This window comes from Hyalella azteca, unplaced genomic scaffold, assembly GCF_000764305.2.
Source record: "Hyalella azteca isolate HAZT.00-mixed unplaced genomic scaffold, Hazt_2.0.2 contig3150, whole genome shotgun sequence".
Taxonomy (NCBI): domain Eukaryota; kingdom Metazoa; phylum Arthropoda; class Malacostraca; order Amphipoda; family Hyalellidae; genus Hyalella; species Hyalella azteca.
In genome coordinates this window covers 1-52474 of record NW_025933402.1, presented here as the reverse complement: position 1 = coordinate 52474, position 52474 = coordinate 1, and the positions used below count along the sequence as shown (strand labels likewise).

Genomic DNA, 52474 nt, shown 5'->3' with positions numbered 1-52474 from the left:
GGTGCATGCCGTGCATTGGCCGTAATGACGCGGGGTGCATGCCGTGCATTGGCCGTAATGACGCGGGGTGCATGCCGTGCATTGACCGTAATTACTTAAAAATTGATATACTACTTTGACTTCATATAAATATGCCAAAGTTTATTCAGGATACATTTAAAATATGGATATTGTCTGGTCCTGAATATTATATTCTTTGTGAGAGAATTTGAGAGCAGAAAAGGATTGGATCAAAAGTTGGAGAATGGAAAGGATTGGAAGGAAGGATTGGATCAAAAGTTGGACGATAGGAAAGGATTGGAGGAAAGGATTGGATCCAAAAACTGAAATTTGATTTTGCTATTGGGAAATTGAATTTGAAAAATAATCATGAATAAAAAGTTCTCACCAATTTCTTAACGTGAATCAAATAAGACTTCCATAAAAGTTTAAAATGCCAGTGCCAACGAGTTTTTCTTTAATTAGCATACAACTACTTTATTATTATTAACGGGATCCCGGACAAGAAGAATTACGGAATTCAGGATGACCGGATTCTACAATTACCGGATTTTCGATCCCTGGAAATTCCGTGAATCTGCTATCAATATAAAATATTAACAGCAACATACTAGCAATTATCAATAATAACTTAAAATTATTATTTATTTAAACAGATAAATATTAATATCTGAAAAGGTAATAAATATTCTCTTGATTTTTTCATCCTTTACGCAGCAGAGGCATGGGGCGAATATATTCAACCCGCGGTTATATTCAACCCACGGTAATATTCAACCCGCGGTTATATTCAACCCGCGGTTATATTCAACCCGCGGTTATATTCAACCCGCGGTTATATTCAACCTGCGGTTATATTCAACCCGCGGTTATATTCAACCCGCGGTTATATTCAACCCGTATAGCTTGCATAACCATACCCTGCCCGTGCCATGCGGGTTGAGTTACAGGCGGTTTATCGGCGGCCGGAACAGGTTCGCCGTATCATCCAGCAGGGGTTCTAAGGGGTTAAGTGCCACACCTTAACATTCCGGGGGAATTCGAACCCCCACTACCTCCCCCGACCCCCGACCCCCGACCCCCGCGAGATATCCTTCTTGTGTTGAGGATTCTATACACCTGTTGTATCCTTCATCACTTTAATTGATTAATTCACTTTATTTAATGATTTATATTGATAAAAATTTAAAATACTCATGGCGGAAAAGTCACTAAAATTCTTCGAATAAATAACTTCATAAATCTTAATACGCAAGCGTATAATGCGCAGGACAATGCAGCGTATAATGCGCTGGACAATGCAGCGTATAATGCGCAGGACAATGCAGCGTATAATGCGCAGGACAATGCAGCGTATAATGCGCNAAGCAAACATAGAAAACAGCAAACAGTAAAGCAGTAAACGGAACGGTAGTAAACAGTCAAGAAGCAAACATAGAAAACAGCAAACAGTAAAGCAGTAAACGGAACGGTAGTAAACAGTCAAGAAGCAAACATAGAAAACAGCAAACAGTAAATCAGTAAACGGAACGGTAGTAAACAGTCAAGAAGCAAACATAGAAAACAGCAAACAGTAAATCAGCAAACGGAACGGGAGTAAACAGTCAAGAAACAAACATAGAAAGCAGCAAACAGTAAATCAGTAAACAGGTGAACGCGGTCTACACATTCACACCCACATTCACATTCACTAATCCGGTGAATGGTGCAATGAACTCATACATATGATGTATAAATGTTATCATTTATTCCGTGGGTATAAAATGGATTGTAGAGGTAGCTTTATTCAACGATTTATATGAAAAAAGCAACCCCGGTTGCTTTTTTCAACGATGAAAATTATGAATTTTACATCTGTTGCGATGGGTCTACATCTGTTATCAGCTGTAGCATTGATAGCATCTGTTGCTGCACCTGTTGTTGTAGCGTCATTAATTGTATCAGCTGATAGAACTACAGGCAGGTGCTACGAATTCGTGCATTACGTTCGTTAGTAATTTAATATGAAGAGAAAATTCCAGTTTGCGTAAACGATCAAAAATTTACAGACTTCAAATATGCAAAAAAATTCGTAAATTTCGTGAGCGCGAAATATTCGTTAAGAATTTAAAATCTCACGAACTGTTCGTTCACGACGTCAAAATGAGTTTTTTTTCGAATTACGTTCGTACCTGAACTTATTTTGGTTACTCATGTGAATTGCATAAGTGCAACGAATAAGTTTTGATTACTTACGCAAATTCTTCGTGCGCACGAAACAAGTAGAATGTAGCATATAAACGAATCAGTGAAGGCGAACGAATCACGAACCGTTCGTGCGTTGCAGCCGCTGTAGCGGTAATAACGGCGTTAATAACAGCGTTAACGGCAGCTGCAACACCTCCAGCAATAACAGCTTGAAACTCTACAGTAGCAAAAAAATAAAAATCTAATAGCATTAAAAATATCAGCAGCAGACAATATTAATAACAGAAATTATTAATTATTATTTTATAATAATTATTTTATTATTAATTAATAATACAAATTAATTATTATGAATTAACACCAATAAAATTTCACGCTAAATTTCCATAAGAATATTTAAGAAAAAATGAACTTGAAGAAGAATATATGAACGCGAACGGAATCTATAATGACAGCCTCATTAACAGCTGAAAAAAAAAACAAAGAAAATATCATGCAATTCACGGTTTATTTTCCACACAATCTCTGCGTGAACGAAACTTTTTCATCGTAAATTCTAAAATTCAAACAAATTCATTTCATTTCTTATTTCGTTTAGAAATAATAAGCATTTTTTAACAAATAAATTCATTTTATCATTACTTTTTTAAATAATGAGCATTTTTGTAAAGGTACTTGGCAGATCGATGATCATCAACAAATTTCTATGTAATTTTAATTTCAATTTCACTCGAGAGCGCATCTGTAAATTTTTTGTAAAAAAATATTCCATGAAGTCCATGTTCCATATAACATCGTTCATTACACGCAGTAATTCTGGGTCAAAGGTACGTAGATTTAGAATATATTTCACTTGGAGCAATAGAAAAAACTTATCATAGATAAGTATAAGTAAAACTTATTGTAGATACAAGTAAATCTATCGCTCCAAACCTCACAAACGCTTGAGTAAATGTTTAATATATAAAAAATTATAAAAAACTTCAAGGATTCTTTCCCAACTCACGACATTGTTTCAACACGTGTCATAGATTAGCTTTACGATGCCAGGTTATGACGTCACTTGATAATTCAGGTTATTAATATAATCAATATTTCATCTATAAACAACACGTACAGCACCAACAAAACACGCGCCATTCACCGCACCCACAGTGCCACTCCTTTCGGGGAGCGCAGCGCAGCACCACACACCCTCTCACCACCGCGCCTCGCCGCGCACTGACCCGCTGTTGTCGCTTCGCCGACCTAAAGCAACGGCAACCGCCATGTAATACTTGAAGTAATCCTACGTAGGGCAGTTACCTGTCGAGGTAATCCTACGTAGAGCAGTTACCTGTCGAGGTAATCCTACGCAGGGCAGTTACCTGTCGAGGTAATCCTACGCAAGGCAGTTACCTGTCGAGGTAATCCTACGTAGGGCAGTTACCTGTCGAGGTAATCCCACGTAGGGCAGTTACCTGTCGAGGTAATCCTACGTAGAGCTGTTACCTGTCGAGGTAATCCTACGTAGGGCTGTTACCTGTCGAGGTAATCCTACGTAGGGCAGTTACCTGTAGAGGTAATCTTACGTAGGGCAGTTACCTGTCGAGGTAATCCTACTTAGGGCAGTTACCTGTCGAGGTAATCCCGCGTAGGGCATTTACCTGTCGAGGTAATCCCGCGTAGGGCAGTTACCTACCTCGATCCTACATAACTATTACCCGTCACTAAGCATGGGTTAAGCTCAATTAGTGAAGGGTAACTAAGAAAACAAAGTTGCTTTGCTCCTTGTGATTAAATCTAATTAACTCAATTTAGTGGGTATTAAGGCTTGTAAAACTTTTATTCCAATCTAATGACTCAAATGACCTTTGGTAGCCTCCGTTATCGTTAATCCCAACAGCCCTAAAACAATTCACCCAGTATATGTCAACAAATGTTATTTTTCGATGAAATTCAATAATTTGCGCGAACAAATTTTTACTTTTTACAATTTTTTTAAAAGCCTACCAATTTTTTTTCTAGCCTACCAATTTTTTTTTGTTGAAGCCCACCAATAATTAATAAAATTTGAACAATATACAATATTAAAGGGGTAAGAATATTGTATTTCTCACCGTTTCTGTGCCGGTGCGGGGACAACGGATCGCAAACAGCTGAAGCAAACAGATGCCGTTACGCCAACAGCCTAACAGCACGAAGCGTAACAACCACACAAACAGTGATTAGGCAATCCACACAAAGAGTGAAAAAAATAAAATAGTGAATTATGTTTTCTTACAGTTTTTAAAATAGCGAAGCGATGGATTCCATAAAAAGTCAACTGTCACGGTCCCAAAAAGGGACTTTCTTTAATTAACAACTTATGCTGTTGCGTTCATGACACAATTTTTTCTGTTTGATGGTGTCTTTGTATATTCTGTGTGACAATCTTTTCGTATGTTTCGTGTGACGAAGTCGCTGTATATCCTGTATATTAAAATTTCTGTATTTTCAGTGAGACCTACTCTCTACATTCTGTGTAAGTAAATCACTCTATTTTTATGTGACATGTGATTCCCTGTATATCTGTATATTCATCGAGACGAACTCTCTGTATAGTATACAACCTGACCTCCTGCCTAGACTAGGTCACCTGTATTCTACACATTGTATTATTTATCCAACAAATGCTCTGTATAAACAAACCTTACATTTTCCGTATAACGGAGTGTTCGTGATACCGATTAAGTCAACAACTTTATTTAACTAAAATACTTTATTATTTACGCACGTTTAAGTAAAACACTTGATTATTTACGTACGTTTAAGTAAAACACTTGATTATTTACGCACGTTTAAGTAAAACACTTGATTATTTACGCACGTTTAAGTAAAACACTTTATTATTTACGTACGTTTAAGTAAAACACTTGACTATTTACGTACGTTTAAGTAAAACACTTGATTATTTACGTACGTTTAAGTAAAACACTTGATTATTTACGTACGTTTTAAAGCCACTTCGATGGGCGGCGGCCGAGCGCACGCTTTTCACGCGCCGCACGAACGCAAATTTTTTGCTTCGTGCGTAAAAATTTTCCGTCCAACGAGCGTCGCACGTCGCACGAATTTTATTTCCATTAAATTTTATTCGTCGTCTTGCAAAATTTTATGTAGGTTATTTCAATTAATTATGTTGTCTTAAAGTTAATTGTTGTTACTTGAAACATTTACTCCAACTACGTTATTCCTACTCCTGCTACGTACAGTACGTTAAACTACTACTCCTGCTACGTACAGTACGTTAAACTACTACTCCTGCTACGTACAGTACGTTAAACTACTACTCCTGCTACGTTACTACTACTCCTGCTACGTTACTACTACTCCTGCTACGTTACTACTACTCCTGCTACGTTTCTACTACTCCTGCTACGTTACTACTACTCCTGCTACGTTACTACTACTGCTGCTACGTTACTACTACTCCTGCTACGTTACTACTTGTGATGAAATATGGATATGGATAGAACATAATGAAATGGATTTTGAGATATAGGAGAACATATTGAAGTGGATGTTATAATGTTGTTGAAAATCACAACATGGATGTTGTGACAACATCAGGCGCACCCGATGTTTTAATGAAAAATTTCATGTAAACCATGAATAAAACCTGCCAACCTACGCCGTGCGTTCAAATTTTGAAACCTCGCAAGATTTCAAATTGAAATCAAGACGCGGAAGCCAAATTTTTGCACGTGAATGAAATAAATGATTACAAATGGGGAAATGAATACATATTACAACATGTGGAATGGGCCACACCCAGGCTATACGTGGTCTGTGGGCCAGAGCCACCTCTGGGACCACAGATGTGGTACCTCACTAGGAGGCAGCGCATTACACCTGTACCTAGTCCTATATCTATTCTCATATCTAGTCCTATATCTAGTCCTATATCCAGTCCTTTATCTAGTCCTATATCTAGTCCTATATCTAGTCCTATATCTAGTCTTATATCTAGTCCTATATCTAGTCCTATATCTAGCAATTTATTTAGTCCTATATCTAGTCCTGTATCTAGTCCTTTATCTAGTCCTATATCTAGTCCTTTATCTAGTCCTATATCTAGTCCTGTATCTAGTCCCTTATCTAGTCCTATATCTAGTCCTGTATCTAGTCCTTTATCTAGTCCTACATCTAGTCCTATATCTAGTCCTATATCTAGTCCTATATCTAGTCCTATATCTAGTCCTACATCTAGTACTATATCTAGTCCTATATCCAGTACTATATCTAGTCCTATATCTAGTCCTATATCTAGTCCTATATCTAGTCCTATATCTAGTCCTACATCTAGTACTATATCTAGTCCTATATGCAGTACTATATCTAGTCCTATATCTAGTTCTATATCTAGTCCTATATCCAGTCCTATATCCAGTCCTATATCCAGTACTATATCTAGTCCTATATCTAGCCCTATATCAAGTCTTATATACACGATGGGTTAGCGATAATTATGAATGATGTAGGCCTTAATAATAAGCGATGTGGGCCTTGATGATAAGCGATGTAGGTATTAATTATATGCGATTTATGCCTTGATTTTTCTCGATGTAGGCCGTGGCGATCAGCGATGTAGGCCATGATCATAAGTGATGAATGCCTTGATCAAAAGCGATGTAGGCCTTAATTATATGCGATTTATGTCTTAATTATTCTCGATGTAGACCATGACCATCAGCGACGTAGTCCTTGATCGTAATCGATGTAGGACTTGATAATAAGCGATGTTGGCCTAGACTATTAGCAACGTAGGCTTAATTGTAAACGATATAGGCCATAGTTATAAGCGATATATGCTATAATTATAAGCGATGTAGGTTTTGATTAACAGCGATGTAGGCCTTGATTATTAACGATGTAGGCCTTGGTTTAGGAAAACCTTGGTCTTGAAGTCGCTTCTATTTACTGAACTTTCATAAAGCTTTGCGGTCTACAATAAACCTCATTCATGTATGCACACATACTCTTTCATGTATGCACACACACTCTTTCATGTATGCACACATACTCTTTCATGTATGCACACATACTCTTTCATGTATGCATACATACTCTTTCATGTATGCACACATACTCTTTCATATATACACACATACTCTTTCATGTATACACACATACTCTTTTATGTATGCACACAGCCTCATTCATGTATGTACACAACCTCATACAGGAACTACACGAGTCCCAACTATTCAATACGCAGCGCACACACAGAATATACACCCAGTATGTGTGCCACACAAAGATATATGAAGTGTGAGCCATATAAAAAATAGAATATATGTAACAAATCATAAGAATGGTGTGATGTTTTACTCACTGCAGCATGAAACGTTTAACATTTCAATATTGAGATTTGAATCATATTATATAACATAAATGGCAGTTTAATTACATTCCTACTTTTAAAATATTAATAAATTTAAGTAGGAAAAGTAATTCTCCTAACCCGCGTACACTCTAAAGCACAAAGTATATTGTATGAATCATCTTAAACACTTTAAACATACACATATCATCGTATTAAATAATACTGAAATAAATACAATAATACTTGTAATATAGCCTAATTACAACAATATTCTCTTTAAGTTCGCTTCTTGTTGTTTGTTTGTCTGCTACAAATCTTGTATTGTATATTTAAAACAATTCTACCTGTCCAATCGATCCGAAATTTTGCACACATGCGTGAAGGCGGAGACAATGCTTGAATCAATTGACAGAATTAATGATTTAACAAATTTAAGAATAAATTTTTAAATATTAAAAATTGAAATGATTTTTGAATAAATATAATTAAAGTAAAAAATTCCTTGTACATGTGTAACATCGCAGACACTGGACTCCTTAGAAATGTTGTATTTAAAAAGGAAATTTTTGAACGCATATTATTTAAATTCTATAAAGAGCTAGGCTAACTAATAATGCATTCGAACAGTACATACACTCCCCACTCAGCGTGTAGAGTGGGATGGTCCCACTCCCCACACTCAGCGTGTAGAGTGGGACGGTCCCACTCCCCACACTCAGCGTGTAGAGTGGGATGGTCCCACTCCCCACACTCAGCATGTAGAGTGGGATGGTCCCACTCCCCTCACTCAGCGTGTGGAGTGGGACGGTCCCACTCCCCACACTCAGCGTGTAGAGTGGGATGGTCCCACTCCCNATTCATCACTTTACACTCCTTATTCCCCACTCAGCATTCATCACTGCCCACTCATTATTCCCCACTCAAAATTCATCACTGCACACTCACTATTCCTCACTCAAAATTCATCACTGCACACTCACTATTCCCCACTCAACATTCATCACTTCACACTCACTATTCCCCACTCAACATTCATCACTGCACACTCACTATTCCCCACTCAAAATTCATCACTTCACACTCACTATTCCCCACTCAGCATTCATCACTGCACACTCACTATTCCCCACTCAGCATTCATCACTGCACACTCACTATTCCCCACTAGACATTCATCACTTCACACTCACCATTCCCCACTCCCCACTCGAATTCCTAACCCACTTCCTCTCATTCCGCACCCACTCCTCTACCAGTTTAAACTTTAACATTCAGCAATTTTAATGAAGCCAAAATTTGACTATGTTTTACCCCTTTGTTTAGTAACTTATCTAAAAATTGATATTTTAAACATAACTTTGATCTCTAATTTCCATTTAGAATAAAACTTTGTAGATAATATTTTGAAACTTTAAACTTTGTGATGGTCGTTTTACTAATCATCGGTAACCGGAATTAAAAAGTTAGTTCAATTCAAAGTTTCCGATTTTACTTTAACCTGTTCAATATTATGTGTATGTCGTGCCGAAATCATTAATTGCCGATTCTATGGATTTGGCAGCCAGTTGCCGAATCTGTAGAATCAGCATTTCGTTGTTGATTCAAAATCGGTCGTTAGTGTTTGAGTTAGAACATTAATCGACAGTTAAAGTTAGAAAGGTTAGGTCAAGTTCAGTCAAGTTCCTTTATATTTGAATGTTTAATAAAAACTTGGCTAATTGACCTAACCCCAGATTCCTATAATATAGATATGCTGATTCTACAGATTCGGCAAACTTTCTGCCGATTCTATAGAATAAGCAATTCCGCGATTTCGGCGCGACATATATATTCATAGAATAGACCATTAACATGAAAATCAAAACTTGTACACAGTTCATGGCTGCAACATGTAACATCCTTGCATTTAAATTTAATGTTGTCTTGCATTCATTTCAAATTTTCACCAACAAAATGTTTTACCGACATGGTTATCTCATGGGAAATAATTATAAACTTATTCATGATACAAACAGGATGGATTTACACAGAGTTCAACCACGTTCAAACTACTTCAACCCAATACAACCCAGTGCTGTGGTCAACCATTGTCGGGCACTCAACCCAAATTGGTGTTGGAATATATAAGTTCAGGTTGAACTGGCGAGGTTGTGAGGAGAGGGTTGTGAAGAGAGGGTTGTGAGGAGAGGGTTGTGAACAGAGGGTTGTGAGGAGAGGGTTGTGAGGAGAGGGTTGTGAGGAGAGGGTTGTGAGAAGAGGGTTGTGAGAAGAGGGTTGTGAGGAGAGGGTTGTGAGGAGAGGGTTGTGAGGAGAGGGTTGTTAGGAGAGGGTTGTGAGGAGAGGGTTGTGAGGAGAGGGTTGTGAAGAGAGGGTTGTGAGGAGAGGGTCATGAGTACATGGATTATGAGGGATTACTACATCATAATGCAACACGGTCTCACCATTTACTCACGTGACTGCATCACTCATGCATCACACTTTCCCCCGCCATCATATGTCACCATCATCCTCTCCCGCGCAACGCTGCGTCCGTTACATCATCATGCATCATTACTTTGTTCATTCATCATTCATGTCCCCACCTCCATTCACTCATGTCTGAAGCAGAGTTTAGGTAAACGAAACTTAAAAGCTGCTAAATATTTTCCACTAATTTAAAATATCTTTTGGTAATTTAAAATTTTTCTCTTAATTTAAAATATCTTCTGGTAAGTTAAAATATCTTCTGGTAATTTAAAATATTTCCTCGTAATATAAAATATTTTCTGGTAATTTAAAATATCTTCTGCTAATTTAAAATATTTGCTGGTTTTCTGGTAATTTAAAATATCTTCTGGTAATTTAAAATATCTTCTGGTGATTTGAAATATTTTCTCTTAATTTAAAATATCTTCTGGTAATTTAAAATATCTTTGGGTAATTTAAAATATTTTCTGGTAATTTAAGATATCTTCTGGTAATTTAAAATATCTTCTGATAATTTAAAATATCTTTTGGTAATTTAAAATATCTTTTGGTAATTTAAAATATCTTCTGGTAATTTAAAATATCTTCTGGTAATTTTAAATATGCATAAATAATTACATTTAAAAAGCGTGCCTCATATTTTTATAAAACAATTTATGTCGGAACTAAAAATATTTCCTTTGCCGCCTTTTTCATTATTTCCTAATTTAAATATGAATGTTTCATGAACTTAGTTATTCATTTACATTCGAATTCAGTAACGAAATGTATGACTACATTTCAATTGTTCACGCAGATGTTAATTCATATTTTGAACTTTTCAAAGATTATTGTTACGATTTCGGCGTTCCGGTGAGATTCCGTCTTTTATGTCAAGTCACTTCACACACATCACTGTCATTCATCACACAAATCGTACACTCTCATTCATACTTGACTAGTGGTGAATGTAACAGTGACTGTTCATTTAGGCTTATATTAACACATGAATAATGAACCGTGAACCATCGCACCACTTACGACCACCGCACCACTTACGACCACCGCACCACTTACGACCACTGCACCACTTACGACCACCGCACCACTTACGACCACTGCACTACTTACGACCACCCCCACCCCCCAACCGTGGGAAATGTAGAGCGTTTTTCCCACGCCCGATACTCCGTAAAATAAAAATGGCATAGTCATCCTTGTTCTAATTATAGCGCAGTACATAACGTGCAATAACAGCCCCAAAAAAATAGCACCCATAACCTCGACTTATGGCATTGACCCAAATATGCCAAGGTAATATTTACATAGGTTATAATATTCGGTGATTTAGAGCACGTGCAGCAAAATTTCGTGCCGAGCGTGAAAAAATCCTTTTCCTGATCCTGTATTGATGATACATTGGATGATTTGTATTACTGTATTAGTGATATTCACTATCATATATAGGCAATATAATCAAGGTATGCTCGCTTGAACAGGAATATTTTACACTAACCCCGTAAAATGTTAATTGTTCTCATCCAATTGATGATTATACTAATAATTACAATTGGAGATTTTTATTATAATAGTTACTCTCTACAATGTTTTGGTTTATTCATTGAAACTTGTAGTATCACTGCACAGCAGCAGCCACAGCACAGCAGACCAGCCGTCCACAGGCCGATTCATGTTCGCCATCCCTTTGACAGTTAATATAAGTACTGATTATTATTAGTAACGATGAACTCGTATATTGCGTTATTAGTGAAGGCCTTTTCGTCGCATAATTTCTAAGTAATAATTTAAGGTATGTGGATTTAGTCATTTTTGTATTATTTAATTAACCAGTAACTGACAATAATGAATTTGTGTTTCCAACAAAGTCGTTAAATATGTTAATTTGTCTAAATAATTTATTCATAACGATTACACCCACATGCCTGCAATTACAACAGCCAATACGCATGTGTAACAATTAATAATTTAACAAGTTTGATGAAGATACTACTTAATTTGTGAAATTTACTAATTAATTACCTAATTGAGAAACTACTATACACCCACTTACCTGAAATTACAAGATTCAATGCGCAGTTACATAATTAACCAATTCTCGAGTTTCATGCAAATCAAACGTAATCAAGAGCAGTTATCTGTTAAAATTATATTAAATACTACAAAATGAAGCAGTTTTTATCACAAAATGAAGTAGTTTGCCCTGGCAGCGACCGTATTGGCCAAGATGGCCCGGAAGCGCTCATATCTCCTTGGTTCCGCAGTCTGCATTGTCTTCAATATTGCGGAAACGAACTCGAGGGCTAACCTGCTCCGCCAATTGTTCCGACAGCCAATCACATCTAATCTCGTGATTTGCAGGCATGAGTGGTTAAATTATTCTAATTGGCAGCCAGAAACGGTTTAATTTCGAAATTTTCAACCTTGAGTGCTTGATATATTTTATTTAAAAGCCCGACGGAGTTTCAAACTTAATAAAACATTATTAAATCTTTATCATCTTAATCCGATTGGCAGCCACCAATCCTATGTTTCGTTGGCCGGCAGCTAGGCCGAACAATATTTCAATGATTTAAAAAAACTGCATTGCAACTCATCAACGTGACAACATTTCTTCGCGCTTCGAGTCACTGACATGTGGAACAGCCTCCCTGATAGTATCGTTGACGCTCCGAGTATGAACATCTTCAAGAACAGACTAGATGACGCTATGAATAAATAATTTTTCTAAAAGAAGCCCCTCTAAATTCACAAACACGTAGATATTCAGCAGCTACTTAGCTTTGTCAATTTTATACAAATCTTGTCAAAAGACCAGACCCCATACTTTCAAAACTCGCTAAGTGAACGTAAGTACTTACGCTCTATTTTCTTTTCTATGATTGGTTGATTTTGCTTGAAAGGCGGTCAATGATTGGCTGATTAACTTACGATCTCTTAACTTTTTTTGAAAGTATAGGACCAGGTTGGCCCTTCGCCGATTCTTATAATGCTTTGACTTGTGTCCTGGAGGTCTGGGGTCATGGCAGTCCTATACTTTCAAAAAAAAAAAAAAAAATTAACAGATCGTAAGTTCATCAGCCAATCGTTGACGGCCTTTCAAGCAAAATCCATCAATCATAGGCAAGAAAATAGAGCGTAAGTACTTACGTTCACTTAGCGAGTTTTGAAAGTATGGCCCCAGGGCCCATACTTTCAAAAAAAGTTAAGAGATCGTTAGTTCATCAGCCAATCATTGACGGCCTTTCCAGCAAAATCCACCAATCATAGACAAGAAAATAGAGCGTAAGTACTTACGTTCACTTAGCGAATTTTTAAAGTATGGCCCCTGGTGTTCAGGGCCTATACTTTCAAATAAACTTAAGAGATCGTAAGTTCGTCAGCCAATCATTGACGGCCTTTCCAGCAAAATCTACCAATCATAGGCAAGAAAATATAGCGTAAGTACTTACGTTCACTAAGCGAATTTTTAAAGTATGGCCCCAGGCTGGTGGTCTATTCTTCAATGCTGATTTTGCTATATTATGCTATGATTGGCTACAAGGCCTAAATACGGTAGTTACTCCATCTAATTGGCAGCAGATCTGTGAGAATTGTTACTCTCTTCTATAAAGAGCAGCCAAAAGAGCAAAGGGATACTTGAAGCCTATAGATATAATGCAAATTAAAGAGCATCTGAATATTTACAGCCCACATATAAATCGCATAAATAAGAGCATGAGATTTTTGAAGTCATTATTTTATGAGCAAATAAAAGAGCATCGGGACGCTTGAAGCCCTTATATAAGAGCAGCTAAAGGGCCATCAGTATATTTGAAGCTCTTATATAAGAGCGGCTAAATGGCTATCAGTATATTTGAAGCTCTTATATAAGAGCAGCTAAATGTCCATCAGTATATTTCAAGCTCTTATAAAAGAGCGGCTAAATGACCATCAGTATATTTGAAGCTCTTATATAAGAGCAGCTAAATGACCATCAGTATATTTGAAGCCCTTATATAAGAGCAGTTAAATGACCATCAGTATATTTTAAGCTCTTATAAAAGAGCGGCTAAATGATCATCGGTATATTTCAAGCATTTATATACGACTCGGGGTTTGGTGAGCTAATTTTCCCCTTCAATTTATCAATCAAATTAGTTAATATATTCGCTATTCCATAAGACAATTTCAGATGAACTGAATAGCCTTCACTCGAAAAAATGAAATGCTCGTATTGTCCAAATTGCGACGCTCTTCTACACCAACAGAACAAACAGGGAGGGAGCAGACGTAGCACTGATACGCCAATTTACCGGCCATAACCGTGTCAGGATGACCAATACAGGTGCAAAAGTGCATCGAAATTTGGACAAAATCTAACGCAATTCTACCGCAGGTTCACCGCCGCAACGAAAGTTTTCTTGGTGTCATCATGGCCTATACTTTCAAAAAAAGTTAAGAGATCGTAAGTTCACCAGCCAATCATTGACGGCCTTTCAAGCCAAATCCACCAATCATAGACAAGAAAATAGAGCGTAAGTACTTACGTTCACCGCCGCAACGAAAGTTTTCTTGGTGTCGTGACAAGGATTTTCTCAGGACCGATATTAATACAATGGGAGACGGGGCCTTGAGAACAATGTTCCCGCTGATGGAAATTGGACGAGTTTGCTTGGAAATGTTGCCATCGAATTACTGCAGTCCGATTACCGAGGTTTTTCTGGGTAAAAATGGCAAGAACGTGGATTTGATTTTTCCATGTATGGGAATCGGGCTGAATGTGGAAGGCCATTGACTGATCATGGCAATAGTGTAGAGCTAAATAATAGAAGAATGAATGAATTACTGCTAATTATTTGACTTACTATTATTCAATTTATTAATTGAGATACACTCGTCCCAATTTCTCCATGATTTTCATTACTTTCACGTTTAAATAACTTGATAACCAAAGCTATCTTATTAAGGATAATCTACAAATTGTTTCTACAATTCCTCTTCGTGAAGTTCATTGATCGAATGCAGTAAATTAAAGCTTCTACTACGAAGCTTTATGGTAATGAAGCATTGCTTAGATTCAACCAACACGATTTTTTCTTCGCGCACCAACTTTGTTGTCCAGCCACAAGGATGCTTGGAAATTTTTTAAGTGCATTCACTTGCTTTTATCTGAACAATTTGACTTAAATTGCATGCTAAATTGTAATTAAATTCTAGGCGCTTGTTAATGCAAAGAAATTAAGCGAAATAAATCGAGAAAATCTTCGGTAAGAATTTTTTTTTAAACTGTTATCGTTCACGGTCAAAGTGTTACTGAGAAGTGTTGACGACAGTTACTACTTACTGTGACGTGTTGATGACAGTTACTGTGACGTGTTGGTGACAGTTACTGTGACGTGTTGATGACAGTTACTGTGACGTGTTGATGACAGTTACTGTGAAGTGTTGATGACAGTTACTGTGACGTGTTGATGACAGTTACTGTGACGTGTTGACGACAGTTACTGTGACGTGTTGGTGACAGTTACTGTGACGTGTTGATGACAGTTACTGTGACGTGTTGACGACAATTATAATAATAATAATAATAATAATAATAATAATAATAATAATAATAATAATATCAGCGTTAATTAGGCCGTAGGCCTGTCGCCGATTCTCATCATCGCAGAACATTCACAGCATTTTGCGGTCTCGAACTCGCAACTCACTGCTACAATTCTGCTGTGCTTAACCGCCCGGCCTCCTCGCCGATTCTGACCAGAAACTGGCGCACAGAGCTGGGATCGAACCCGCGCCTCTCTAGTGCGTCAATCTTGGTACTCTGAACTGTAACCACTGGGCCACCCTGTCCCAGACAGTTACTCCCAATATCTCCCAAACTAATGAGCGCAGCTCGATGATACTTTGCAATCGCCTTCATTGAGACCTAACGGTGAGATATAGTTCCAGATCTTTTCTTCGATTTCTGATTCGTTTTAACTTATAAGGTCATACGGGCCTAAATTCGCAGTGGCCATAGAATGGTTTCTAAACTACTAAACAGATTCTAACGTAACCTTGAATAGACATATATAATCATCAAACGTTGATGTTTAGGTAGAGAAATATTTTCCAATTAAGGCTTCATCGCTAGTTATAAGGCTATACGGAGAAGCAACCGTAATTTCCGTTGCCCATACCCATTTGCAGTGAACATGCATGTAATATCTCCCAGACTAATAAACGAAGCTCCTTGAAACTTCGTACATGCATTTATTAAGTCATTACACACGATTTTTAGGTCGTAATAATTTTTTTCGATTTTGCCTTAGTTTCTAAGCAGAGCTGAGCAGCGCTACTTTGAAATGTAACGGCCGCTACCGCTACCGCTACATGCTCTAAATGTAGCGGGCGCTACCGCTACAATTGCTTAAATGTAGCGCCGCTACCGCTACATGCTCTAAATGTAGCGGGCGCTACCGCTACAATTGCTTAAATGCAGCGCCACTACCGCTACCGCTACTGAAAATGTGACGGCCGCTACATGCATGTAGTGCACTACTGCCCACCTCTGTTAACTACTAACGTGTTGACACTAGTAACAGGCTGAGGTTAACAACATTACACCGAAATCTTTCGTACAGTTTTATTCTGTAATTTATATTATGTGTGTATCATGCTGGTTTTTAAATGATATTTAATACTATTAAATAAAATTTAGAGGCTTTATCTATAAATGTAGCGGTAGCGCTGTATCGGCAAAACCTCGTATCGCTACTTAGATATGTAGCGGACGCCACCGCTACCGCTACAATTGCTTAAATGTAGCGCCGCTACCGCTACCGCTACTGACAATGTAGCGGCCGCTACATGTAGCGCGCTACTGCCCACCTCTGTTTCTAAGTTAAGCGGCCATACGGTCAAAAATTCGCAGTCTTCTATCCTATTATACAGATTTGAACGAAACTTACCGCATTACTTAGAAAAGAAGGTAAAACCGAAATCAGGACCTAAACATCAACATTAGGTCATAGTGAATGCATGAGTGAAGTTTCATTGAGCTCCGTTAATTAGTTAGGGAGATATTTAATGTTCACTGGTATTTGGCAATCAGCCGCAGAAATGCTGGTTGTTTCCCCGTATAGTGACTATAGTCGTTAACTCTCTAACGAGGCCTTTGTTGAAAAATTTTGCCATATATATATATCACCGTTCAGTGACTAGGATTGTATTAAAGGTTGCGTTCGAATCTAATCAGTAGTTTAGAAACTATTCGTTGTTAACTGCGAATTTTGGCCTGTATGACCGAATAAGTTGAAAGCGAAGGTAAAATTGAAAAAATATAATACCGACCTAAACGTCACCGTTAGGCTCTAATGCAGGCATATGCAAAGTTTTATCGAGCTGCGTTCATCAGTTTGGGAGATATTCTATGTTCACTGAATCTTGGAGACCGGTCGCGAAACCGGCTGCGAGTCCGGCCGGTGAAATGTCCGAGAGGTGACTTTAGGACCGTGTACATTCACAATCATTGTGAAGCCCAAATATGAAGATACAATTAAAAATAATTTAACCTCTAATTCAACAATGAATGAGAATATAATTCAAACAGTGTAAAATTTGTAGCTGTAGTTACTTATTTTCTTGAATGAACTGACTGCGTCAAAGGCATTGTCTAAATGACAAAAGCTAATGAAAATTTGTGTGTAATTTTCTATAAAAGAGTTAGCTATGGCGTAAAGTTACGAATTTTTTATATTAATGGAATAGGTTAGATTTGGTAAATAGATTCAATAGACGATGAGTCAGAGCCAAGAAACATGATTCTAACTCTTATTTTTTTCAGCAGTAATGTTTTCTGACGCTAGATGGCGATTTTAATTTCAATGTTTACAAACACGAAAGATATATGTTGGCGTGGACGGACGTCTGTATAAAGGTAAATATATTTGTTTACAACGTCATGTAATATATAATATGAGAGTATTCAGTTATATAACCATGTCTTCTTGTATTTATCAAAAATTTCCCTCTTTTGAACTGTTTAAACTCTGTCGTCGAATTCAGCTTCAATTTTCAAAGATGTACCGTGCCTAACCGTGGCAATTAGCAAATCAGTCATTAGCTAAAAAAAAAGATTGTAATACCTTTTCGATGCTAAATCAATATGATCCTTAATTTAGAAAATTTGAATTACAACTTACTTCAAATCACTCAAACAGTTTTTCTCTTCAATCTCTTGTCTCTGGTCAGTCTGGTGGTATTGGCATCGTCCAACGTCCATGATCCATGAAGCCTATCAAACTTAGAAACCCAAACTCTTAGTCTTAGACTCTTAGTATTAGTTGCTAACTCAGGTGTCTGACTGTGTCTGTGAGACTGTGAGTGACGGTCTGGTTCTGGTATATAAAATATAAATTTTCCAAGCATGACTAGAATTTTAAAGCCATGACCATGAATTAATTATTTTTACAGCCATAAGTTCTTTTTAGTTACATGAATTATTTATTTTATAAATCATTGTTGTGCTACTTCTGTCAATTTTTAGGCTATTCCTATGGCTATTGACTCCATTCTTAAAAATTAAGCAGAAGCCATCTGTAAATCAGCCAAAATTGCCTGTGCTTATGGTAAAATTTGCCTGTTTATATTAGCTTTGGCCTTTGCCCAGGATTGTAATTTACTTAGGGTAAACACTACACACCATGTTCCGACACCTTAAGGACATAGCATGAAATAGGCTGAATGGCTTAAAATAGATCACCGTATGCGCAACTTGAGTTCTGATTGGTTTACGTCACTCTCAAAACACCACACTATGCGCCAGCAATGATGAAACGTCACAAACTGTTGCCATATTTATTTTAAAGCCTTTAGAATTCAAATCTACAAAATCGCTGAGTTCTGACACTGTGTGTGACTAAATGTGGCATATTGTGAGACTAATTCCGACAGCGCTTCAAAATCGTAATTCGTAATTCTGACCCTCTGTGTTGGAATTCCGACACCCTGTGTTGGAATACGACACCCTGTGTGTGACAGTGTGTTGTAATTCCGGCACCCTGTGTCGTAATTCTGACACCCTGTGTCAGAATTAGTTTTTATGTGTCTAAAACCGCCTCTTAAATCAATCATCTATTAATTTATTTACCACTTAAAATCAGCAAATACAAGTACGGTATACCTAAAGGATTCCTAATATATTCACAGACTTATTTAAAAGGCTCAAACCATAATATTCTTTCTACACAAACAGTTTATCACTATTTAGTAAAGCAAGGTCAACTATCAACTTTCGTACGTGTTTCGATGTTCTCACTAGCTGACTTGGACTTTTGCTCTGCGGATCTTAACATTTTCCCGCTAGACCTAGTGTTTTGCAGAAATCTTGCATGCAATAGTATGACGTCACTATTTCAACCATCTATGCATGCGTGGAACAAAAACCAAGCTTAATATAAAGGAAAAGGTTGAGGGGCGTCGGAATTACCCACAATGTTGGAATATGGTGCGTTTACCCTACTTAAGTTACTTTCAATGAAATTTTGTGGCTCCAAAGTCAAAGTGACAAATTTCAATCCATTTGTAATGTTGTGGCTTGAATCAGGCATGGAATATATCTACTTGGGGAGTCGTGACTATATTTTTTGAGCCGTGGTTTTATGGGTTTGCCAGCCATGATTTCATTTCTTAGAGCCATGATTCCATTTCTTTGAGCCTTGAATTCCATATCTCGGCCATGAAAAGCCTTTAACAAGCAGCAAACTTATTTACAAACTCCTTGCAGTTGCATGTTTTATACCAAATCTCTAATTTTACCCTAAAACAGTTGAACAGCCTAACTATCATTTGGCTTCACTTAAGTGGCAACTGAACACATGATAATGCAGTCTGACTGCTCTGACGTGACCGTAGCTATGTGATCTTCAAGGAAACGTTTTGCATTGACTTGTTGTTATTACGTTTTGCAGGATATTTTGGCAGGTATGTCAAAGTAATGTGGATTGCACTATCATTGCGGAAGATGAAAATTATATGAAACGACATGTTTGCACAGTTGAAAAATGCAATTTTTCTGTCTAACAAAAATGCATGGCATTAGAGCTGCAAGATTTCATACCTACTAAAATTCTATGATATTAGAGCTGGGATATTTCAGAAAACAAGTAGGATTTTTCCAGCCCTGGCTTGACTACCTTACCTAATTACTAATAAGTAAATAGGAATTATTTCATCTAGCAGGAATCTTGCAGCTCCAAAAATGCCAGGAAAGCTCTGGTCGTGGCTCTAAGGATAGATATGTTCCATGGCCATGATGGCAAACAATCATGCCAATTTTATTTGGAGTTAACATACCTAGTTAAAGTTGGGAAATTGAGTATAGTTTAATGCTAAATTTTTTTGACCATGTTCAAATCACCTTAGCCTATATTATATTCATATTGTATGTACCAAATTATAAATTGTACATATAATTCTCATAGTATAAATTGAGATCATCTCTTAATTCCTTAGCATCACTATGTACCTATAGGTATATTTTCCATACTTCCATTCTACAAAAAAATTACCCTATTTCCCAGCATTAGAGTTAAAACTTGAAGAATACAAGGAAATTTCTGTATATTAAATATTTTGTTCTCACATGTAAAAATGAAAAAACCGTTATGACGCAAAACCTTAGTACCATCTATGGGACTTTTTCACTAACTTGAAAATTTGAAGTGTACTAAACTAAAATCACTTTTTTTAATGCATTGGTCATGAATATATCATATTAGAAAATGGATATATATAGGTACATTTCACAAATATTTGAAAGTACTGGCCCCTATGTTTTTTGTTCAAAAAATATTGTTTATTGTTGGATTTTTTTTATTGAGGTCATATTTTTTAGAGTAATGAATCTTTTCAGTGAAAAAAGTTGATAATTTAACAGAATGGTGAGATGTTGGGTGACTACAAACTGATTGACATGCTTATTTCACTTGTAGAATGAGCAGCAGTGCAGCTGCCGACATGTCCAGCTCCAGCAGTGAGAGCGTCCCTGCTCCCACTTCCTCAGAGGTGATGACAACAAACAGGTGTAGTGCTGGAGACACAGCTGTCAATCCTCCAAAAGTTGCTGCTCCAGACTCTGCAATGAAGTCTAGTGCTGCACCTCCTGCAGCTCTTCCTCCTACATCTGGTGCAAGTGTTGCTGCTGCAGCACCACTTGGAAATTTTTTAGAGCTGCAATGGACTGAGCACAAGGATATATTCAGTCAGAACATTGCTAAACTCAGGCATAAAGTAAGTTGGTTTTATTTTATTGAGTAAAACAAGACTATTTTGTTAATTTATTTTTAACTTGTATTATGGATTTTTTCATAACATGTTGAGGTTTCAGAATCCTCTGTAAATTGTGTTTAACCTGAACTGAATAGTAATTCTTCTGGTGCATTTTCTGTTAATTCAGGCAAATTGTGCAATACCGGTAGTCAAATTATTAATGTTCATTTTGTTTCAGCACATGTACACCGATGCCACCCTTGCATGCGATGGCCAGTTCTACCCGGTGCACAAGTTTGTCCTGGCCACGTGCAGCGAGTTTTTCCTAGCTATGTTTGAGTGGACTCCCTGCGTTAACCCTGTGCTGGTTCTGAACAACATTCTCACCAGGGACCTAGAGCCAATTCTTGACTTCATGTACACAGGCGAGATGAGTGTCAAGGAGTGCTACTTGGGTCATGTGATCAAGGCAGCTCAGAGCCTTCGAGTGAAAGGATTGGCTTTTCCTGATGAGTCAAGACCAGTTATGCACAAGCCTCCCCAGCCTGTGGCTAACATGAACATGGCATGTGCTGGCACTCCAGCAGGCATTGCACCTCAGTTCCCTCGACCTTCTCTTCCATCGACATCTTCAGCAGATACTAAGCAAAATTTTGGTGTGAACAAAAGGGAATATGAGCCATCTACAAAGCGCATCAAGTCTGAACTTGACGACTCGAAACAATCTGTGTTGATGTCAGACTCTTGTTCAAAATTACTGAAGCCACCCACTAAACCCATCTCTCTACCATCCATCTCATCTCTCACAGCTGCCCACCATGACACATCTCTCACCAAATCCCAGCAGCTATCTTCTATAAGTCTGTATGATCCCAAAAGTAACAGACTGGTCCCATCCCCCAATGGTGCTCCAGCAGCCCCACTTCCATCAATGGTAGCGCGATCTCATCCCCAACTCTCAAGATCGAGTTCCTCCCCTCAACAATACACTCACCTTGCTGGGACTTCTTCATCCCACCCACCGCAGTCATCAAACCAATCCTCTCGTCACCTGCAGCAGTTGCTGTCTTCACCAAAAAGCAATGGAGGGCAACAGCCGCAGCAGGTATACCGTAACCCTGCAGGAGATGCACCACCGCAGCACATGTTACAACAGCGCAAGAAAGAAGAGCTGCTGCAGCATCAACAGCAACTCGAAATGGAGCGCCGCCAGCTTCAGCACCAGCTCCAGCAGCAGAGAACGCTTTCCAGTCACCAACAGCAGCATCAGCAAGTGGGACACATACAACAACCACCACCACACAGTCAACCACATCGTCCAGCGCAACAACATGCAGTGAATGAGCATCAACAACCATCACATTATGTACATGCATACCAAACACAGACTCAACTGCCAGCCCGTGGTGGACCACATCAGTTGACACATTCATACGCTCGTCAACCATCATCACAGCTTCCCCCTAATCAACAGCCCCTACCACATCATTTGCCTCAGTCTTCACCACATCATATGCCTCATTCATCACCTCATCATGTGCCTCAGTCTTCTCCACATCATATGCCGCAGTCTTCTCCACATCATATGCCTCATTCTTCACCACATCATATGCCTCAGTCTTCACCACATCATATGCCTCAGTCATCACCACATCATATGCCTCATTCATCACCTCATCACATGCCGCAGTCATCACCTCATCATATGCCTCATTCATCACCTCATCATATACCTCAATCCTCACCTCATCACATGCCGCAGTCTTCTCCACATCATGTGCCACAGTCTTCACATCCACAGATGCACTTATCTACACATCCCCAGACTTACCCGTCTTCACCACATCCCCAGACGCTCCAGTCTTCATCACATCCTCAGATGTACCAATCCTCACCACATCCCCAAACTCACCAATCTTCACCACACCATCAAGTGACGCCATCTGCCTCGCAGCAACGTGGGCAGCAAGGCAGCAACTACCGCAGCAAGAGCAGCGTTGACAAGGACCGAGTGTCCGAGCTGTTATTGGAGCATCAGGCTGAGTTGTCTGGCGATGGTAGCAAGAACAGCAACAGCAGCACACCAACTGGCAACAACAACAACCTTTCTACTGGCAACCATAATTTCTTGATCAATGAAACATCAAGTGGTGAGGGCTTTAATATACATTTGGTGTTGTTAGATTACCGTATATATCTGCAAATGATTCTTCATAGGTCTTTCTTGCCTAAAAATTCACTCCTTATGGATATTAGAAATCTTACTAATAAATGTGTGAATAATAGCTCAATAAGTATGCCAGCTTTGAACAATCTGTCCTGTTTTATAATTTTAAACTGAATCTACGTAGATTGCATGTAAGGATTTTGTATCCATCTTTTCTTATGATTCAATATCTATCATTTGTACTAATACTTCCTAGCATTCAGGCATAACTGTACAATGTCAGTACATTTTGTTTTTAAATCACAGTGTACACTTCCCATAGTGACGCCTAATTCAATCATTTGTTCTTTTCCAGTCCCGATGATGCCTTCTGATGCCATTGGCATCTCAGCTGTGGCACCAAATAGCTGCCGTGGCGCTGTGGCATCGAGTGGCTGCCGTGGTGCTGTAGCAGTTCTGGATGCTGCGCCACTCACGCCTATGGAGCAACAGATCATCAGCGAGCTCGGGGCTACTGATGAAGCCATCGGTGTTGAGGCTGACGCTGACAAGACTGATGGAGACGCAGCTGATGACATGCTCGATGTTCTTGTCAGTTTCTATTTAAATTTCCCTATTTTTCCTCGTTTTTAAAGTCACTTTCTTTACTTTATAATTACTTTTGATTTATTGGGGCTGTACACATTAAATATTTTCTTCCTGCTGGTCTCCAGTGAAGAATTTTAGTTCAGTCTCTCTGGAAGGAATTGTATTGTTGCCATCCAGTTATTATTGAAGCCTCGCTGTACCTTATTGATATGATTAAGTAATTAAGCCAATTTTTTATGTAGAACACCAAAAGTAGAGATTTTGCTCAATGATGAAATTGCAACTAATACCTATAATAATGTGACTAACATTTTTAGATTATTTTAGTTCTTTCTAGTAGAGCTCTATCATGAATACTGGTATTGATGGAAAATTCATCTGCAAGTTGAGTTATAGTGAAGCTTATATCTGTAGCTTATACTCTGTAGCTTATATTCTGTAGCTTATACTCTGTATCTTATACTCTGTAGCTTATATTCTAGCTTATACTCGGTAGCTTACGGTATACTCTGTAGCTTATACTCTAGCTTATACTCGGTAGCTTACGGTATACTCTGTAGCTTATACTCTGTTGAAATATTCAAGCATGGTTCTGATGCAGTTGAATGCTTACAGGTGAACGAAGACTCCCTGTATGGCTTCAACGTCGACCCTGCAGCTGTGGCTGCTGCCGCCGCTCCTGAGGAGGTCAAGAACCTCGCCCCCAGTGCTGATGGAGAGCCTGCTGCTGGGGGCCGCAGTGTTAAACTCAGGGTCAGACTCGTGAAAGAAAATATTCTTTTATTATTTATAATGTGAAGTATTTATATGGGTATGTATTATGTGATTACTTTGGATTATTATATGTATTGTGCGATTACTTTTGATTATTATTATTATATGTATTAAGCCATATTTTATTATTATTATATAATTACTCCTGTTATCATCCTAATACTGAGGAAGCTCTTAGACCTTGTACTAATACTGATTGTTTAGTTTTAATTATTATTCTAGAGTATAAGCTACGAATTTATAAATTTCCACACAAGTTAATGCAAAACCTCCCACAGGATCGCCGCTCAACTCGTCCAAGAACTCAAACTCGTGCCGTCGCCCCAACCAAGAAACGCAAGCGCAAGCCGTCCAGCGCGGGCAACCTGACCCTCAACGTATTTTCCCTTGAAAATCCTTCTGTCGCTGACCACCTTCCTACGGGATCTGGTAACCCTGAAAACCCTTCTGATGGCTCTGAAAACCCTCGTGCAGGATCTAGTAACGCAGAAAACCCTACTGATGGCTGTGAAAACCCTGACGCTGTTCACATGACCTCCTCCGAACTGTGTGCTGATGGTGGAATAGAGTTGACTGCTGATGTAGAGATAAATTCCGACGCTGCATACGACGTTAGTCTCGTCGCTGGCTCTAGCACGAGTGACGCGAGTGCTGGCAGCCAGAGAACGGTCCCAAAAGTTAAGTGTCCTCACTGTTCTAAAGTTTATCACAAGTCTGAGGCTCTTGCTAAACACTTGCTGACACATCAGGACAAAGAGTACTCATGCGCGCGTTGTGATTTTGTTTCCAAAGACATTGGTGAGATAAGGGAACATAAACGCTCGCACATGCAAAAGCACTGCACACTCTGTAACTTCTCCACTAACAGAGCTGATGCTATGAAGAAACATCTGCTCTGCCACGTGGGGGGTAACCATGTGGGGGATGGGGTATCATCATGCAACATGTGTGACTTTGCCCCCAAGAATCAGACGGCCCTGAAGCATCACATCAAGCATCATCATGACACCGTCCTCGTTCGCGATGCTTCGTGATCATGTCTCTGCGTGAATCCTTTACTAATTTTATGATTCACGAGCTTCATTTTGAATTTTGTGATTCGTGCGCTCCGAGGTGCCTTTAGACCAGCGCGACACTTGCGTCCCAACACTAGTGCATTACAATTGGAAGTTTTGTGTTGTGGACTCTGCGTTAAGTGTGCTCACTATTACACGAATTACAATATATTGATTGTGTGCGTGCACTGTTTTGTGTAGATTGTATAAGTGTTGGTGCCTGTCACTCTTCGTGACATCAGAACAATACACGAACGCATCCTGTTTTATAAAGCGCGCCTTAGCTTCTTCTTGCTTTCGTTCATTCTGTAGGATAAGCGTGGATTTCTTTATATTTCATTTAGAATTCGGAAACATTTTCTTATGTTTTCGAAGATCAGAATATGAATTAATGGTTTTACTTGTGCGTCGCGCATTTCAAATTGATTATTCCTATAAGTTTTAAAACTTGGATTGTAAAAGAAATGAAGGTCAAGGTATAATGGAAGGGTCCATATGATCAATATAATTGAATCATTTACATTACACCAAGAATTTGATGTAACAGCGAGAAAGTGGAAACTGTAAAAAAGTAATGGCTTCATTACGAGAAAACCGCTAGTACAAAGACCATAAACGTGCAACTCTTCTTGAGCTTTTGGTTATTTGCTTATGCTATTAATTACCTATTAATTGGATCCATACGTACATATCTTGTGTTTTAATGTGACGTTTTTTGTTGATATCGCTTTAGTGTAAACCTTAAATCCACAGAAAACATGATAGAAGTTAAATTGGATTTGTAATGGACAAACATTTAACTCTTGACTGGTCGCTGAATGCTATCCAACTTAGGTTTGAACTTCAACGCGAGTTACTGGGACAAACTTTATTAATTTGTGTCATATTTTTTACTTGTGACTTTAGAATCTCGCCTTATTGACTGGACCAAACTTTTAATATTGACCATAGTTAAGATAATTGATTAATCTTAATCTTATTACTACTAATTGATGATAAGATTAGGATTAATTGAGACGAATACGGCCCCTGGCTGTTAGACTAATGATGAACTTTGTCTGTATTTTTAATTGGCTATAACCGTGGCAGTTACTGGTCGCTTAGTAAGGACTGTGGCTACACCTCTCTTGGAATCATAAAATATGATAAATTGAGTTTCAAGTTTTGAGATAACCTGCTTTAAGGCCCTTTGGATTTTATTTGGGTAAATTTTAGGTTAACAGTAAATTTTTCTGCCCGTGATGCGTTTTAAATCTTAAGTTTAACTTCATTTAGTTGTTGTGGTGGACTGGAAAACTTTTGTTGCTTTAAAAGTTGGTTAAGTTAGATATAGATTAGGATGAACATGTGCGGCATTGAATATTTTTTAAGAAATTCATATCATTGTTCATTCACCGGAAATTTTTACCTATGTTTGCTGCTGTATTTCTGTGCAACTCATATTCTGGAATCTTTCTCATTGTCCTGCAGGATATCTACTAGGATACTAAGTAATTAATGTTGGCAAAATATTCTCTCATTCCAAATTTAGTACTCGTTAATTACTGTATTGAATGGACGAGCTTGTTTGTCTCCTGCACCAGAGTTTGCTGGCTGCAGTGAAACAGATTTACTGATCAACTTATAATTAAGTTTATTGTAAAATTGATAAATTAAGTTCAATTTTACTACAATTTAAGGCGTGACTGCATCTTTTTTTAGATTTTGTTTTACAAAAGCAATTAGAATGAATTTGTTTTCAAAAGCAACTAGAATGAAATGTTTGATTCTGTTTAGTAATTACTTGGCATACTTGAATTCCAGCAAACCATACATTTATACTATTGCAATTTGAGATACTTTTTTTTCTGTAAAATTCGAAATCGCTTGAATTTGTTCCTGTAGATTGTCTGCTTTGTTTTTTATACTATTTAACGTTACCAGCAAAGTTACTTGAATTTGTTAATTTTTATTTGATGGTGGAACTTGAAGGACCGGGAAGTTTCAGATGAAAAATATGAAATTTGTTCAGAAATTCATTGATTTTTCGTCGCAGGAATCGACATGAAACTTTTATTCATTATTTATATCAATATTTTTTCAATGTTTCTCAATCATTTTGAAAGTTGAAATACATTTTTCAAGCTTTTTCATTTATAGGAACTGGCTATACACAAGGCATTTATGATAATGTCTTAACATTACTAGGTATGTGTGATTTTATTGTAGTAAGTTAAAAAGTATTGGTGTTAACACAGCTCGTATGGTTGAGAGTTGACAACTTGTTTAGTGTGAAGCATACAAATGTATTACCTCGACTTTTCTTAATAAATTTCTTCAAAAAATGCGGGCTTTTCTGTGGGAATAAGTTTGTTGAGATCAAATTTGAACAAACTTATTTTATTTTATTTAATAAATCGTAAAAGATACTTTGTCATTGTACCGCTTGTAATATTTTTAATTATATAACAATTTTGATTCATGTGAAACAACTTGTATCAATTAGAAATGTTAACTGATGAATTCAGCAAGGTTACCAGCTAGATTTTATCAATTGCTGTTAAACCAATTTTTATAATACTGTATCTGCTGCTACTTTAATCTTCTGTTCAGTCCACATTTAGTGCAGAATAGTGTTAAGTTATTATCCTATATGATAATTTCTCATCCGAATTTATGTCATCATGCGAGAAGTAAAGTGAACTTCCATTAACTACGCGAGATCAAGACTAAAAATTTAAAAGCAAAGAATAGTCCACAAAAATTCATATCTTTGAATACATTTTTTTTCATATTTCTATAAAGATATGAATTTTTGTGGACTATTCTTTGCTTTTAAATTTTTAGTCAACTTGCGATTTAAGCAAATAAGTGACATTGAGATCAAGAACTTCATCGCATTTATTGTAGTATTTATTTATTTGATTTTGGATCTGTTGCTGCATTGTGCCTTACGCAAGTCCGGCTCAAGCTTTAAGAGCTTTTCAACGTTACGTGCCCCTCCAGCACATTGTAATGCTATTCCTACCTGAAACGTGACCATGAATTGTCTATGATACATAAGGCTATTCTTACCCAAGATGAATTCTGTACCAATACAGCCTATGTACCAGTACAGAAATATTGTCGTTTCAGCGCCGGCCTTAGAATGGCCACCTAAAACTCGGTCGTAATTTTTATTGCTGTTTAAATGGCCGCCTAACATAGTCGTTTCAGCGCCGGCCTTAGAATGGCCACCTAAAACACGGTCGTAATTTTTATTGCTCTTTAAATGGCCGCCTATGACGCGCGCATAGAACATCTGTGTACAATATATGTTGGTGAGTGTTAATGTTGACACTATTACTGCACTTTGCTTAACATTGCACTCATTAACGTCTGATTAATTATCTTGATTATTAGTTAATGCTATAATTATGCTCGTTTTCGTAGTTATTTAGCCTGGGTTTGTACCATAGAGTTCCACGCTAGGTTCCTTTTTAGTGTGTGTTTAAATCGCTGGCATTTTTTGGATTAGCTTTACTTGTGTAGTTGCTTATTTTTTTGAGTGGAGAATATTTTGTGGCGCCAGGACTACATGATGAAAAGTGAGGACAACTTAGTGAGGGTAACTCGGTGAGTGAGGGTAACTCGGTGTGTGAGGGTAACTCTGCAGTGAGGGCAACTCAGTGAGGGTAACTCAGCAGTGAGGGTAACTCTGCAGTGAGGGTAACTCTGCAGTGAGGGTAACTCTGCAGTGAGGGTAACTCTGCAGTGAGGGTAACTTAGTGAGGGTAACTCGGTGAGTGAGGGTAACTCGGTGTGTGAGGGTAACTCTGCAGTGAGGGCAACTCAGTGAGGGTAACTCTGCAGTGAGGGTAACTCTGCAGTGAGGGTAACTCTGCAGTGAGGGTAACTCTGCAGTGAGGGTAACTCTGCAGTGAGGGTAACTCCGCTGTGTGGGTAACTCTGCAGTGAGGACAACTCTGCAGTGAGGGTAACTCTGCAGTGAGGGCAATTATTAATTTAATATATTTTCTTTTCAGTTTAACATTAGCAACAGGAATTGTTTGTATGTCAGAAAGGAATTGCGGTATAGGTTCCTCCATACCAATGCCTTCATATTAAATAAATAATCTTTCTGTATCAATTATAAAAAAGGAAACGCCGCTGTTTTACTATGTCAAAGTTACTGAAGTGTCTAAACATGAATGTGTACAGAATTGATCGTGTTTGCTACTTAAGTGAACAATTGCAATATTTATATAAGTATTTTTCTACACTAATATGTTAGAAGCATTTTTGTTGGTCCAGCCCACAATTATGTTCATTATGTTTCAGTTAGTGTTCACTTTTAATATTAAATCGTTGTTTGAATTTGATTTCAATAATTGAGGTTTGAACGTTGCTTTCTTCAATTAAAGAGCGTAAAATTTGGGCAAGTTTATTTAATAACTAATAATAAAAATATGCTGCTAATGCAAACTAATTTATTTAAAACTTGCGCAGACTTGTTCATGTTTTGCTCATACATGAATGTATGTTCATGTATGTGAATAGTTACACATCAATGTATGCTCATACATATGAATGTATGCGTACACATACTTAACTGTATGTCCACACTGCCTCTTGCGACTTGTAACTGTATTAATTACTCGTTACATTGAAAGGAATAGTTTCTCATTATGTTATAAGTTACAGTATTTGAATATTATTATGTTTTAATATAAACTTTTGGGTGTTTTGTTGTAGGCTTCACATCTAGCGGTACCTCTTCTAGCGTTTTAGTGTCGTTTTCTTTAGTTCTATAAGAGTTGAACTAAGGAAATCTTCTCTCATCTTTACTCTGCGACAAGTTCATTTTCTTTTTTCTGCATAGCAGATCTGGGTTTGGAACCTACGTTGAATTTTGTGTTCTTTGTGTTGAAAAATATTCAGTGGCTCGAAATTGTTTTTCCAATTCTAATTTGGTTTTCTAGTATTTCAAGCAAATTTATTTCTTGCAGAAAAATTAGATAATCTGCTACCCAAAGAAAAAATCCTATTGATTTTACTGACGTCTTAGACCTATTTTTCGTCCACCGTTTTGATTTTAACGGCTCCTGTAGGTCTTATTATTTTCAACAATTATATGACCCAGCATTTCTACAGTCGACCTCTCACTCCCCCTACTTGGCATCCAAGTTCACATATTCTTTTTGAATTTTCATTCTAATTTTACTGACGTCTTAGACCTAATATTGGTCCACCGTTTTGATTATAACGCCTCCTGTAGGCCTATTCTCTTCAACAATTATTCGACCCAGCATTTCTACAGTCGACCTCCCACTCCCCTACACGGCATCAAAGTTCACATCAACAGCCCATTTATTTTCATTTATTCCATTTATTCCCCATTTATTTTCATTTATTCTTCACTTTTGTATGGGGTGTTCACTGCTAGTAGTACTCTGTTAATCACTCAGACAAATAAAGTGATCCTATTGTCCACTAGTGACACACTTTTTCACCCTGGGCCCATACTTTCAAAAAAGTTAAGAGATCGTAAGTTTATCAGCCAATCATTGACGGCCTTTCAAGCAAAATCCACCAATCATAAACAAGAAAATAGAGCGTAAGTACTTACGTTCACTTAGCGAATTTTGAAAGTATGGCCCATACTGGTTCATCTTGACTCAGTTTAAACTACTGCTAGACGAGGGCAAAGAGTGCATCACTATTTTGACAAGAGTTTCATTTATTTCTCTGGGTGAATGACTTGATATTTTGTTCGTGTGTTAGTTACTTATTTTTTTCAGTTGGTTAGTTATCTATTTTTAGTGTACGTTTCTTGTTAGCCAGTTCTCATATTGTTTTGAGCGCGTTTGTGAAGATGCGGTTCTAAAAATGTTTCGGAAATTTTTAGCTTTATTAATGTATCGGATTTTTTTGTGATAACTTCTTCTTTTTTTATTTCAGTTCAGATCTTTCTAACTCAAACATTGGTATCATGATGCTGATATTGGGGCTTGAAGTGGCTGTTGTTCAACATTCTATGTATGACATTCTTAAATGAATGCATGACATTTAATGTATGATGTTCAATGTTGTTAACTTGTCTAGTTACTGTTTACACGTTGTAACTCTTGGTTCAACATTCCATTGAAGCAACGTGTCTTACTATTACAGCATAATGAAGATATCAATGTTGAGGGTGAGAAAGATGCTCGTTTTTTCGGCCTTTATATCTTCTTATAACTGTTGAATGTGTGGTTGTTGAACTGCCTGAAGTGGCCTTAGAACGCGTTGAACTCCTTGTGGTGGCCTTGGGACGTGTTGAACTGCTTGTGGTAGCCTTGGGACGTGTTGAACTGCTTGTGATGGCCTTGGGACGTGTTGAACTGCTTGTGGTGGCCTTGGAACGTGTTGAACTGCTTGTGATGGCCTTGGGACGTGTTGAACTGCTTGTGATGGCCTTGGGACGTGTTGAACTGCTTGTGGTGGCCTTGGGACGTGTTGAACTGCTTGTGGTGGCCTTGGGACGTGTTGAACTGCTTGTGGTGGCCTTGGAACGTGTTGAACTGCTAAGGCCAGCCTAGTACAGTTTTAACTGCTTTGAATGTTTGCGAGAGCTGTTGAACTTCTGCATTTGGGTCATTCAGTTTAATTATTATTTTTAAGCGTCAAATTTTAGTTAGATATCGTTGAATATCTCAGTTCTGTGTTAAATGCACTGGATACAATAAATAATGGTTATATTCAATAATTGGGACTTTTAATTATTCCTTTTTATAATCATCGGTCATAATTTTATAGAGCGAAACGAGTGAAAATTGAATCTCCCCCAAGCCCAGTGGCGCAGCAGGGTGGCCCAGTGGTTAAAGTTCAGAGTACCAAGATTGGAGCAGAGAGGCGCGGGTTCGATCCCAGCTCTGTATGGCTCCAGTTTATGGTCAGAATCGGCAAGGAGGCCGGGCGGTTAAGCGGAGCAGAATTGGAGCAGTGAGTTGCGAGTTCGAGACCGTAAAATGCTGTGAATGTTCTGCATGGTAAAAATCGGCGACAGGCCTACGGCCTAATAACGCTGAAACCGCTATTATTATTATTAAGCCCGACCTTCAGTCTACACTAGGTGTTCATGAGAGATCCGACTATATTTTTTAGTAACTATCTCGTAGGAACCATTCTGCAATTTAAAATAATATAATTCATTACTTCAGACTGTGGAAATGCGTATAAACGATATTGTATGATTTTCGCGATTATAGACTTCTTCTGTACTCTTTCATGATTTTTTTTTAGTTCGCGCAAAATGCTGTGAATATTCTGCGATGTTAAGATTCGGCGACAGGCCTACGGCCTACTAAACGCTGAAACCGCTATTATTATTATTATTATCATTATAATAATAAAACTAGAGCTGTGTCTTGTGTGTCCAATATGTTGAATGCGGAGCGCGGACTGAGGACGTGTTTACGTATGTCCGTAATCGACTCACCGCGTGTGTGTTTAGATTTTGAGCACACCTACACCTGCCGGGTTTCTATCAAATTTAAAGATCTTAGTTGCTCACTATTATCGCTTGAAATATTAAGAATTTTGCGTGATTATCTTCAAATATTTCATAAATTATGGGTAGAAAATGGAACAAGAAAGGAAAGACCAACTCAAAACCCGAAACCGAGGAGGGTAAACTGAGTAAAGTTGATGTGAGTCATTTTTTTGGCCTGCTGTCAAATTCATACTTTTAAAATTAGCCATCCATTTATTCCTTATAATTTGAACATTATAACCTATTAATTTCATTATTGTTGGTGGATATTATGTCATATGTGAGCAGTGAGCTGTGATTGATTTTTCTAGTCAAATGTCATCATATCATGGGACATGGAGTCATGATCTTCACCTCTAATGCACCCCTTGCTGTCTCATGCCCTGCCTGCAGCCTGCTAAAGTGCTGAATGTTTATATTCTGATATGTGCAAACAGTGCAATTGTGCTTTAAATAGCTAAACTGTAAACTGCCATGTGTAGTATTAAAATCTAATGAGTATAACTTAATTTATGTGTATTATAATATACCTACTGTTTCAATTTTTACTATGATTTAATTTAAATTTATGGTTTATGACAGTTTCAAGAAGTTTTTATTGACTTGAAGCATTCATGTTAATAGTTGCCAGGCTGTAGAGTAGGGCCTTTTAGCTCGAGATATCGGCGTCTTTTCAAGCTCTCCATCAGCCACATCTAATGTAGCTCTCACAGGCGCCGGAACTGCGCGCTACATCGCGCAGTTCAGGTGGCTATGAGCTCGTATGATTGGGTGCTCAAATGTAGCTCTCACCACCATCGGAACTACGCGCTACAACACATAGTTACGATCGTAGCGTGTAGATCAATACGGCGCATCGGCCATATCGATCGTAAATCGTGATTTATGGAGAAGCATAATTGGCGACCGGCGTCCAGTGGTTTCCAGTGGCATCCTGCTCGGCGTCTTTGGTGCATGAAATCGGCGTCCTCGACCTATGTTGTGCCATGCTCTACAGTCTGGAATAGTTGGAATTGTGTCAGTTTGGTTTAAAATATGTTGCTCAAGCTCAAATAGTAAAAATTTGAATGCATTCTTATGTTTATTTTGTATTTCAGAAGCCAAAGCGAGAGCGCACTGCTGATGGTGGCTACATTGTAGCAAAAAAGGAAAATAAGGACTTCGAAACATTTTATAAGGTGAGCAGCCATGAGCCAATAATTTACTACTTGCTTTGCTTTCTTTGTTGCACTGTAAATTATTACCATGTGGATAAATGAAAAACTGTTGTTATTGAGTTTCACTTTTATAAAATATCCTGTAGTATTTGTTATTGAAATACAATAAGCTGGGGTAAGATTGGCCTCAAATTTAATGCTTGTTAGGTATTATAGTAGTATAGTTTTGTCAGCATCACTGCATCAAATCTTATGACATAGATTCTATCAATTTTTAATGGATTTTTTCTTTAAATAAATTTCATATCATTAAACTGAAATCATATTTAGCCCTCTAAATTACTTGACAATATCATCCTTTTTTTTATGTATTGGCCAAAGTTATCTTTGAATGGGTAAACTTTGTCCCATAATTTTAAACCATATGAAATCTATGTTGGTTTCAGTTAGACAAGATAAAATTACCAGTTTTCATCAGTTTTGATTTGCATATTAGACTCAAATATCATCTCAGGACTCAGTATCTTCTTCATTAGAAGAAGAATTGCAACTTTTTTGTTTTTCTTCCTCAAAACTTTATTGGTCTTATTACTCTTATCATTAGTAGTACTCATTTCAATGTTTGGGCCAAAGTTACTACTAGTACTTCAAGTCTAGGCAAAAGTTGTCATGAAATTGTAAAATTCCATAGTATTATTTTTTTAAAGAACATATGTAGCAGCCTTAACTCACAAAAAATACTTGAAAAAATGTAATAGGTATATACGTACTATTATAATAGACTCTTTACTGTCACGTCTTTAACTAGTGGTTACAAGTAAAAGCTTGCTGTAAACAAATTTCCTGATTTTCTCACTGTGTATGTATATAAATGGAGCTGGCCTAGGGTGGTTAAGAAATGTGAAACTTAACCCAAACCTCCTCAACAATCAAGCCAGTGATGCTATCTATCCAGTGATGCATCTTAGTATTATTTCATTAAACATATTTCATATTATTATATCATGATAACACATCACAGTATCACTCTGCATGCGATAAAACTTGTTCTAACGTTGGACTAATTTCATCTGTGAAGGGCCAATCTTATGGCCGCTGATGACGTTGTTTTTCAACTGGTAATTAATTGGTTTCCATGAACCCATGATTTACAGAAACAGGAGCTTGTGAGTGATGAGGAATGGCCTGCATTTATGAGCAGCTTGGTAAGCAGTCTGCCTGCAGCCTTCAGAATTACTGGTAATGTTTAGTGGCTTTAGGCGCTTTGAAAGAACTTTGAATTTTGGAGCTCTTTTAAAAATTTGGCTTGATTATATTCTTTCATCTATGATTGAAGACCTTGTCCTGTTATTTAGTATCAACTACTTCCAATAAAAATTATATATACCTTCCATTTATATGATTCAAGCAACTTGATTTTTCATTAGTGTCAAGAAGTCACAGTTACAATAAGTGTTATTTTTAATACCATATAGAAGTTTATAGCTTAAAATTTTTCTATACATTCTAATGTCATTTGTTGCTTGCAGGAAACTCAACACAAGCTGAAGCACTCCGGGAAATCTTGATCAATGATTACTTCAAGCCTCTAGAGAATCTTTCTCCTGAAGAACTTATTTCTACAAGCAAAAACTCTAAATCAAATTCAGAAAATATTAATACCTCAAATGGCAATAAAGAGTCAGAAACTCTTTCAGACAGCAAAAATGTTACTGCAAACTCAACTTTGGAAATGACTGACAGTGAAGCAGGAATGGAAGAGCCAGTGAAGCCTTTGCAGCCAGTATGCTTATCTTGGTACCCGCGAGGTCTGGCTTACCAACTGAACTTATCACGACGAGACATAAGGCGTAGTGAGGCATACTGGCGCCTGCACCAGTGCCTCATATCTGAGACTGACACTGGCAACATCAGCAGGCAGGAGGCTGTGAGCATGATACCTCCGCTGCTGCTCGATGTCCAGCCTCACCATAAGGTGGGAAAATTTAAATTAAACCAACATCAGCAAAAAATCCTATGTTGCCTTTTTTAAATCTATTATTAAGAGTAAAATTGATTGAAACCAAAAGTTCCTAACAGGTTTTTGCAAAACGTTCTTCTAATAACATTAAAAAGGAGAAAATTCATGCATATAATTGAAAGAACAAATTACCTTTTTTGCAAATGACATTTGACATTCAAGTACTTATACTTTTTCTCTGCCAGCCAACTCAAATGCACCTAACGTGTACCTGCTTCATTTATTCATTAATTAAACATGAATGATACGGGAACGATATATGAATGATACCGGTACATGAATGGTGCATGAATGGTACATGAATGATACATGTTCCTTAATACATTTTGAGCTGGTATTGGTTGACCAAGGATTAATAAGTTACCCTGAATGATGCATGTTCCTTAATACATTTTGAGCTGGTATTGGCAGACCAAGTATTAATAAGTTACCCTTGACAGGTGTTAGACATGTGTGCCGCCCCTGGCAGCAAGACGGCTCAGATAATTGAGCAGCTGCACAGCTCCCCAGACGCCCTGCGAGGAGCCATCCCCACAGGTGTGGTGGTTGCCAACGACTCGGACAACAAGCGCTGCTACCTCCTCACTCATCAGGCCAAGCGCCTGCAGAGTCCTTGTATCATCATCACTAACCACGACGCTGCATTCATGCCCAACATGTTTTACACCAAAAATGGTCAGTAATTCTCAAGTTTCTATCCTAAGAAATGTTACATATATAGAATACATTCCACTACAATCCTGCAAAGTGTTTTTAACATCATTTGTTATCTTTCATCAAAATATTTTTCCAAGTCCATTAAGTCGTCTTGTTAGTGAAAAAAAATATTACAATTTTTCATGTAGCTCGTCAGCTGGTGGTGCGATGGACACCATTGGCCAGTAACAACGAGCTTGTTACATCTCAAACATCATTTGTTGTACATTATATGTACATCAACAAATGTATGAAAATTTTGCACGAATCTGTTTCTATAAACATGAACAGATATTTCTTCATTTGCGATCAATTTTATGTAAAATAATCATGATTTGAATTGTAAACGAATTTTTTCCTCACTTTTGTTTAAGTACTTTGAAAGAATTTTATGAATTTCTAAAAATGTACAATAAAAAATGACATTCATCACTTACTTATTGAACATGGCACAAGGTAATATCAACGCAGTGTTTGTTATACGTACTTCATACCATTCATTATGGTTGTTTTTGACAGATGGTAGCACCGGCAAGCTCAAGTACGACCGCATCCTGTGTGATGTCCCGTGTTCTGGTGATGGCACCCTGCGCAAGAACTGCGATGTGTGGGGCAAATGGAACCCCGTCAACGGGGCTAACCTGCACGGTCTGCAGGTCTGGTTCTCAGGAAACTTGAGATTAGTGGTGGCTTTAGTAAAAATAAGCCTGTCATAAATATTTTGTTGATCCTTTGAGTCAATTACAAAATGACTTGAGTTTTATATGTTATAAGTCATTTAATAGCTTTCCCATGATGCTGGAAAAATATCTAGAGTAAGTTTTCTTAAAAATATTTTAAAGTGGGTAAAAATAACCTTTCTCAAAACTATAGAGAAAATAAGAAAAATAACTCTCTTGGAAAACACTGAAAAAATATTACCATCGAAGTTTAAATAATATTAGTATAATAACTGCATAATGGTTGTTGCAGCTTCGTATAGCTCGTCGGGGCCTGGAGCTGCTGGCGGTTGGTGGCCGCATGGTGTACTCCACTTGCTCCATGAGCCCCATGGAGGACGAGGCGGTCATGCAGCGGCTCCTGCTCGAGACCGAGGGCGCCGTGTCGCTCGTCGACTGTACGGGGGCTCTGCCTGGCCTTAAGGTAAACATAAATAATAGTAGTTAACAATTAATTTTGTTTAGAAGAACACCTTTTAATCAAGAACCTCTAGGTTACACAGATTTTGGAGTTTACAATTAATATTATTTAACATCTTATATCGAGAAATTTGGCCTTAAGGTAAAGATAAATAATAGGTAGTAGTTAACAATTAATTTGGTTTAGAAGAACACCTTATGATTAAGAACCTCGTGGTTGCACAGTTTTTTGGAGTTTATAATTAATATTATTTAACATCTTATATCGAGAAATTTGGCCTTAAGGTAAAGACAAATAATTGGTAGTAGTTAACAATTAATTTGGTTTAGAAGAACGCCTTTTGATCTGGTTTATGAACGCCTTCGAACCTCTCGGTTACATAGTTTTTTTAAGTAAAATTAATTAATTAATTTTTAATAATTAATTATTAATTAATTAATAATAAATATTAGGTTATTATAATTAATTTTCTTTAATGCCTTATATCAAGAAATTTTGTAGGATTTCTTGCACCTATTACGTAATGAAACTTAATTATCTTGAATAAATTTCATATGAGCGCATATATTGATTTAATTGCCGCCCTTGTGCTATGATTGCACTTCATTGAAACATCGTCTAATTATTGAAAAATCTTTGTTTTATATATTGGATTACTTTTATCATTGCTTACTTGAGTTTCATAATATTTTCAATATTGATGATTATATTTTCCTAGTATTTGACCTGGTATATCTTAATTTTCCTCACGTTTTAGATCAAGTTTTCATTTTGTTAATAGATTTCTCTTACTTTCTTGTGGCCACGGTCTGATCAACATTGTGTAGCAATATGGGGTATAATTATTCGTAACATTCTGCTTATTGCACTGATTTATTGTGCTTATTGCAGATTGTATATACCATTTTTTAATACTGCATTTAGTAATGTTGTTAATTTTGTATCGCATGTTATTAAAGATTAAATGGTTAACTTGCAGTACCGTAAAGGCCTGACGAAGTGGTGCGTGATGAGCAAGGACATGGAGGTGATACCCAGCGCTGCCGACATACCCCTCAAGTGGACCAACGTGTACCACAAGCATCTCTTCCCTGTGGACCAGGACCTCGGTCTTGACAGATGGTACGTGTCATGTCTTGACAGATGGTGCGTGTCATGTCTTGACAGATGGTACTAGACTAGGACCTCGGTCTTGACAGATGGTGCGTGTCATGTCTTGACAGGTGGTACTAGACCAGGATCTCAGTCTTGACAGATGGTATGTGTCATGTCTTGACAGATGGTATGTGTCATGTCTTGACAGATGGTGCGTGTCATGTCTTGACAGATGGTATGTGTCATGTCTTGACAGATGGTATGTGTCATGTCTTGGCATACAGTGCCTTGACAGGTGCTACGTGCCTCAGCCTTAGCAGGTGGTATGTGTAATGCCTTGACAGATGGTACCAGTACGTGTCATGCCTTGACAGATGGTACTTGTCATGCAGGTGATACCACTCTGTCAAGTACAGAATGGGCCGTCAATTATATGAAAATAATCACGGAAATGCATTTCATTCAGAATGTGATGGAAATAATACACAAACTTTGAGAATTATTATAGAAGTTACGTACTCTGAGGCAGACAGTGTTTGTTGCAGCCTACGCCTGCTGCCTCACCAGCAGGACACCGGGGGCTTCTTCGTGGCAGTGCTGCAGAAGAACGCGCCGCTGCCCGGCGAGCGTCAGGACAGCGCAGAGGCTCTGGCGCCACAGCAGCTGTCGCAGCGTGTCAAGCCCGTCAGCTATACCTTATTATTAGTTGAATTTGACTCAATGAAATATTGACTGAATAAAAATATTCTTGAAATAGGTACTTGCCATCAATGCTTCTTACAAAATATACTTCTTTATTGCTAGTGATGATTCAGTGTAAATGGATTATTTAATTATTAGTTAGTAATACATATAATAAATGTGTTTTTAAATTACAAAAGATACCGATGATATTCCGTATTGAACAACCATCTTAATAATAGGTACATATAATAAATGTGTTTTTAAATTTCAAAAATTACCGATGATATTCTGGACCAAACAACCATCCTTTTTAGCGCATTTTTTTATTTATGAAAAAATGCACTATTGTGCTTGCCATGTCCGTCTGTCTGTCCGTCCGTGACTTCACGTTTTCATCGACAAGAAAATGCGCTCTCTGTCACTCACTGCAGTGAGTACTGAGTTATATTTTTTCTTAATGATGATTATCATCAGTGACATTACTGACAGAAAAATGAACTTTTAACTCAATATGATTCATTGAGCAGCAGTCGAGGAAGCGGCGCAGGGATGGCTACAGGGAAGAGCCTTACTTCTACATGAGCGACTCCATCGCCCAGTGGGAGGCTGCCAGGGGTACCACGCCCTCTATAATTTCTTCAGAACCACGTGCAGCAACTGCTTCAGTTGAGCCACAAGCTCAAGAACAAACTAATTCAGTTGATGGCAAGCTGAAACCTACAACCCAAGAAACTCAACTTTCCGAAAGTGAAAAAAACCATTGCAAGATTGATAAAGTTTCGGTACCTGACGGAAAACCTGTTGTTTCTGCTGGTGGAACTGACGGTGAACTGATTACTGCTGGTGGAACTGACAGTGAACCGACTACTGCTGGTGGAACTGACAGTGAACCGGTTACTGCTGGTGAAACTGACGGAAAACCGGTTACTGCTGGTGGAACTGACGGTAAACTGGTTACTGCTAACCACGAACCAACAGAAGACAACAAAATATCTTCGGTAGAACCCGAATCGACCTCCAGGGACCAAGACCGCAAAGATTCTTCATCAAGTGCAAAGACCGCGGCTCCCACGAAGCTGGCTCCTGAAGTGGACGACCTGCGCATCTGGTCGACGATCTCGCCCTTCTTCGGGCTACGGACGGACATCCCTGAGGCCTCCTACAGGAACTTTATGACTCGCAGCCGTGAGGGCAAGAGGAGGAACCTATACTTCACCAACGCCCTCGTCAGGGACCTCATTACCCGCAACCAGGACCGCATGAAGGTGAGGGGACCTCATTACTGCATGAAGGTGAGGGGACCTCATTACCCGCAACCAGGACCGTACCCACAACCAGGACCGCATGAAGGTGAGGGGACCTCATTACCCGCAACCAGGACCGCATGAAGGTAAGAGGACCTCATTATCCGCAACCAACCAGGTCCGCGTGAACGCCGCCCACACAGAGAAATGAGTGAGGCTTTGTCTGAATTGCGATGCAGTTTTACCCTCAAATGAATCATCCTGACCCAGTTAGGATCGTGAAAGTGTTTCATTCTTTTTACAATGTCACTCATTTATTTGCTAAGTGCCTCTTTTTAGCGCATTTTCTCATTTATGGAAAAATGCCCTATTGTGCTCGCCATGGCCGCCCTTCCGTCTGTCCGTCCGTCTGTCTGTCCGTCCGTCTGTCTGTCTGTCCGTCCGTGACTTCACGTTTTTGTCGACGAGAAAATGCGCTCTCTGTCACTCACTGCAGTGAGTACCGAGCTATATTTTTTTAACTTATGGAGTCATGGATGAACTTAATTGAGTCATTAATTTGACTTGAGTCATTTGACTTGAGTTGACTTGAGTCATGATTAATTAAGAGGCGTGTATCATCGATATATCAACATGTCATCTCACTCTTGTTGATTTTCACCAGATAATCAACACGGGCGTGAAGGTGCTGGTGCGGGTAGACAACAAGGGGACCTCGTGCGATTTCCGACTGGCTCAGGAGGTCGGCTTTATTTATTCTTATTACCATAAAAAATATTTATTGTAAACCATATAATATCTTAAATATACCTATAGTGTAATGACACGGAAAGAAATCAATATTGTAAATCATATAATATCTTAATTATATATTATAATGATACGGAAACAGATCAACATATATCAATACATGCTATTGCAATGTGCAAACAATGTGTGTTAAAAAGTAAAATTATTTATTAGTATAAATTAAATTAAAATTATTTATTTAAAAAACATTGTATTATTCTAGCTATAGTAATAGAGTGACCATCAGAAGCGAATCATGATAATATAACTATTACGTTTTTGTATAAGTAAAATAATTTATTTTTTCTTTCCCAGTCATGCATTGTCCCTCCCACTTATCGCTGTTTGGCTGTTTGAAGATGTAAAGTCGTAATTTTTTGCGACATGAATTCTTGTTCCCCCGTTTGAATTTTTCATTCACCCAGCAAATTCAGTTTTCCACCATCATCCACGTCAGCTGCCACAAGTACATATTATTCAGTTGTCACTAGAACATATTGTTCAGTTCCCCACCATCATCATTATTCAGTTGCCGCTAGAACATATTATTCAGTTCCCGACCATCATTATTATTCAGTTGCCACTAGAACATATTATTCAGTTCCCGACCATCATTATTATTCAGTTGTTGCATGTTGCAGGGGGTGCAGTCGCTGGTGCCGCTGCTGACGAAGCGTCGTGTGGTGGTGACGAAGGAGGACCTCTTGACGCTTCTTAACGACGATGACAATGACACGCCACCTGACCTCGCCACCATGTCTGCTGGGTGCCAGCGCTCTGTTAGTGACATGGGTGAGTGTTGGGATGTTGGTGATGTGGGTGAGTGACGGAGTGTTGGTGACATGGGTGAGTGACGGGGTGCTGGTGATGCGGCTGTCGTGGTGCTGGTAATGTGAGTGTCGTGGTGTGGTAATGTGGGTGAGTGACGTTGGTGTCGTGGTGCTGGTGATGTGAGCGACGTGGGTGTTGTGGTGCTTGTGATGTGGTTGAGTGACATAGAGGGCAGACACAACGCGCGTATTACTCCCCCACCCTTCACTCATCTCCCTTCACCCTGCACAGAGACGGGCAGCGTCCTGCTGGAGTACGCGGGTGACCCCAGCGCTCAGGGGGACAGTCCCGCTGACCCTCTGCCACGCCGCACTCTCAAGGTATGTTGCTTGCGTAGGCATATATTTACTTATTTATAAGTATTATCTTTTTATAAGTTTTCACTAAGCTCGTGTATTAAATGCTTAGATTCTGCCTAAAAGTTCTTACTCGGTAATTTTTTTTTTTGTCTTTTTGAGAGTTAATATTACGGTAAGTTTTCTCCAGCTCACAGTTGGTGGTTATTTTACGGAATTGTTAGGCGCAATTTTTTATCACTTCCATTATTTGCAATGACAGTGCAAATAATGCTAAATTATTTTTATAAAAAAGCGCAATGTGTAGCTAGACCGCTGTGTGTATTTTGCCGTTACGTGTACTTAAGCCGCTTCGTGTGCTTAGGCTGCTAAATGCACTTCTGCTGCTACGGATACTTTTGATACTACCTGAACTTTAGCCGTTACTCGTGCTTCAGCCGCTATGTGCACTCAGGTCGCTTCGTGCATTTAGGCCTCTTTGTGCTCTTAGGCCACTTCGCGTACTTAGGCCGCTTCGTGCACTTTGGCCGCTTCGCGCACTTAGGCTGCTTCGTGCACTTTGGCCGCTTTGTGCACTTAGGCCGCTTCATACACTTAGAATAGAATAGAATAGAAGTGTCGGCGTTGAAGAAATAGGCCCATGGCCTGTTGCCGATTCTTGAACTTTTCGTGACTTGATTCACAAGGGATCCGGCCTTTGGAACCCGATCTTTCCATAGCTGACGATTGATTGAGATAGCTGCTGGACTTATTCCTGCATAGCTTCGTCTGGACTTATTGCCTGGTCCGTAATTTGCTAGGCATTTTAAGACTGAACATATGCTCCTGCATAGCTTCGTCTAGTCTGTTTTTGAAGATGTTCATACTCGGAGCTTCAACGATGCTATCAGGGAGGCTGTTCCACATGTCGGTGACTCGAAGCGAGCTTAGGCCGCTTCATGCACTTAGGCCGCTTCATGCACTTAGGCCGCTTCATGCACTGCGGCCGCTACGTATAATTGAGCGAGATTTAATAGTACGGTCGCTGTTAACTAGAGATCCGTAGACAGAGAATTACATGTTACTGTTGCTGGTGCAGATGGAGCTGGTGGGGTGGAAGGGCAAGTCGAGCATCCGCTGCTACGTTGCCCGCAACGACCGCGTCCACTACCTCCGTCTGCTGGGGGCGGACACGTCGCGCTTCTTGAAGAACAAATTCCTCGACACCCACGTGGGGGGCGTGCGCCAGGGGGACCAGACCGGGGACGAGGACGCCATGGGGAGTGGGGACGTGATGTCAAAGACGGATGGGGACGAGGATGTCGTGGGGAGTGGGGACGTGATCCCCAAGACGGATGAGGACTTAGGAGACCATAAGAACGGCGGGGCTTTGGAAAGTCCCAAAAGCAACGTTTCAAAGAAGCCCAAGCTTGATGAAGTTGATCAGATGGAGACAACTTAGTTCCTAATTATTGCATGAGATTGTCTTGAGAGGAGAGATACTAAAAACTGGCTTTTTATCATTTGTTTCATTTTACCTTCTTTTATCAGCAAATAATTCGAAATAATTGCAGTCTCTCTGTTTCATCTAATTTTTCCGTCTAATTTTTCTATTTGCGATATCGTCAGATGCGCATCGTGTTTTTTTTATTTCGACTGGCGTTTCGTTGAGCTCACTTGCAGCGCCATACGGGAGGAATTTAGTTGTCTTCAGTCTCTACCTAATAGAAGGTTCGTTCATGTCGGCATCCCGCTATCATTCCTTAATCTTCGTTTGAAACGCTAGCGTCGTCTGCAATCCACCAAACGCGTTTGATTTTTAACTAATGTTCTTGGTATTCTCAATCCAACCATTAACTTGAAATTGCATGACCAAACGATAAATTAATTTCTAATTTGACTTAACTGATAAATAAATAGCGACTTCTATCCCATCACTGATGAAGGAAATTACGTATTGATGAGGTACGTAATAAAGATAATTATTCTCACGAAATGGAAAAATTAAATGCTATTAGTAAACGACTGATAATGGTTAACGTTCTTTATCGTTCACATAGGTTAATAAATTGTAAATTACGTATTTGCATTAACACTTTATTTGACTAGAACACTACAGGGAAACGATACGTCGCTACAACTTGCACAAGCCCATTGTATAAAATATCCTACATTTATTTCCTCAAAATTCCTACACATTAAATTCCATATTGTCGTGCTTACCAGGTAGCTTCTTATTTATTTCACGGAAGTATCTTTCGGGTCGCTATTTACAAAAATTTCTTATGACGATACGATTTATATTTACAATCTAAGCCCTAAATGAAAGCCGTGGCGAGACAACTCTCTAATTTCAATGAAATATAGAACAAAATTAAACATAAACACATGAAATTAATTTTAAATATTTCTACAGTAGTACGTAAGGCCGTACGCCCACTTATCTAAATCCTATTATTAGCTTTGGCACAGCTATTCACGTATGAACTTCTTGGGAGTGAAATCCCTTATCGTAAATTTATTTTTGTACAATGTAGATACTAAAATCAGCTTGACATTGAAGAAGTAATCTATGTTATTTACTTATGGCGCTTGCCATATTTCGTTTGATATCGTAATTTCAAACATGCGATAAACAATGAAATCGTGATATATTTTTATTGTTTATTGTTGCTGCTAATTGATATTTAATCCTTGCACAGATATTTTTAGAAAATTTTTGTGTATGTATAACCTAACCTATAACCAATAAATGACAAACCAATCCGACTCTCAAAGAGACCAGTTGTGCTAGTGTGACAGAAACTTCCCGTATGCTTGACGTTTCTAGAGGTACTGGGCCAAAAGTAATGACTGCTTTTGAAAAAGAAGGAAAAACGTCCTCAGCAAAGCACAGGTCTGGCCGAAAGTCGAAGTTGTCTGAGAGAGACCGTCGGAACCTAAATAGAATTGTGAGGGACAGTCGAAAGACCACGGCTGTTGAAATTACTGCAGGCCTCAATGGACACATTCAGAACACTGTTTCCATAAAGACTGTCCGCCGAGGGCTGCACTGATCTTGATTATATGGAAGAGCTGCAATTAGAAAACCTCTGGTTTCATATACAAATGCTTTCAAGCGTTTAGAGTCGTGTAAAAACCTCCAGATTTGGTCCCTCGAGCAGTGGAAAAATGTGATTTTCTCCGACAAATCATCGTTTACTTTATTTCTAACCTCTGGCCGAGTTGACGTTTGAAGATAGCCAAAAGACTCATTTAATCCCAACTGCCTCCTCCCGACCGTAAAACATAGCGGTTTTATCTGGGGTGTTATTTCTTAGAAATCTGGCGAACCAATGATTTCTCTTCATGGAAGAATCAACAGCCGTGACTATTTAGGAATTTTGGAGGACCAAGTTCATCCAATGGTTCAAGCACTGTTTCTGGATTGGAAAGCCATCTTTCAAGATGATAATGCCCCGATCCATACAGCTGGAATTGTTAAAAAAATGGCACGAGGAACATCCTAATGAAGTTGAGCATCTCATTTGGCCACCACAATCACCAGACCTGAATTTTATCGAGCATTGATGGTCGATTTTAGAGATGCTTGCCAGAAGTCTATTCTCGCCACAATCGCCTTTAAAAGAACTGGAGACAGTTTTAACTGAGGAATGGGTTAAAATTCCCTTGTAAATAATTCACAATTTATATGAATCAATACTTCGGAGAATTGAGGCAGTGATTGCCGCAAAAAGTGGACCTACACCATACGAAAATATATTTTGTGGATTTCTTAGGTGTTTCCCTTATTTTGTCTGTACATACATCGTAAATATAATTAATAAATCATTTTCTCCTATGAGATGTTGCAGTAAAATATCGCAGCAATTAACCGTCATTCAGTTCTTCGAAAATAATTTTTTGCAAGCACAGGAAAATAATTGATGCACAAGTTCCTGGTGCGGGAAACTTCCATGTACGATACAAATAGGTTTTAAAAATCTTCACAAATAATTTTCTCCTCTGTATAGAAAATACAATAGGAAAATGTTGTTATCATTCCTGCTGAATGTACAAGCCGGTTTACGTTCACCTTGATATTGCACGACTACAATCTTTAATTCTTATCAGTTTATGTACAGAAACATCGTTGGCACAATTGTGCAGTTCGGCAAAAGTTATTTACAATTTACAATTGGCACGATTACTGCACCCAAACAGCAGTGTATATGTGTACACAGCGACCATCTCAGCACACAGCACAGTACGGACCTTCACACAGCACAGACCTTCACACAGCACGGGCCTCCACACAGCACGGACCTTCACACAGCACGGGCCTCTACACAGCACGGACCTCCACACAGCACGGACGTTCACACAGCACGGACCTTCACGTACAGGATCAGCGGCATGAGGGAGCTGAACCTGAACTATTGGGGAAGGCTGAAACACCTGGAACTGTACTCACTGGAGAGAAGAAGAGAAAGGTATATCATACTGTACACTTGGAAGATGATACCCAACCGGACAGGCTCACAACTTTGAAAATGAGACCTCCAGAATAGTGACACGTTACAATGAAAGGAGAGGGAGACTGTGCGATGTTCCCCCATTTAATAACCGCGGCCAGAGTACAGACGCTTCGTGAGGGATCACTGTCCGTGGTAGGACCGAGGCTCTGTAATGTTTTACCAAAAGCGCTGAGAGGAGGGGAGTTCACCCTTGCAACATTCAAGAGACAACTGGACAAGTGGTTGAGAAAGACCTCGGATTGTCCAGTAATGGGAAACTACCTTCAGCAAGTGACAAGCAACAGCATCTTGCATCAGCTGGCCCAAAGGAGGGCAAATAGACGGAACACGTCCAACGTTACATCCGGGACCCGAGGGCGGGGTGACCTGCCAAGCGAAGACTCGGAGACGGAGGACGACAAAGGCGGCGCATCAGCGTGACCGGGGACTAGGAAAGTCCCGAACTCATCATAAGGTCATAAGGTGTACATTTGTACACGCGTCGTCTGACGAATGAGCTAATATATATTGGTTTAATACTGCAATTATTAATTTAATATCAAAACAAATTCCATGGCTGTAGTATTTCTGTAATGGGGGCCGTGCTCCCTAGCTCTTGTACATGTCACACAGGATCTTCTCCATGGGGGCGGTGTTCCCTAGCTCTTGTACATGTCACACAGGATCTTCTCCATGGGGGGCGGTGCTCCCCAGCTCTTGTACTTGTCACACAGGATCTTCTCCATGGGGGGCGGTGTTCCTTAGCTCTTGTACATGTCACACAGGATCTTCTCCATGGGGGGCGGTGCTCCCTAGCTCTTGTACATGTCACACAGGATTTTCTCCATGGGGGGCGGTGTTCCTTAGCTCTTGTACATGTCACACAGGATCTTCTCCATGGGGGGCGGTGCTCCCTAGCTCTTGTACATGTCACACAGGATTTTCTCCATGGGGGGCGGTGTTCCTTAGCTCTTGTACATGTCACACAGGATCTTCTCCATGGGGGGCGGTGCTCCCTAGCTCTTGTACATGTCACACAGGATTTTCTCCATGGGGGGCGGTGTTCCTTAGCTCTTGTACATGTCACACAGGATCTTCTCCATGGGGGGCGGTGCTCCCTAGCTCTTGTANTTAAAGAGCTCAGCAGTTAATTAGTTCCTATCTAATTACTTAAAGAACTCCCCCACCCGCCCCCCTTTCATGAAATGTCGTGAAATCATTAATCAACGTACAGATATGGCAGTGGTACCGTTGGATAGGGCAGAATGTCAGCTTTAAAATGAGTATAAAAACCGAAAAAGTGAAAATTTTCAATTTTAGGGTAGACGCTCCCCTTAAAGGAAATAAGGCGATAGGTCTGATTCTTCATATAAATGAATTTGATTGAATTGATTAGAGTATCGTTACATTTGAAACTGGGAACTTGAAATTTGATGTTGTGACTTGTTAATTTGGAATGTTTCGAACTTGAAATCAATTAAGGTAAGGGTTATTGTAAATATGTCGACCTGGTCTGAAGAGAACGACCGCCTTCAGGTACGCGAACTCCGCAGGGTCTACGCCGTGCTCTCTGAACGCCGCCGTGATTTCCGTGAGCGTTCTGATGTCGTGAGCAGACTGAGCAGCTTTGTGAGCGTTGCTGAGCGCGTGAGCGTGAGCAGAGGGGCTGAGCAAAGGGCATGAGGGCAGGGGCAGCGACCATTGGATGGTGTTGAGGACGAACAGCTCCGACCACACCTCCTCCAGCAGCACCACCTGTTGGTTTAGGGGTCTGCTCAGGATTTCATAAATAAACAAATATCGCTAGAATATGTATACGTGTCATGTTATTTATATGTGTCATGTCATATTTACGTGTCATGTCATACATATTTGTCATGTCATGTATATGTCAGAGCCCTGTTATTAAGGTCTACCTGAGGATCGGGTTCGTTGACTAAGGTAGTGAGGGATAAGTAAGACACATCAGTCCTGATAACGTATCTTGTATACGGGGTGGGTATACTTGAGTTACGATACAGAGGTATAAGCTGCGGCGTCGACCGTTAAGTCGGACAACTCAACCGATACGTTACATCGCGGAGCGCTTATCAGCTACAGCGGGAGGCCAGACTTAATGTTGCTAGCCCTTATATAGCTTTCGCTTCCGCCCACCGGGTTCTTGTCCTCATGACACATATATTGATTAATTTGCCGACTCAGCATCTGAGGCAAGCTCTCAGTGACACCGTGAACTCATAGCTAACTAGGTCTGCTTTTAAGCACATGAGGATTTGTATGCACATTTTACTATGGGACATATATGTGTCAAGTGTTCTAACACATTGAAAAAATAACATTTTAGTGTAGTGGTTAAATAGGCTGCTGAAGGAGGGCATTACGCACCTGGTCTCTGAAGGGGAGGCTGCTGAAGGAGGGCAGTACGCACCTGGTCTCTGAAGGGGAGGCGGCTGAAGGAGGGCATTACGCACCTGGTCTCTGTAGGGGAGGCTGCTGAAGGAGGGCAGTACGCACCTGGTCTCTGAAGGGGAGGCTGCTGAAGGAGGGCAGTACGCACCTGGTCTCTGAAGGAGAGGCTGCTGAAGGAGGGCATTATGCACCTGGTCTCTGTAGGGGAGGCTGCTGAAGGAGGGCAGTACGCACCTGGTCTCTGTAGGGGAGGCTGCTGAAGGAGGGCAGTACGCACCTGGTCTCTGAAGGGGAGGCTGCTGAAGGAGGGCAGTACGCACCTGGTCTCTGAAGGGGAGGCTGCTGAAGGAGGGAAGGTTCTTGGCCCACTTCACGGCCATGAAGAGCAGTCGGGCGGCGGTCTCTTGCACACTCTCTTGCACTGAGTCCCACAACCCCCCTGACAACCCCCCCGACAAACCCCCGGACCCCAATGACCCTCCCGACGACCCCGATGACCCCGACGACGAGACGGACGAGGTTGAGTGCTGGGATGACGGTGGTGGTGGTGTTGGGGTGGGTTTGAACCCATGGTTGGGGTTTTTAGGGTTGCTTGGTAGATGTGAGGGGTTGGGGGACCCCAAACGGGATAGGGTCGAATCAGGGGAAAGGATGGAAGGGTTCAAAGGGGATGAAGAGCGTCCTCGGTGGTGGAAAGGGAGCCCTGGAAAGGGGGATACGTTGGTGGAGAAGGCTGAGGGGAGAGGAGGGGAATGTTGATGGTCGGAGCCTTCTGTCGCCCCACCCGTCACGTCGAGGGGGGGAGAGGGAGCCCCATACGTTGGGGAGTGCAGCCCTGGGTGGGATTATAGTAATTATTAACTATGACTTCATACCTTCGTTGTACTCTGATGCTTTTTTTTGCTTTAACATTAATTATTTTCTTATTGTTATGTTCGTACTTATTGGGAGCAACATATGTGTGGTGGTCCAGTAATGTTCTCTCACATTATACGAGGTCAGTTACTAAATTAAACTCACATACTCATATTCATATAATAAATATCTCCAACATCAATAAACATGAAAATAATACTCAATATTAACATTTATATGAATATCCTGAAATTCGTAAATTACACAATTTTACCGTTAAACGGGAACGAAGCTAGCAGGTTTACCGTTTTTAGTGCTAGAAGCGTTGCCGTTAATGCCGCCGTTGTTCTTGGTCCCGTTGGAGCTGTTGACGTTAAAGCTGTTGCTGTTATTGCTGTTTCTGTTACTGTTATTACAGGATTTGCTGTTGTTGCTTAATAAAGCGTGGGTACTGAAGGCAAGACTCATGCTATTGTTATTGTTGTTGTTGTTGTTGGTGTTGGTGCTGGAGGTGGGGGTTAGGTGAGGGGGTAGAGGGGGAGCGAGGGGATGTGAGGGGGAAACAAAAGGGGAAGAGTGAGTGGTGGAGAGGAAGCCCCGAGTGCCCCCCATGGCGGTGACCAGGCTGGGGAGGGGGAGAGGGGGGCGGCTCCCCGAACATGGTAGGCTGGAAGTTATGAATTCGGTTACAATAATTTTATTTAAATCATAATAATATTAATAAAACACAGTAAGTTATTAAAACAAAACTTAGAGCAATAATGAATATTTATCGCATTAAAAGCTCGAAATGCACCCGATTAATTACTAAATCATCTTTATTATATTGAATAATGCTGAGAAGAACCAACTTGCAAACAAACGCTCCTGTTGCGAATATATCGCGCCTGTTCACGTTCTCTCTTAAGTAAATTAATTTAATTCTCTCTAATTCTTGTTCTCTCTTAAACCAACGTCAGTAAACATGTCCAAGCATGTCTAAGAGATCGTAAACTCACGCAAATCTCTTAAATTAACTAAAGTAAACGTAATCTCCAAGCATGAGTATGTTGTAAGAGATCGTAAACTCACGCAAAACGTTCTCTTCGTTCTCTTAAATGTTCTATTTTAAATTCCGACGATTAAATTACGATTATTTATAAACTAAATTAAACTAATTAATTAAATTAATCAAATAATCTCTAATTAATCAAATAATCCCTAATTAATTAAATAATCTCTCTTAAATTAACTTAACTCACGCGAAGACCCCGACAGCGACGGCGGCCTCCCTGAGGAGTCTGTCGTGGTCCATCTCAGCGAGCGCCTCGGGTCTGATGGTGGCCGTGTTGCGGGGCTGCCGCTCGTTCTGCACGGCTGTCGTAACGCAGCGTAACAGTGCCGGCACTCAGCCAGTAACGCAGCGTAACAGTGCCGGCACTCAGCCAGTAAGGCAGCGTAACAGTGCCGGCACTCAGCCAGTAAGGCAGCGTAAC

At 39.3% G+C, this 52474-nt stretch overlaps 3 protein-coding genes across 3 annotated transcripts; 2 read left to right on the top strand and 1 right to left on the bottom strand.

Moving 5' to 3' along the window:
• The first annotated feature begins 17819 nt into the window (after window positions 1-17819).
• Window positions 17820-26700, top strand: LOC108672182 (sex determination protein fruitless). The gene is made up of 6 exons (XM_018159816.2): window positions 17820-17900; window positions 20956-21253; window positions 21471-23382; window positions 23755-23990; window positions 24603-24740; window positions 25040-26700. The coding sequence occupies exons 2-6, from the start codon at window positions 20957-20959 to the stop codon at window positions 25793-25795; spliced, it is 3339 nt and encodes a 1112-aa protein (XP_018015305.2). The 5' UTR covers window positions 17820-17900; window position 20956; the 3' UTR covers window positions 25796-26700.
• A 6552-nt stretch (window positions 26701-33252) lies between these two features.
• LOC108672183 (RNA cytosine-C(5)-methyltransferase NSUN2) lies at window positions 33253-44759 on the top strand. The gene is made up of 14 exons (XM_018159817.1): window positions 33253-33465; window positions 34406-34486; window positions 35620-35704; window positions 35995-36440; window positions 36926-37160; window positions 37701-37837; window positions 38154-38324; window positions 39301-39443; window positions 39962-40100; window positions 40628-41365; window positions 42009-42086; window positions 42775-42925; window positions 43196-43284; window positions 44339-44759. The coding sequence occupies exons 1-14, from the start codon at window positions 33388-33390 to the stop codon at window positions 44699-44701; spliced, it is 2934 nt and encodes a 977-aa protein (XP_018015306.1). The 5' UTR covers window positions 33253-33387; the 3' UTR covers window positions 44702-44759.
• Window positions 44760-49208: 4449 nt separating this feature from the next.
• LOC125177553 (protein dissatisfaction-like) lies at window positions 49209-52355 on the bottom strand (the record flags this gene model as incomplete). The annotated part of the gene is made up of 4 exons (XM_047879480.1): window positions 49209-49490; window positions 50465-50979; window positions 51305-51666; window positions 52241-52355. Coding segments are annotated over 4 exons (1274 nt in total), but the record flags the coding sequence as incomplete, so codon positions are not given.
• Window positions 52356-52474: the final 119 nt, after the last annotated feature.

What these genes read in the sequence shown, in the direction of transcription:
- LOC108672183 (XM_018159817.1), top strand. Translation starts at nt 33,388, where the DNA reads ATGGGTAGAAAATGGAACAAGAAAGGAAAGACCAACTCAAAACCCGAA. An exon ending in GACCTCGGTCTTGACAGATG is followed by an intron (nt 39,444 to 39,961) that starts GTACGTGTCATG and finishes TGTTTGTTGCAG; the next exon opens with CCTACGCCTGCTGCCTCACC. An exon ending in ATTTCCGACTGGCTCAGGAG is followed by an intron (nt 42,087 to 42,774) that starts GTCGGCTTTATT and finishes TGCATGTTGCAG; the next exon opens with GGGGTGCAGTCGCTGGTGCC.
- LOC108672182 (XM_018159816.2), top strand. Translation starts at nt 20,957, where the DNA reads ATGAGCAGCAGTGCAGCTGCCGACATGTCCAGCTCCAGCAGTGAGAGC. An exon ending in ATGACATGCTCGATGTTCTT is followed by an intron (nt 23,991 to 24,602) that starts GTCAGTTTCTAT and finishes GAATGCTTACAG; the next exon opens with GTGAACGAAGACTCCCTGTA. An exon ending in GCCGCAGTGTTAAACTCAGG is followed by an intron (nt 24,741 to 25,039) that starts GTCAGACTCGTG and finishes AACCTCCCACAG; the next exon opens with GATCGCCGCTCAACTCGTCC.